Source organism: Antedon bifida, chromosome 4, assembly GCF_963402885.1.
Source record: "Antedon bifida chromosome 4, ecAntBifi1.1, whole genome shotgun sequence".
Classification (NCBI taxonomy): Eukaryota; Metazoa; Echinodermata; class Crinoidea; order Comatulida; family Antedonidae; genus Antedon; species Antedon bifida.
Genome location: NC_136229.1, coordinates 10432909 through 10504997, shown reverse-complemented (window position 1 = coordinate 10504997; position 72089 = coordinate 10432909). Strand labels below are relative to the sequence as shown.

General features: G+C 32.6%; 2 protein-coding genes across 4 annotated transcripts in view; both read right to left on the bottom strand.

Moving 5' to 3' along the window:
• Nucleotides 1-17945: 17945 nt before the first annotated feature.
• Nucleotides 17946-56812, bottom strand: LOC144840060 (integrin alpha-9-like). 2 transcript variants are annotated; one of them, XM_078695720.1, is made up of 27 exons: nucleotides 56501-56812; nucleotides 55405-55490; nucleotides 53650-53929; nucleotides 51582-51709; nucleotides 49544-49650; nucleotides 47420-47543; nucleotides 44885-45019; nucleotides 39225-39326; nucleotides 35563-35705; nucleotides 34103-34240; nucleotides 31381-31489; nucleotides 30153-30247; nucleotides 29467-29603; nucleotides 29028-29185; nucleotides 28650-28807; nucleotides 28290-28430; nucleotides 27592-27671; nucleotides 27003-27147; nucleotides 24244-24342; nucleotides 23802-23971; nucleotides 23254-23431; nucleotides 22745-22852; nucleotides 22484-22636; nucleotides 21303-21416; nucleotides 20855-20959; nucleotides 20361-20486; nucleotides 17946-19808 (listed from the first exon to the last, which is right to left on the bottom strand). In XM_078695720.1, exons 3-27 carry the CDS (start codon nucleotides 53814-53816, stop codon nucleotides 19662-19664), a joined length of 3267 nt encoding a protein of 1088 aa, XP_078551846.1. In that variant the 5' UTR covers nucleotides 53817-53929; nucleotides 55405-55490; nucleotides 56501-56812; the 3' UTR covers nucleotides 17946-19661. The 2 variants fall into 2 exon arrangements, with proteins under 2 accessions (XP_078551846.1, XP_078551845.1); XM_078695719.1 differs by lacking the exon at nucleotides 55405-55490.
• A 741-nt stretch (nucleotides 56813-57553) lies between these two features.
• The window catches only part of LOC144840067 (integrin beta-1-like), a 32514-nt gene continuing 17978 nt past the window's right edge, over nucleotides 57554-72089 (bottom strand). For both annotated transcript variants that reach the window (XM_078695729.1, XM_078695730.1), the window contains exons 15-23: nucleotides 71425-71509; nucleotides 69936-70084; nucleotides 68673-68833; nucleotides 67940-68067; nucleotides 63021-63107; nucleotides 62552-62681; nucleotides 61446-61556; nucleotides 60521-60687; nucleotides 57554-60368 (exon numbers count right to left, since the gene is read on the bottom strand). In XM_078695729.1, the coding sequence (XP_078551855.1) occupies nucleotides 60306-60368; nucleotides 60521-60687; nucleotides 61446-61556; nucleotides 62552-62681; nucleotides 63021-63107; nucleotides 67940-68067; nucleotides 68673-68833; nucleotides 69936-70084; nucleotides 71425-71509 (1081 nt within the window). In that variant the 3' untranslated portion in view covers nucleotides 57554-60305. The remainder of the gene's footprint in view (nucleotides 60369-60520; nucleotides 60688-61445; nucleotides 61557-62551; nucleotides 62682-63020; nucleotides 63108-67939; nucleotides 68068-68672; nucleotides 68834-69935; nucleotides 70085-71424; nucleotides 71510-72089) is intronic.

Genomic DNA, 72089 nt, shown 5'->3' with positions numbered 1-72089 from the left:
ACGAAATTGTATTTTTTGTTAATGTTCAATGACCCTTTGACCTACAATGATGTCAATATGTTACGTTTTATTTTTTCAACATGAATATAACAATTAGCCAACCTACACAGTACATATTAATACAAAAAAAAGCAAATTTGATCACTAAATACAAAGTTATTAGAAAAAATGTTACCCCTTACCCTATAATTGTTAATAACAAAGTATTATTAACGAACAAAATGTCTTCATAAATTCATAGAATATTTGTTTGTTTAATTTTAATTTCTTGTTCATTGTGTCTATATGTTTAGGAAAACATAAAAATAAGATCTCTTATAAGTTTGTGTTTAAAATTGAAATGTATAAGTTATTTTAGAAGAAATTGCATTTTTGATTGAAGGTCATTGACCTTTGACCTCTAAAGATGTCAATAAATGTTGGATTCATTTTTTAAAAGTATATTACAATTAGGCAATCTATACACTACATACTGATAGCAAGAAAATGCAAATCTGTTAACTAAATTGTAAGTTATTCGCAAAAATGTTACCCCCTACCCCATAATTGTAAACGATTACAAATTACTGAAAACGAACAAATTTCTTCATAATACATAGCATATTCATTTTTTGTTAATCTTTAATTTCAATTTTCTTGTTTATTGGGTCTATATGTTCATGAAAACATCTGTTTTTTGTTAAAAACTGAAAGTTATAAGTAAATATTAGAAAAAAATTCATTTTTTATTAATTAAAGTTCAATGACCTTCTGACCTCTAATGTCGTCAATATTTGTTGGATTAACTTAGAAAAATATATTATGCTTAAGCAGTCTATACACTACATACTGATACCAAGAAAATGAAAATATGTTCACTCAATCCCAAGTTATTAGCAAAAATGTTACCCCCTAACCCATTATTGTCAATGATTACTAATGACGAACAAGTTTCTTTATAATGCACAGCATATTCAATTTTGAAAAAATGTTAAATTCAATTTTCTTATTTATTGTGTCTATAGGTTTAAGAAAAAATTAGTTTGCATAAGATTTCTTGTATTTTTGTGTTTAAAATTGAAATTTATAAGCTAATTTAGAAGAAATTGCATTTTTGATTAAAGGTCAGTGACCTTTTGACCTCTAAAGATGTCAATAAATGCGGGATTCATTTTTAAAAAGTATATTACAATTAGGTAATCTATACACTACATACTGATAGCAAGAACATGCAAATCTGTTAACTAAATTGTAAATTATTCGCAAAAATGTTACCCCCTACCCCATAATTGTAAACGATTACAAATTACTAAAAACAACAAATTTCTTCATAATACACAGTATATTCATATTTTGTTAATCTTTAACTTCAATTTTCTTGTTTATTGGGTCTATATGTTCATGAAAACATCAGTTTGCATAACATCTATTTTATTTTTTTTGTTAAAAACTGAAAGTTATAAGTTAATATTAGAAAAAAATTCATTTTTTATTAAAGTTCAATGACCTTCTGACCTCTAATGGCGTCAATAATTGTTGGATTTACTTATAAAAATATATTATGCTTAAGCAGTCTATACACTACATACTGACACAAAGAAAATGCAAATATGTTCACTCAATCCCAAGTTATTAGCAAAAATGTTACCCCCTACCCAAAAATTTTGTGTTGCATATTTTCCGTAGGCGGTGTCATATAATCCTAAAAATTGACTATTAAGCTGTACAATTGACATTGCTATCATAGATTTCTGAAAAGTAGACATATTAAGCTTTCCAAAAATGTATGGTAGCATTTGCCACCAATTTGATACCGAAAAAATGTCTGGCCCATGGACTATAAAGGATCATTATCATATATTTCATTTTAAAATAGTTTTTTTTAGTTTTCATGTTTTTGGGGGTTAATTGTTTGGAATTTCAGAATTATTATTTTACAATTTCGGCATGCGTATATACAAAAACAAATAAAAGTCATAATAAATCTGTACCGGTAAGTCGTATCAGAGTAATTTCTTTTCTGATACCGGTACTATATTATCAGATTAGAATTATCATATTAGCATAATCGCATGTCTTATTGTTACCCATTTTCTATATTTTTTTTGTATTGTTATATGTTGTTTCACATTCGATGTTATAGACCTATAGCATAATCTATCTTCTATAATATAACAGCACTCAGCCTAAATGTGTTCCTCTATCTCCTCTTAAACCACAAGTCCGATCCTAGCGCCGTTCGAGCTAGGGCACCTTTTAATTCCCTTTTATATATTAGTCTATATTAGAACGGCAAATTTGTTTTAGACCAATTTCTTTGCAACTGCCGAACCTTGCGATCGGTAATCCTCGGCCATTTTCTCGACCGTCACAACACGGTGGCGCCAGGATCTTCCAGACGGGGGGGCTACATTCCCCGACGAGGGGGCTATGCGAGCGAAGCGAGCATTAATAGGCTGGGGGCCACCTGGTGGTGGTCCAGGGGGCGAAGCCCCCGGAAGCAACGCGTTCTAGCGTCATTTGAGGCCATTTTAATCAGATTGAGGGTAGCCACTTTTTCCATTTTTTATAATGCATAAATAAAATACTGCGTGCAAAAAAAAAAAATGATAGATTGAAACAATCCATATTTTTCAATTAAAAAAATAAAAGTTCAAAATATTCCTATATTTATCGGGTAAATTGTAGCATAGAAAAATTATTATACGCAAACGTAAAATGTACCGACAGGTAAAGAGGTAGGCCTATATTGTTTATCGCAGAGGCGTAGGCTGGTTGCTGTCTGGAGGTACAAAAATTGTAAATGCGTGCCTTGGGCTGATCTGTAAGATAAAAAAAAAATTGAAAAATAGAGCTGCTAGGTCCCCGGAAGTTGAAATTATACATAATTAATGATACTATGAAACGAAATTACAAGTCTACAGAACCAGACAACCGTGGTTGGGATGGAGCTAAGACAATTAAGAAAAATAGAGTTGGAGCTCCCGGAAATTGGACTTATTGTACTTTGAAATATGACCAGCTTTATGGTTGGGGCAGGTCTTCAAAACATGAAGCAAAATATATAAGTCCCTATCATAGTTGTGACTGAAAAAATAGAGCTGTTAGGTCCCGGAAAATGCACTTATTGTACTTTGAAATATGACCAGCTTTATGGTTGGGGCAGGTCTTCAAAAATTGCATCTTATACTTTGGAAACATCAGGCCTAGAGGCTTTAAAAGGTGGTCCGTTGAGAAGGTGCGTCCGCAGGCGTAGACACTTTTCAGTCGGGGAAATCAGTTTATACCACCCAAGTGTATGCCTGCACTCCGAGTGGTGAGAAGTTCATGACATACAGGACATTAAAAATGTAATAACTTAGCTATAATAAGATGTTGGCTTAGCGAAAATGGCATGTTTTTTTTGTTTAGTAATGGATGAAATATTTATTTTAGATGCCCCACAGTACAGAGGGTTACTTGTAAATTAAAAAATTGGTAAACATACGTACAATGAACATAATTCGTTTTTGCTGTAGTGTAGCGTACGTAGACACACAGTACACGACGTAACCGTTGGTAAACTTCACCTGGAAAGTAACTACAGTACACATTTTGATCTATAGATGGAACATGATATCACGCGTCTGGACCCAACGTTGAACGATTCGTACAAAGGGATACCGCCGGACAAGTGCGTACATAGCTATTGTTTAGTAGTTAGATCGCTGGCAATAATGAATGCATATAAAGTGCAATGGAACGTCGCGGTTTTCTAGGCTCTAAGCTACGAAGTGAACACGAACGATTTTACTATATTCCCCGACAAAAAAGTACCCCACCGGGGGGGACTAGGCTAGAGACAACCGCTCCCCCCCCCCCCCCCCCCCCGTTTCTACCTCATGCACGCCGCTCCTGCTAAACATAAGATTGAGCACCCTTTTACCATTTTTCCAAACACCAAATGCAGTGATAACGCTAGGCTAAGTTATGTTTCTTACTAATTACTATTCCTAAGCTGCTATAATAAGCAATAATTGATAAATGCAGGATGATTCGGCCAAGGAGTGGCGGGACGATTCGGCTCACTTTTAGGCCGATATAAATTCTGAGAAGAAATTAGCTCCCGGTAGGATGTTCAGATATGAAATATTGTGAAGTAGGCCTACATTATATGCTAACATTATGTTTTGTTATTCGTTGGGATGTGTAATTGTTCGTTTTATGTAATTGATTTTCAAGGTGTGTAGGCCTGGCTTTAAACGAGGGAGGTACAAACAAGGAAGATAAAGTTGTAATCATATTTACTAAATTAGGCCTACACCACCAGAAAACATACATTATCGTTCATCTTGACGAACCACCAACAATTAATAAATTCAACTGAACATACAACAGGAGACTGCAAGAATATCAACCAGATTCAACTAAGTCACTGTTCTCCAGTTGGAAATAACATAACATCTACGATTATGAAATCCAGTATTATGTCCTATACCAAACTGAAAATAACTAACATAATAATAATCATCAATAAAACAATAAACGTCAATTAATTCAATGTAGTCACAGAAACAGAACAAGGACAAACATACAGATGTATATTATTAATAAAAATTAATATATTAACGAGATTCTGTTTCTTTTCATGACTGCATGTTTTTCAAACATTCATTTTACAGTGAATACTAATATTTTTTGCGATGACATTGCAAATTTCTATTTTAAATTGTTTGCTTTTAAAATTAAAACAAAATAGACACTGAAATTTAAAGAAGATTACAGTATATCTATTAACTTTATCTTGTATGATGTACATCTGCATTATACATCCGTTTACAGATTTGTGTATTCTGAATTGTCTGTACTATCTTTTTGGTTCCTGAACAAATCAATCAATATAAGATGGTGTCCGTCAATTGGACGGCTAACTTAACTTAAATGATATCCATCAAGATTTACCCACTGGCTTATTTAATGCTGATAATATTTTTATTCTATTAAAAGTGAAGGCTGCAGATGTGCAAATAAGTTTGTTATCCTTTCTGTACATAGATTCCTTTATGGCAATCAAATTATGGAGATTGCGTATGGAACATTTACCTTCAATACATTTACGCTAGAATACATGTAAGTTTATTTAACTCCTTCTCTGTTTAATTTTTTGTAAATTGTATTATACTATTATTTTTAATTTGTTTCTTAATAACTGCTTTCTTTCTTATTGTTCTCCTTAATTAACGTTTTATTCATAATAAATAAAATAATATCTCTCAATAATTATGTTAACTTGCAATTTCATATACTTTTCCGATATTAAAGATTGATTAAAAAAATCATAGCATTTCTTTTTTTTCAGATACCTATTTGACAACGATTTAGAACTGATCGAGAAAAATGCTTTAAAAAATATGGCAACGAACGGAACAATGTGAGTCTTATAATCAGTTTATACTTATTCAGGGGCGGACACAGGGGTGTTGCCCAGTTGCCCGGGCAACACCCTTAATTTCATACTAAATGTTTTTTTCTGCTACTAAATTAAAATTTAGATCCCATTTCATCATATTATATATTATTAACTGTTAACGTTATAGAAGTCCAGGGTTGGAAAAGACTATATTTATCTTCATTTCCCTACGTCCGTAATATTTGGGCGAATTTCCGTAATAACTACGGACGTTCTGAACTTTGAAAAAACAATGTTTTATTGCTTCTTTCTTCAAATTTCGATGGTGGTTGTACAGTTTATAGTGGATAAATAAAAATGAATTTTGGAAATTGTGGTTTTGCTGACTTGTTAAACATTTATTTCAAAATAATACAATCTAACGTTTTGCTCAATATATTTATAGTAGCAGCTTCACATTTTTTTTAAAAATTGTTTTAATTATTAATTGATAATAATTAATTTGTATTAAGGAAGTACCTTCGTCGGGGACCTCCTCTGCCTTAAGTTTTTCGCTTGTGTTTTACCGGCGGAAAAAACAGGCCTGATACGATCTGTTTGCTACTATATAGCCCGATATAGAGTGTCATTTCTATTTATCGTGAATTTTACGCGCGAGAGTACATTTCCGGCCATATAGGGGTGTCATTTAACAAAAATTCCCTCGCCACAGGCCCCACCATGGGGGGGCCTGTGGCGCAAATACTCAGTAGCTACGGCTCTCTGATGAATCTTGGGCAACCCCCTTAAAATCGTCCTGCGACCGCCCCTGTTATTTGTTTAGATACAGCAGACCAAGAATGCCATCAGGCTACAATCAGATATGAACATTACCTGTCTGCAATTGCCACAAAACATCGATGCAAACAAGACCAATTGTTAATAGCATATTATCATTGATTCTAGTCAAACAAGTCGAGCAATGTTTCGTGTCGATACGCTGTATAGCCGCAAATCGTAAATTCAACGAAAAACATTACACCAACAACGCAATTCATAAAACTTTGGGTTAACCAATATGCTTCAAAATCTGTAGAACCGCAAAACACAAAACTGTTTGAACCAGCTATAGGTTAAATGTCAAAATAAGGTGTTTTTTAACATTTTGTGTATTTCTATTGTATTAGAGCAAAGATATACTCTGCGAGTAATTTGGGACTAAAATGAGATATTGATATGGACATTTTCTTGACCAATGGTTATTTTCATTAGAGTGAATAGAAATATGTATCTGAGTATTTTGACACCAACTACTACCATATCCGCCAAACATTTCTGAGATATAAAAAGTGTGCTCTAAGCCAAAAAATATTAGTGCCGGCTATAATGTCAAAGGTCAAAATTAGAGTTTATTGACAGTCTTATGATTTTTATTATATTGTAACAAATATAAACATATACTTTGCGAGTAATTTGAGACCACAATTATCACTTTCTGACCAGTGGTTACTGAAATATTCATATGGCCAATTTCCTGACCAGTGGTCAGAAAAGGGGTGTCCGTTCACTTTTAGCAAAAGTTGCCCATTAGAATGACTAGAAAAAAGGTATTCTGAGTCTTTGTTTATTCTTTATTTATCTTTATTCTGATTTGTGTTGATATAGGCCTAAGGAAGCAAAAAAAACATTGCTAACATAGTTTGCTAGAGAATGTAGGTAAACTCTTTCTGGCTCCTTAACTATTTGGTTCGTTGCGAAGTTAACAAAAATACGAATACAATTGCAAAAATAATAAAATCAATCAAATTAAAGTTAATTATTAAATATAATTAGTCTTAAATTTGAGTATCTTGCGCAAAATTATTAGTGTCAGGTAAATATTACTATTAAATTACTAAAATTTAATGAAAATGACATTAAATCGAGATACTTTGAGATGGTCTGTAACGGCACTATCATTTAGGAGCATTACCTGTTATAATCGGGCGAATAAGCAGAACGTTTTGGCACATATTTATGGGATATTTCTGCCAACTGACTTAATAAGGCACTGTATCTTGCGGGAAGTCGTAAAAGCATTAATATCAGGTAACATAAAACTATAAAATCAGAAAATCGGATAAAAATTACAATAGAAATCGAGAGAACTGGATATTGCTTTTAAATTGGGTTAATTGACAGGTCTGTAACAATGCTATTTAGACATATCGATCCATGCTTTCGGGACGTTTCGGCTAACTCACTTTTATGGCGAAATATTTAGTATTTCCTAAAACTTTAAACCTAATATTTTCTTTAAAATTTTTTTACAGTTAATTATTTTACTATAAACAATATTCTGTAATTTATAGTTAACTGAAAAACAATTTTCAGTAATAACAAACCGTAAATTTTACAGTAAAACTTTGGCAAAACTGCTGCCAGCTTTTTACCGTAAATTTAACAATTTATTTTTCTCCTTGCCGTCAGGAATATCTAAAGTGCATCTGGTACAATAGTCTTTGACCGCAATGTGAACATTTTTTAAATCAGATATCTTGAATTGCTGTAGCAGATTGTATTTTCCCAAAACAATTACTAATGAGAGACTGAAATGAATAGAAAACAATTTGTTGAGGTTAAACAAAGACACTATTACTACAGAGTCCATAAAATATCTCCATCTCTTTTAAATTAGGCCTACATATGTGTATAACTTTTTGCTCATTGTTTTTAGTCGCGTGGACGCGACTCTATAGTTCACTATGTCGGTCGGTCGGTCTGTCTGTCGGTCTGTCTGTCGGTCTGTCTGTCGGTCCGGTATCACTATGCATTGTAGCACGCGACTTAATGGCTGTTAGCCTTGTTTGGTTAGTTCTTTCCTACTGTTTTAGACTCCTTTGTCTGGATTTATCAACAGCATCTGAAAAAAAACAAATTAATTATATAGTTTCTATTAAAAACTGTACATATATAGAAATAACTCGGTCATGTTTCCGCAGCCATTACAACAATTATCGGTTAATTTATAAACTAATCAGATAATTAATTAATAACAAAAATAAAAAAAGTCCACAGGACCTTTATCGATACGTTTATTGTCGGTTAATTTGTATTGGCTAGTTATCGGTTATTATTGGTTATTATTTATTTTTGGAAATACGTCCTTATAAACCAGCTGTAAATGTTTCATATAGTTATCCAGTTTGCAATTAATCAGCAAAATTGTAAAGAAATAAAATTGATCTATACAATCAATATTTTCTTATATTATTCCCCCGTTATGTACTAAACTGTTATAAAGCATGCTTTTTATGGCGAAATGCTTGTTTTAAAGTAAAAAAAAAATCAGTAATATGAGGTAACATTATAACTATAACATCAGCAAAATCGGATAAAAATTACAAAAGAAATCGAGAGAATTGGATATTGCTTTTAAATTGGGTTAATTGACAGGTTTATTTAGTCCGAGACGTTTCGATCCATGCTTTCGGGACGTTTCGGCTAACTCACTTTTAGGCCGAAACAGCCCACTTTTAGTACGACTATTTCCTATGTGTACACTTACCAGAGGGTGAATGACAATTATTTCTTTCGGCAACATTTAATATGCATTTTTATATGCCCAAACTACTGCATCAATTTTCCCCATTTATGGAATGTTCATAAATTGAATTTAAAATTGGGTTCGAGCTTTTGGTACCATTATGATTATTTTAAAAGTTAGTTAGATGTCAGCGTTATTTGTTACAGTGATAGCTGATCATGTCAAACCTACCGTAGAATAATTAAGCATAATAATAATAATGCGGTTTGTCATTATGTTAAATTGTTGACAAACCGAAACTTTGAGTAATTTCCACAATGAAATTATTGCAGTATTGTATATTGTTATAACATTAATTTTATCTTAGCACTTAATGCTTTAACTATTATTTATACCTTGTGTTTTCCTTTGTATTATTTATACTATAATGCCAATGTAAAGCGCCACTACCTTTTTAATGTTAGTTTGGTTTATTTTTCCATGCACAAGTTTTTTTTTTGTTATATTATTTGCGGCTCTCTCGGTATGCCACGGTGAAACAGCTGGGACCACAATGAGCCGATGAGAAAATTCTTGTACCTACGGATTCCGGAAACTTTGTGTGAAATTAGTGTTCTTTAAACTCTACACCGATTTCTCTTACGACTTTTTACCCGCCAGCCGGACAGGAATCTAGAATTAATTCATTTTGTAAAAATGCGAGAAAAAGAAAAAAAGTCTTTACTTTAAACTTAACAATGACAGAGTATAGAATCAGCTTCATTTTGTACTAGCCACGGATTGTGTTGTATTTTTTCTAGGTAAAATCCCAGAACGTATAACATTTATCATTAGTGTTACTAGTGTAGAATATTTCCCAAACATCTAGTTCATTATGGTAAATTAAATCTTGCTTAAGCATATTAGTTGTTCATTTCTTACATATTGAAATGAACAACTACATATACTTAATGAAATGTTTAAATATCAGAGCAAAGGCCGTAGCCACATTTCAGAAAAGTGAAAAGAAGCAATCATGTTCTGGCTGGCTCGAATTTAAATATACTATGCATTCCGAGTTGCTCTCTCACTGTGTATGCGAATGATCAACCTAATTTTCATTTTTTATTTTAGATATCTCAAGTGTGATAACCTTCAATCTTTTCCATCAATCATTGGACCCGATTATATTGAAGTGTAATTTTCTTTTTTTTTTCTTTTTAACTCATCATAAATTACACTTTTCATTCTTATTCTAATTATAAATCTGATAGTAAGACATATTGAAACAGTGTTTTAAAAATTTGTCAATAAGACTACTTCTAATATCTTTACAATCGAATGGCATCTGAGCTTTTTTCGTTTTTACAACTTATTATTTTCCAAACAGAAATAAATAATATATACGTAATTACCTATATTTCGGGTATGAAATGTTTAAATATCAGAGCTAGGCCGTAGCCACATTTCAGAAAGTTAAAAGAAGCAATCAACTTTTGGCTGGCTCAGAGTTAAAATATTAGCTATTACGAATACGTATATTATTGAAATACTTGTTGGAAAATCTCATAAATAATGTGATGAATAATGTGATGAATAAATTGATGTATATATTTTTCCTGTCAAAAACGGAGTCACGTTGAAACTTTACCTGTCGGTGCCTACTTTTTATTTTAGTTTATTTCAATTAAATATGCAAAATAGATATTGAACCATTTTTTTTTATAGTGACTGCGTTACTGGAAGTACAGAAATTGTTATAGATATAGATCCTAGTTTGTTTGAATATATTTATACACGCACTGGGTTGGTATGTGATAAGGAAGAGTCTACGTGTACCCCATCTGAAGAAGGAACATACAATATACTTGGTAACCCTACGAATCTAAAATGTCCTCCAGGTAACTTATACTTTCATTATCAAAATACATTTTTGTTTAACATAAAGCATTACATGAATTGATATAATAAAGAATAGTGCTATTTAGTTTATTTAAAATAGAAATATTATATATATATATATATATAATTTGAAACGATAAAGATGAGGAAATCTGTGAGAATGAGAAAAAGTTGCCCCAACCGAGACTCGAACTCGGACCGTCTGCTTGATATGCAGTTGCCCTAACCATTAGACCACTGGGGCTTTCATGTTCAAACTCGATTGGATAGCGACTCTTTAACATTCTCGGCGTGGTACGGTGGAACAGCACTAGTCTTCGGTTGTACGCACGCGCAACAGAGATCAAATTGATACGCCTTCATCTTTCAGTATTTTTATTTACGAGGCGGGATCTCCGAAGAGATACTTTTATCGTTTCAAATTAATTAAATAAATTTCAGTATATCATCACCGGGCGGTTTAGAATTAATGTGCTTTGCCTAATGTGTTTATATGTATATAAACACAACAGGCATAGAAATAACTTCCAAACCGCCCTGTGATACACTGAAAATTATTTAATTAATTTTTGAAACGATAAAGATGAGGAAATCTGTGAGAATGAGAAAAAGTCGCCCCAACCGAGACTCAAACTCCGACCGTCTGCTTGGTATGCAGTTGCCCTATATATATATATATATATATATATATATATATATAAACACATGAGGCAAAGAACATTAATTCTAAACCGCCCGGTGATATACTGAAATTTAATTAATTAATTTGAAACGATAAAGATGAGGAAATCTGTGAGAATGAGAAAAAGTCGCCCCAACCGAGACTCGAACTCGGACCGCCTGCTTGATATGCAGATGTCCTAACCATTAGACCACTGGGGCTTTCATGGTATTGTTCGAACTCGATTGGATAACGACTCTTTAACATTCTCGGCGTGGTACGGCGGAACAGCACTAGTCCTCAGTTGTACGCACGCGCAACAGAGATCAAATTGATACGCCCTCATCTTTCAGTATTTTTATTCACGAGGCGGGATCTCCGAAGAGATACTTTTATATATATAAACACATGAGGCAAAGAACATTAATTCTAAACCGCCCGGTGATATACTGAAATTTAATTAATTAATTTGAAACGATAAAGATGAGGAAATCTGTGAGAATGAGAAAAAGTCGCCCCAACCGAGACTCGAACTCGGACCGCCTGCTTGATATGCAGATGTCCTAACCATTAGACCACTGGGGCTTTCATGGTATTGTTCGAACTCGATTGGATAACGACTCTTTAACATTCTCGGCGTGGTACGGCGGAACAGCACTAGTCCTCAGTTGTACGCACGCGCAACAGAGATCAAATTGATACGCCCTCATCTTTCAGTATTTTTATTCACGAGGCGGGATCTCCGAAGAGATACTTTTATATATATAAACACATTAGGCAAAGAACATTAATTCTAAACCGCCCGGTGATATACTGAAATGTAATTAATTAATTTGAAACGATAAAGATGAGGAAATCTGTGAGAATGAGAAAAAGTCGCCCCAACCGAGACTCGAACTCGGACCGCCTGCTTGATATGCAGATGTCCTAACCATTAGACCACTGGGGCTTTCATGGTATTGTTCGAACTCGATTGGATAATTAATTTGAAACGATAAAGGCAAATTACTGACAAAAATGACAATGTTGTGGGTATCAGTGGCTGGATCTCAATGGAGATATCAAAAAAGCGAAAAGCTAAATCAAAACGATAAAGTAAAACAGCCAGAAAAGTTTTTGGGCAACACTAGCTCTTCATCAATGCAAATGAAAGTACTTGGAAATGTATGGCTAGAAGAAATAGTATTTCACATACGTATTACTGTTACTATTATTAAATTCAATACTATACACATATTAATTCTGAAATGTTCTAAACAGCTCAAAGAGCAACAGATATTTAACGTGTATCTTTTTTAATGCAAATGTAATTTTTAAATTTTATTTATTTAATCTCTAATCTGTAGCTATACATGTATCTTTATTCTGTTTTATAACATTGAACACATTTGTTAAAGGTGGTTTCTATCAAGATGCACGAGGAATTATTGGAAAGAATGGTTATCAAGAAAGTTGTAAACGATGTCCAAATGGTAGTTACTCGAATATTGCTGGAGCACCGTCTATTTTAACTTGTCAATCATGTCCATCCGGAACACAAACAGATAAACTAGCCAATCTTAATGCATGTTATTGCCTTGACAACTTTTATCGAAATGACCGCTTTGGGCCATGCATGCCCTGCCCGGACGGTGTTAACTGCGAAGGAGGATATCAGAATTTAACAAAGGGTTACTGGTGGTCTTGGGAGTTCACGGATAACTGCACTGTAAACAAAGAAATCGAAAGCTCTTGTTTATCGGCGTACACTAAATTTATATCTAAATTAAAAAACAAACATTTTTCTACAACAAATCCGAACGAACTTAAAGATGCCGTATACAACGGTCCATTGCCACAAGTACATTTGTGCCCACTTGGAACGAGAAGTTGTACCGTTGGATTGAACTTGAATGACACTTGTACCGAAGGATACACTGGTTGGGTTTGTGCAGCATGTTCACAAGGACATTATGAGCTATTTAACGAGTGTCACAAATGTCAAGGGCCTGTTGTTACTGTATTCATATTTGTTGGTGTTATGTTGGCAATAGTTGGAGTTCTTGGCCTTATATGGAGAATGCAGCAAAGAAATATGGACCAGGAACAAACAAAATTAGATTCATTTGTAACATATCTAAAAATTGCTATTAATTTCTATCAGGTTTTAGGTATACTGTCAGAAGTAACAGAAATTCATTGGCCTAAAAGTTTTGAGTATGCAGGTACAATTCTTGAATATTTTGACATCGTAAAGTACATCAGTATGTTAAGTCCAAGATGTTTACTTGACTCTTGGAATGCATATTCGTCGCTACATGTTGCTATGGCTACACCAGTAGCCATAATGATAACCATGGCTGTCATTTACTTTATATTGTATATCTGGAATAAGTATCATGGAATAGTAACTGGGAGCCGCGTACGTGACAAATGTATGGTTGTATCAATGTTGCTTCTTTACCTTACGTATGCAAATACATGTGCTGACGTCATGGCTGTGGGACCGTGGTCAATTCGTTCATTTAACGTAACAGCAGACGGTAGAGTAAAGAAAAGAATACTAACGTCAGACCACTCTATTGATCTGGAGCTAAATGATGGATCTACCTATGCAACTAACAAAACACTTGTTTACGTTGCTTTAATATACATAGTTGGCTTTCCGTTAGCAGTGGTTCTTATGCTATACTATAAACATGTACGTTGCAATCAGCATGAAGAAAACCAGGGGAAAGGATGGATGATTGGTGTGAGGTTCTTTTGTGGACAATACAAACACAAATTTTGGTTTTGGGAATCATTTGAGCTGTACAACAAGGCTCTGTTGGCACTCATTGCCAACTTAAGAGATGACGAATCTTCAAGCATGTCTTACTCGCTGTTTTTTACTGTTATCTTTATTGTATCGCATCTGTATCTTGAACCAATGGAAGAAAAGGGAGAACAGAGATTCCAATTATTGACACTGGTCTTTATTGTTGTCAATGTATCTATTGGGGCGATCGTAAACTTGGATCAGAGTTCTAATGAAGATGACGTCATTGGTTTACTTCACAAGATCACTCCTATCATTCTGATTATTCTGAATGTTTCTATCATGCTTGTTGTAATCGGTAAGATTCAAATTCAATTTAAATAAAATTGTTTTTTCTTTCTTCTTTCTTATAAAATGATAACAATAATGGTGACAATATGATGACAATAATTTATCAATTGAATTAATCAAATTATTATTTTTTTTTTTCAGTTGATTTTTTTAAGAAACTTAAAACGGAATGCTGTAACCACCACGGACGGGTACTGCTCCTTCAACAAGTCGATGATTATGATAACCACGATGATGATCTGGAAGAAAACACAGATTCGTAAAGAAATTATATAGGCCAACAGTATAATAACAATAACTATAATGTAGCAAATAATCATTACGGTAATAGACGGTACTTTTTCAAAGGTTGTTTGTAAGATAATACATTTTTAAATAATGAACTAATAATTGTGTTGGTGAAATAAAAGGATAGTTATAGACTCAATTTATCTCTTTTATATCCCAATAACTTACTTACTGCATGGTGATTGCAGCAATCCACATTAATGCATTGGCGTGTATCTGTAGTAAGTGACAAACGACCATATCACTCCGTTTGTGTCGTCTGTCGCAAGTTGTTCTTCCAAGCCCATACATTTGATTGGCGGAAATATTGAATCCCAATTCTGAACGCTACTGAAGGCTAAAATCAATAATAATAATATTAAATAATAAACATAATTTATGATTTACTAAATTTACTCGGGTTTATTTCATTCATTATTCATTGTTTACCCGTTACTTACATTGTACTTATTTGATACGTAATTTTACTAAAATTAATTTACTTAGTAAAGGAGAATGATTATCAATTTACTGTTTTTTCAGAAAAGAGTACCGCTTTAAATGTATTTTTAAAATGTAATGTTGATTCTGATTTTAGTAGACATTACTAATTTAATTAATCAATTTATTTTTCTCAGTGAATGAACAATAATAATAGATTTTTTTTATTATTAAGATTGTTTTTAAATGTTTATTTACTCAGTGTTTATCCAATTGTACTTGTTCTTTATACACAGTTGTTTTACATAATTTTACCCAATCAGTTTTTACTCAAATTTTATTTAATTTCACTCAGTATGACATTTTTAAAACTTGTTTTTTATCTAATTATAGCGTAATTATTTTCTTTTTGAAGGAAAATGAATAATATATTTGCCAATAATTAAGTAATTATATTAAAGATTACAACACAATTATAGATAACTAATAACAGTTCTAATTACTGTAGTTTTTTAAAAAGTTATTACTAACCGTTAAATTAGGCCTACTCAATTTACTTAATTTTAATAATACATTTTACTCAATTTGTACTTAATTTTACTAAATTTTTACTTGGTTTTACTCAGTATTTACTTAACTTTACTCAGTTTTTACTTGGTTTAACTCAGTATTTACTTAATTTTACACAGTTTGTACTTGATTTCACTCAGTATTTACTTAATTTTACTCAGTTTTTTTTTTGTTTCACTCAGTAATTATTTAATTTTACTCAGTTTTTTACTTGGTTTTACTCAGTATTTATTTAATTTTACTCAGTTTTTACTTGGTTTTACTCAGTATTTACTTAATTTTACTAAGTTTTTACTTGGGTTTACTCAGTATTTACTTAATTTGACTAAGTTTTTACTTAGTTTTACTCAGTATTTACTTACTTTTACTCAGTTTTTACTTAGTTTCACTCAGTATTTACTTAATTTTAATCAGTTTTTACTTGGTTTTACTCAGTATTTACTTAATTTTACTCAGTTTTTACTTAATTTCACTCAGTATTTACTTAATTTTACTCAGTTTTTACTTGGTTTCACTCCGTATATACCTAATTTTACTCAGTTTTTACTTGGTTTCACTCCGTATTTACTTAATTTTACACAGTTTGTACTTGGTTTTACTCAGTATTTACTTAATTTTACTCAGTTTTTCTTAGTTTCATTCTGTATTTACCTAATTTTACTCAGTTTTTACTTGGTTTCAATCAGTATTTACTTACTTTTACTCAGTTTGTACTTAGTTTCACTCAGTATTTACTTACTTTTACTCTGTTCTACTTGGTTTCACTCAGTATTTACTTAATTTTACTCAGTTTTTAATTGGTTTCACTCAGTATTTACTTGATTTTACTCAGTTTGTACTTAATTTTACTCAGTATTTACCTAATTTTACTCAGTTTTTACTTGGTTTTACTCAGTATTTACTTAAGTTTACTCAGTTTTTACTTAATTTTACTCAGTATTTACTTCATTTTACTCAGTTTTTACTTGGTTTCACTCCGTATTTACCTAATTTTACTCAGTTTTTACTTGGTTTCACTCAGTATTTACTTAATTTTACTCAGTTTTTACTTGGTTTCACTCAGTATTTACTTAATTTTACTCAGTTTTTACTTGGTTTTACTCAGTATTTACTTAATTTTACTCAGTTTTTACTTGGTTTCACTCAGTATTTACTTGGTTTCGCTCAATTTCTACTTAGTTTTACTCAGTTTTTACTTAATTTCATTTCACTAAGTTCAATGACTAAAAATAATAATAATTTGATGGTGAAGAAGACAATTATAAAGTGTGTGGTTTTTTTCAATTTATCTTTATTATGCAAGTTTACCGTTCTTAAGTTGGCCATGATCAATATTTATCTTTTATTGGTAGAAATTGACAAAAAGACACACCAATGCATAAAAAATCTTCTGCACACAGAGTTTTGAATGGAATGCTCAATAAATTATAATATATTGTCCTAATATTACTCAAACAGTTTATTTCATTTTACTCAGTTTTAATACATTATTTTATTTGTGAAACAGAAAGAATAAAGTTTAAAATGTAGTATTATTTTATTAGTTTTATTAAAATGTGCATCATCACTCTAAAGCAAGCTTGAAGCAATGTTATCATCTGCATGCAACGTAAAGCAGGCGCAGCCCTAAGAAATCTAATAGGCATTTTGTTTGGTTATTTTGGTTCCCACAAAGACGCAACACAACGACGTAAGCGCAAATCAAGCGAGTTAACCATGACAGTAATTGTAATTGCGCTTACGCACTTGCGTTGGGTCCTAGTCGTATCCAAGCTTATGGAATTATAGTTTCCCACTTGCGGCGCGCTTTGCTGGAAACAAATGTTGCAAGCGACAGGATGATCTATCGTGTTGAGATTGGTTAAATCGTTGCCGCGCTGACGCGTCCTATGTTGCCTCCAAGTGGGAACCAATCTTTACATTGTACAGAGTAGTGAAATGTTTACAGTCGCCACTCAATAAGTACAGTCGTGCGAATAGTGCAGCACCACGATCTGGTACACCACCCGAAATAAAAAGCTCATAAACATCGTGTTGAAGACCGTCTCCGTGACTATGCATATGATAGAAGTGTTCAGCGGTAAAATAGCAATATTAAATGTTATAATGATGAATTCAAGTAAAAGCTGCATCCGGGCATCTAACCAAGAACAAAGCATACATATAAACGTATTTGAATGTACGTAGTTTATTATAACTGAACCGACAATGATAACTTATAACCGACTCTGCCATCATTCGAGTACATTTCCAGTATTTTAGCTAATTAATTACCACCAACCACTGCCGTATTATAGCTTTTCAGACATCAATCCCACTATTCACAAATTAAAGTATTTCACAAAAATATCAGAATTTATTTGTTCATTTTCTGAGAGCAGTGTAGAAGTATAGTTATTCTCATACTGCCTTATATAATATATAATACATATTCATCTTATACTACAGACTACAAATATATAAAACATGAAATATTGTACTTATTTACAAGCTTTAAGAAAATAAATTGTATACATGCCTTATAATCAAAACTTTACATAATACACTATTTACACTGTGGGCCAGCACGTTTTGTTAGATAATTGGAACTTAGTGGAAAGTACTGATAAGCATAAGCCTGCGACTGTTTTTCCATTATTAAATCAAGACATTCTATGAATTTCCAAAAAAAAACAAGGAATTCGCATCGCTATCTTTGTAGCTAGCATTTTGATAAAAAAAATTATAAACTGTTTGATTGTCTAGTGTCAATACAAGCATTATTTCCACCATTTTAGTGATGTTGACACAAAATAATCTGAATTTTACTTTAGAAACTACCCCACATTTATTATATTTATGTCTATAAAAAATCACTTAAAACATTTACAGGTAGGCCTACATCAATATACATTTCATTTCTTTAAATGTTTTATTTATAAGAGTCTATTAAAAGAAATCAAAATAAATGGTGCAATTACAGTATTTAGAATTATGAAAGAAAATGGTTCTTTATACATTTTAAAAAGTAACCAGCAATGAAAGTGAATGTGTTAGAAATATTTTAATATTACAACAGGACAGACATGAAAGACAACTTGTCACTATTATGACAGCAGATCAGATACGAAAGAGATGGCAACATATCAGAAACATGAAAGGGAAATTTTCACTATTCTGACAACATATCAGAAACATGAAAGACAAATTGTCACTATTTTGACAATATATCAGAAACATGAAGACAAATTGTCACTATTCTGACAACATATCAGAAACATGAAAGGAAAATTGTCACTATGTTGACAACATATCAGAAACATGAAAGGAAAATTGTCACTATGTTGACAACATATCAGAAACATGAAAGGAAAATTGTCACTATGTTGACAACATATCAGAAACATGAAAGACAAATTGTCACTATTCTGACAACATATCAGAAACATGAAAGACAAATTGTCACTATTCTGACAACACATCAGAAACATGAAAGACAAATTGTCACTATTCTGACAACACATCAGAAACAGGAAAGGAAAATTGTCACTATGTTGACAACATATCAGAAGACAAATTGTCACTACTTTGACAACAGATCAGAAGACAAATTGTCACTACTTTGACAACAGATCAGAAACATTAAAGGAAAATTGTCACTATACTGACAACAGAATCCAACCCCAACCTATATTTTGATAGCATACTATCAATATCATGAAAGATATTCATTGTTAATATTTATTTCGAAAACACATCAGAATCATGAATTAAAGTTTAATTGTTAATATTTATTTAGAGAAAATATCATAAAATTTAAAATTGTCTCTATTTTAACAATGTAGCAGAACCATTAAAGCTAACTTGTTACAACAAAAGTATGAAATGAAAATTATTTAATCTATTTTGAAAACATATCAGAATCATGAAAACTGTTAGACCAGATTTCTTCAATGGCCTGCCTTGAAGTAAGGCCTTCTCTCTCATATTTGTCATCTTCTATCAACTGATCTAATTCTTCCTTATGTTTCCTGTGAAAGAACCCAACCTGTGAAGAATACAGATTAAATACAATCATACATACAATCTATAAGTTTAAAAAGTACCTAAACTTAGAAAAGTAAATATAAATCATTTCTTTTCATGTACCTTTTTTTTACATTACACTAGTCTACCAATTCTATTATATGTAAACAAGTGTGTTTATATAATAATACAGTAATATTTTGTGTGAGGGAGTATTATCTCTATCGGCTATGTATTCAGGTATTATGATCCCGGTTTTATACTACCTTAAATTTACACTACAATATTTATTTATTATAGAGGGGGAGGGATGTTTGTAGGCTGTGCCTAGTTTGACCAAAAAAGTGCGATGTGCCCAAATTATGGTAGTGATTTGACATCATCATGTCCATATAGAGGCATAAAACATTTTTTTGTCACATAAAGTTTTATAGAGTAGACAGAGCTTTAGATTATTCTCTAATCTTTTATCTGAGTTCATGTGTGCCCAAATAATCATAGTGGTAGAGAACCATAATTATAGTCCATTCCGTATATGTAGAATTTAGGTGTGAGAATTTACTTTAAAACTTACCTTTCTCAGAATAAAAACAATTAAAATAAGACTAATCAAGCCAACTAGAACACTACTGATTATAATCCAGAATGGAAGTTTGGTATCACCAGTCACAGCTTCTTCAGTGTACACAGTAGTGCTAACCTGCAATGAAAAATAATCCATGATCGGTTGGGAATAAGATTTGGGAAGCACAGACCTCAGTCTTCAGATAAATGTTGGAGTTTCCTGTCTCACTCTAAGATTCAATTATTCAATATTGTTTTGGATATACGAAAAACAAAAGCAAAAATTAACTTTTGGTTAAACAAAAAATTAAAAAATACATTGGTGGCACATTTTTCACAATGCACATAGCCATATACGATGCTTGGAAAGGCCTGGCATATTACACGGTTCTCATCTGTGTAAATTGGCCTTTAGGGTACATAAGAATAGTGACTAAGTTAATGAATATGATACAAAACTTAATTAATGATGTCAAATGTCTTCAAGTATAGTTGTAGACTTACTGTTGCTATATTTGGCTTATGGTTCAGTGGTTCAATATGCTGATTGAGGGCATCATCTACAAAGATCTCTGCTGTTGTCAAAATCTCTGCTAAGCCCAGATTCAACTACAATTAAAATGTTTTTATTAGGTTAGTGTAAGTAAAATCAAATTATCTAATCAGATATATAAAATGAAACAGTCAGGTTGTTGTTTGTCTGTTTTTTTTGCTTTCAATATATAGATTTCAAGTCATAAATTTCACAATAAATAAGAAAATGGCAAGGAAGCAAAGGGTATGACACATCAAATAAAAAGTTTGCTACTTGGTTGTATTCTGTCTTTATTCATTTTTAGTTGCCACAAAGTCATGTCACCAGATAAAATTAATTATGTAATTAAAAGAAGCATTACTTAGTTTGTGTCAGCCTGCATAACATAACATTTTTTTATTGAAATAAACATCTTACTGAAATAAAGGAATGTTCCCAAATACGGGCATAAATCCGTACAATGAGGTAGGCATCAATTGGCATAACATCTACATTACATACAAGGGTAACACACTCCGCTGTTTTACAATTCTGAAATTAAAAACATACCAATCATAATAGAACCACTTTTGTAAAAGCGCAGGTATTAATTAAGAAATATGGATAGAACCATTTTTGTTTGTAATAATCATAAATTTTTCTTTTAATTTTAAATGGAACATAAAACTTTACTAAACCAGAGATTGAATAGGCTGGAGGACACCTTCGCATTATAGCAGTTTGGCCAAGTTAGTTAAATCCTCATTTGAATTTGTTGCGTAACCATTAGAGCATGTGTATCATTCTGCAACTCCTCATAAAGACACAATCCTAACTTCTGCAACTCCCCATCCATCATAACTTCCACACCCCTTCAAACACAAATCATCCTAACTTCTGCAACTCCCATACCATCATAACTTCCACACCCCTTCAAACACAAATCATCCTAACTTCTGCAACTCCCCATACCATAACTTCCACACCCCTTCAAACACAAATCATCCTAACTTCTGCAACTCCCATACCATCATAACTTCCACACCCCTTCAAACACAAATCATCCTAACTTCTGCAACTCCCCATACCATCATAACTTCCACACCCCTTCAAACACAAATCATCCGAACTTCTGCAACTCCCCCCCCATAACATCATAACTTCCACACCCCTTCAAACACAAATCATCCTAACTTCTGCAACTCCCCAAACCATCATAACTTCCACACCCCTTCAAACACAAATCATCCTAACTTCTGCAACTCCCCATACCATCATAACTTCCACACCCCTTCAAACATAAATCATCCTAACTTCTGCAACTCCCCATACCATCATAACTTCCACATCCCTTCAAACACAAATTATCCTAACTTCTGCAACTCCCCATACCATCATAATTTCCAAACCTTTTCAAACACAAACAATCCTAACTTCTGCAACTTAACAGACAGAAACCATCTGTTAAAACTCACCATTCTAAAACCATCCTAACACCTCCACAAAACACCATACAACTTTCAGACAGAAACTGTCTTAAAACTTTCCTAACTCCTCACACAGAAACCACCCTTCACCACTTTACGGTTCTGATATAAAAAAAACATTTGAATATTTACAAGTCTCTGTGATTTGATCTTGGTATTGAATGTTACGTCATTGGCACCGCTAACTTGTTGTAAACCTGTTGTAACATTGTTATACTGCTCTCTTATCAACACATGTTGAGCTTTAAAAATAGAATTATAATCGCACTCTCCAAGGCCTTCAACCTGTTGAACAAAAAATATTGTATTTGTATTGCAATATGCACAGTTCTATTTGCAGAGGTTAGAGGTATCATTTGGAGAAAACATAACAATTATTATTATCAAAATTACCTCAACTCGTTTGATGTATATCAACCAATCACCTTCCTTAGTTCGCCATGGTATCGTGATGTTCACTGTAGAAGGATAAGGTATTGTGCTTGGGCCCATGTTTCTAGCCTGAAAAAAAAACAAATGCAAAAAATAGAAATAGGGCACATGTTATACAATAAATGTTCTATTGCACTCCTAATTACATCATAGTACTGGAATTTTTGTTTGCATGTTCCTTTTTGTTACACAGTGAGTGTACAAACGTAGTGTACATTGTTGTACTCTGCATATAGAATTGGAGTGCTGCCTTTTTAATGCTGTAGACTCTAAAAGTAAGTGTGTAAGTAAGTTAAAGAAAATAATTGTTTTATATTCATGGAATGGAACAAATATTTTCATTCGAAATTAAATTATTTTTACCAAATTGCCCTTATAAACATTCATTATTTGAATATTATTAATGTTAAGCCACAACATTAGAAATGAAATAAAAAGTACAATAAAAGGGAAAATAATTTGATACTTACATGATAAACATGTGTAAAGCTAGGACCAATCACTTGTCCTTCATCTGAAAGTTCATTTATATACAGCCGATTAGTTGACCTCTCAGAAACATTTTGAACATGATCTAAGGATTGCTCCAATATGACATTCACATCAGTTTTTTTAAGCCCAAATTCTACCTGTTCAGGATGGGCAACACTAAATAGAAAATGAGAAAAAAAATAAAGCATGTTTTGTAGTATTACAAACACTGCATCAATAATGTGAGGCTGGATTGGACATGATTATCCAACAACCATTGAAGCACGGTTTACATTATATTTTTTAATCTGACAAAAGAGTATACAGTTTGTATAGATTTTTTTAATATGACAATGAACAGTACAGTACAACTAAAGTTGAGGTCAATAGTTACAAAGTCTAGCATCATATTATTATTAGAAGATAATAAACTGACAGGGAGGGAACCAAGTGAAACCAGGTACGCTTGACAGACTTCCGTTGTTGCAAAATACATAAAATTATCTATTTAATTATCTACATTTAATGTTAAAGGCTTTCATCTCACCCTTTAACAGTGACATCAGCTTCAACTCTTACTCGTATGTATTGTGATACAATGTTATTCTTCTTGGTAAAGTTTGTTTCATGACTGGATGAGTTGGCTTCCATAATAACATGGAATCCTTGTTGGTCTCCAGTCACTGCACTAACATCAAGTTTCAATCTAAAGACACTCTGCAATAGTAGTGAAATTATATTATTTCAGATGAACTGAAATCAAAGATCCACTAAAGTTCATCTATATAAGTAAACTACTGTATTTTATTGAATATTATTTTGATAATTTTTTTTTTTTGTTACCCCACTTGGTATAAACTAGGTTTGACAGTATAAATAAATAAATATATAATATAATAAACTACCAAACTAAGAAAACCAAATTAGGTACACTTCATTGGAAGTAACCAAGCCAAATTAATAGTTAATAAATTGTGCAAACAACTTACCTCTACCTTTGCTGGCATAGGGTTACCAATATCACATATTACAGTTGTTAGTGAAGAATTTAATTTAAGATTCGGTTCACACAGGGTTACAACAGATGACTGTAAAGCAAAAAAAATACAATAAGGTTGAGCTACAGTATGGTGTAATACACAAATGTGTTGTTGGTAGTCTATGAGCAAGATACCTACCTGTAGACTCTACTATAATGCCATTATTTCCAATATGGACACCCCTCGAAAGAACAAGGCCATATACATGGCTGCAGTCGCGTGCTCGAATTTGAGTTAGTGTTTACCGACCAGCCAACCAACCAACCAACCAACCGACCGACATAGTGAGCTGTAGAGTCGCGTTTGCACACAACTAAAAATGGAATAGTCCAGGCACCGTAGCGGGTCATACAAACTCATGGATGACATATTCCTTTGTGACCTTGAAAAAAACTAATTACGATAGAACAATAAAAAAGAACACCAACGCAAGCCTTTACTTGGACTTTATTGTGTTTAGCAGCATTCTTGAAGAAATTGCTTCTACCTAGAAAACTACAGTATCCTTATTGTAGCCATGTCTGCTCGTAAAGCCGCAGTCTGTTCCGTGTGTGGCAAGCCCCGTCCGTCCACGAAGCTAGTCCGCCATTTAGATTGCCCGCACTGCCGTAAATGCAGCAAATCTGCGACCAGCGAGGCATGCATACACTGGCATGCTGTGAAGTTCATTCCTGCCGAGGAGTGGGCCCCGGCCGTACAACCTAACCCGCCGCCTGTGTCTCATGTTCTAAGCCCGGATATGCTTAAATTAATATCACAGCAAGTGAGTAAGCCCCTAGAGGAGAGAGAGTGAATTAAAGCTGATCGACCAGGGCTCCTCTTTCCGTCCCCTTGATTAATAATCCAGATATCAAGGTGCGGGTCTGTGGGGATTTCACTGATATTTAGATGGGTCGGAGCCAGAATTTGACGTTGATGATACGCCACTCCCATCGGGGCTTCACCATCTCATCTCTAGGGCTTTACCGGGTATTTTTTCCCACTTGGGTATCCCGTATGAAACACCTCATGCTCTCCCAAACACCTGGTATCTACCCGGACTTGCTGAGACAAATTTATTGTCAGGCCAACAGACAGAAGGTCATAAAACCATCTGCCTGGTGCTTGGCCGAGAACCAATATAAATCCTTGATTCGGGAACCCTAGATACCCCGGACGGCCAAGAATTGGCTCTGGGATGACTAACACATAAATCCATCAGCAAACATCTTCCTATAAGACTCAGGCAATCCTGGAAACTACCCTGCGCACCCATGATAGGGCTGCCCGGGAAGGAATCCGCGCTGCTAATATCTGCGGGATCCTCCTCTCCTTCCTCTAAAGTTGCTATCAATTTATAATCCCTGTAAGGTTAAAAATGGCTGTCATTGGCTACGGTTTCTCCTGGACGGGGAACTATATCAGTTCAGAGCCCTTCCGTTTGGCCTGTCTACCGCCCCACGGGTCTTCACTCGGGTAGTCAAAGCACTAGGGGCAGTATTCCACCCGTAAGGTAAGGATCTTCATGTACTTAGATGATTGGCTAATTCTCGCAAATTCCAAAAAGGTCCCCGTAAACCATGTCGGTCTTGTATTGAAGATCACAGAGGCCGCAGGTTTCATTATTAATTATCAAATATCAGTTCTCACACCGTCTCAGTCCCCACTGTTTCTTAAGGCCCATCTAGATCTGATTTGGCCCCTGGCGTTCCCATCACAAGCTCGCATAGAGACCTGTCGGGCAGCGATAAAACTCATGATGTCCCGATTTGGCTGAAAATTCTGGGGTTGTGGGCGTATGCCTTTCCGCCTCTCTCCCTCATCCCTCTGGTCATATCTCACATTCACCGCCATCAATGCAAAATCTTTCTGGTAGCTACTTGGTGGCCTCGCCAAATTTAGTTTCCCACAATGCTGAGTCTAGTTTATTCTCAGCCCAGGACCATATTCGGTTTGTCTCACTTTCTGAGCAGGGTTCTTAGCAAAGACCCAAACCCTGAACCACTCTCCACCAACCATTTTCTTTTCTAAAATATCCTCGTACTCGTCTGTGCGAGAAGGCAGGCTTTGGTGCCCAGTGTGTGTGTGATACAAATGCATGTTATGATAGCCTATTGGGTCATTTCCGCTATCAAGTCAGCGTATGCATCTTCACACTTGCCACTCCCAGTGCATATGCACGAGGTGCGCGGCTCAGTGGCTTCGTGGGCGTTATTTCAGGGTGTGCCCATTTCGGATATTTTAGCGGCGACATAGTGGAGAGCTCAGACCGCTTTTTTATCGTGCTACCTTCAGGGCGTGTTGGTAGTCTATGAGTGAGATACCTACAGTACTTGTATAGCAATCCTCCCAATTCCCTCGCCATGATCAAGTGGATCTCGGAATATGAGGACGATGTCATGTGTGAGAGATGTTTGTACGGCCCGCATGGTGCTGGACTACTCCATTTTCAGTCCATATTGTGAATAATGGCATATGTAGAGTCTAAAAAGGTAAGGATCTCACAAAATAGACAGCATAATATGCAAACAAATTACTAAATGTGAATAAAACTGAAAAGAAAAAAAATAGGGTGTTTAATCTCACAAAGTTTCGAGTTTGTACAGCAGTGCAAAGTAGAAAAGAATTTGGGACCTTAGAACCCATAAAAATGTTAGGTTTTGCTTTGACCTAAAAATAATTGCTTGAAAAGAAGCCGTATGAACAAAGAACTGACACTGAACACTCACTCTGGCATTTTCTGATTTGATGAATACCACATTTTTAGGAAATGTAATATAGACTTTAGCTTGATGGGCCTCTTCTCCCATATTTTGCACATGTATCATAGCATAGATATGACGTTGAAGTCCTAGTGGCAGGTATCTTGATCCCCTGAAACAGACAATAAGAAACAAATATAAAATATAGAATTAAACTTGTCACGAAAGATAGGTCATTTTTGTAATGTATGTAATATGTATGTAATGTAACAGGAAATAGGCTAACCAAAGACAATGAATGACAATAAAAAAAATAAAACAACAAAGTAAAGTAACTAACCAATTATCTAATAAGTGTAGAAGAATGTTTAAATGTTGTTGGGATCTCAATTATTAGTGATAGTGGTTGAGAGTTAACGAAGGACATGTGACCTCAGTCCACTGGCAGTACTTATTATATAACATAGGACTACAGGGTTCAAATCCTGAGAATTTAAAAAGGTGGTTGTGTGTGCAACATATAACACACTATTAAAGTAAGATTCTTAAATGTTCTTTTTTATTTCTTCTTTTGCAGTTAGTTGGGCCAGGTACTTCGTTGTGTAATAAGCCTTACCCTGGAATTTGTACTTCACCACTCAGTCTCAAATCTGTCATGCACACCTGGTCATTCCCGCAATTATGAGCAAACCGCACCTGTTGATTTTGAGTTGAAAACAAATATCATCACCTAAACGTATGTACTTGTGGTATACAATTATATAGCACAGACTAAACAAATGGGTAAAATAAAACATGGGTAATAATATCTTAAGGAAGATGCGGACGCCTAAGTCTTGCCAATGTTGGACTGTTTTGTTATTATAAATTAATTGCTCAAAATATTGTGGAAAAGACAATTATTATTTTTCATAGAATTTTATTCTATTGTTCCTTAGGTCACCCTCCTTGTGGGTTGTTAGTGATGTTATTAAATGGGTGAGGACAGCAGATTTCTTCACTTTCCATTAAAACAGAGAAATATTAAATCAAATTTTACAGATTTAAGAAAATCATCCTTTATTCATTTTGAGCATAATGTTTTAAAGCTTGGTTCTAGTTGGATACAATGCAAGGACCACTTTCGGTAATTTGACCAATCATGCTGAGATGAGTCATACATCATGTTTCTTGTGATCGGCCAACTTGTGGTGTGCCATTGCATTGCATCGACATGGGAACCAAACTTTAGAATGATTTGCTGAGGATGTCCACAAACATCATAGCCTAGAACATTAATAACTAACAGAAATACTATCAGCAGTGAGTACGTACCTCTTCATAATCTCCTGCTGTACTACTCATGTCTAGCGTAGGACATGGTCCTCCTAAGCAGGTAAGCATCGGTGGCTCAGGAACTATTAGGTCATAGGTGAAATGGAATGGAATAGGACTGAGAAAATCTGTTACCTCCTTCTGAAAAGATAAACAACTTAGACTGCAAACTATCTGTTAAGCGAAAGTATCAAAAGTAAGAATACTTTTGAACTAAATACTTAGATATAGATTCCATGGATACTTGTCTGTATACAGGTACAGAGAAGCTGAAAGAAAGCTATCATGTGTTTTGTGTAAAAAGTGTCTCATAAAATAAAAGAATGTAACAATATTATTCATTGATCCAAGTATACTTACCTTTACTTGAAATTCATATTTATAGCAATGTTGCAGTCCCACCTCCAACCTCTCAATACTTGAGGCAGTTGTCTTCCCTCTCATGTAAAGGAAGACTACACGTGGTGCTCTATTTGTAAGTACTTTGTTCTTTTCTACAGAAAGTGTGTAGTTTATGCCTAAAAGAGAAATGTTATAACAAACCCTGCAGAACATACTGTACAGTACTACAAAGAAAAAGGTGGGTTTTCTAGCTGCCCATTAGCAATTGAAGTTAAAATAAAGACAGAAGCCGAAGAAAAAGAACGATAACCATAATAATGTATTCTTTAAGTAGAGAGACTGAAGATGGAAAGGTATTGCTAACTAAATAGCACATTCTAAAACAGCCATACTTACGGAGTGATTGAGGGACTGCAATGCCTGTGTATCTTATACACATGTTTGATGATAAACATAGAGCTGCTTTACCATCAATTATACAGTTAGTGTGATTTTTGTTGATAGGGTTTGGTGAAATCTTCAATGTGGTCTCCATTTTAACGATAGGCTTAGTTCTATAAAAGAAAAGAAATCATCTAAATATAGTATCATGTTTCAAATGAAATCCAAGCTATATTAAACTTAACTTTTTTATTGCCAAAAAAAGAAAAATATATATATTATATATAAATATATATTTTAAAAAAAAAAGAAACAATGCTCATTTTAAAAAGTGAAATCTGCGCTGTAATAATTGTTTTAATTTTTTGGGAAAGTTAAAGAACAATTATTTCCATACTGGAGATATATTAAGATATTATACACTTATAAACTCATTTCAGTACTGTCATACTACCTCAAAACAAAAACTCTATTTTGTAGGAATGCTCCAACTGCTATATCTGGGTAAATGTTACCATCTATGTCCACTTTCCCAGAAATAGAACTTCCAAATGATCTCACAAAAGGGTCAATATCTTTGCCTGCAATCCTCTGAAATATATAAAGGAAGAAATATGACATATATGCATGACATATGGCATATGAAGAAATTATGACAACAAAAGTGCGATTTGGTATAGAGTGTAATTATTATATGGAAGCCACATCATTGTGTTTGTGTCAAAGATGCTCATTGTCTTGTATTCCTGGTATACATTAGGATGCTCATAAATGCAAATATAAGTGCTATTGAAAAAGATTAAGGCATCATATCACATAGCTATATATATATATTATTTTATGTATTTAAGCACATGTGGCCTATAGTATTACTAATAGTAATTAATTTACATTCCTATCAGATGGCTGTTAATCCCTTGAAGTTGGCCTTGAACTCAATACGCCAATATTCAGATTCAATTTATTTTGCCAATTAAAATGGAAATAATATGAGTACATATACAAATATATATATTGTCTTAGGTAAAGTAAACAGTGCCCTGCCTTAACATCCCAGCCATTTGACTTGCTCAGTATATATATACAGTATATATATTTTTCATTTCAGAAATGTTATGTTAGTATATACAAAGTGTGTACCTGTGTATATCGAAGCCTAATACCAGAATATGACGTTGAGTAAATGTAAACTGCACCTGAGTTATCATCCTCATATGGTGCACCTATTGCAACATCTGAATAAAAAAAATGCAATTGAAATATATCAAAATATGTTTGAAGGAACAGGATGCACAGGACAGGAAGAACTGGGGAAATGATGCAGAAGCATGGAAAAAGTGACAGTTGGTAAACCATTGGATGGGGAGAAATGAGCATGAACAATCAGTTTGAAGGAACAGGATGCACAGGTCAAGTGGCAGTTGGTAAACCATTTGGATGGGGAGAAATGAACATGAACAATCAGTTTGAAAGAAACAGGATGCACAGGTCAAGTGGCAGTTGGTAAACCATTTGGATGGGGAGAAATGAACATAAACAATCAGTTTGAAAGAAACAGGATGCACAGGACAAGTGGCAGTTGGAAAACCTCTTGGAAATGATGATGATGATGAAATACATATTGTATTTTGTGCAGATGTTCATTTTGACAGCACATTTCTAACCTTTTAATGTGTTCAATTTAAAGTGAAAGTGAAAGTTTAACTAAAAAATTATCTTAAATTTTGATAACAAGTTATAATTATAAGGAAGACTCTCTCTCTCTCTAACCATCCCATATGTTGTTACCACCTTCCTATCTAATGTCCTTATAACATTATGACATCTTATTCATGAAATTCTGCAATAAGCCTATCATTAAAATTATAAACAACCATAATAATATTAAAATGAATGTATCCTTTTCTGCAGTTATAAATAGATTATCATAGGATATATTGATCAACTAAGGAAATACAAAATTAACAGTCAAATTTATAAGGAGTTTATGATAGATATTACAGATAATTTCAGTCAGATAATCTTATTACACTAAATTAAGGATATTGTATGTTCCTCAGTTAGATTATTCATTTCTTATTTAAATGTTATGGTTCATTCAGATTAAATAGGTTGTGGCACCATCTGCATAACTCATGATTCCCACATTGTCCCGCATTCATTGCAGGGCAGTGTGCAGGACTTATGTTATGAAACTCTTTAGGCCCACTAGGTCAGAATGAAACTCGGACCTTGGGGTGGGATTTTTTTCATCTTCAAAATTAAAAATTTTTTCATTTTTTCTTCATTCACTTTCATAGATTTAATTAATTTTAAAGTTCAATGAACTGTTGGCAATGTAAAGTTTCAACTGCACTTTTAAACATACCATCATATCTATCTTGATTGATATCACCAATATTTTCAATAACTGTACCAAATCGTGCATTCATAGCATTTGAACCACTCAGTTTTTCTTTCAATGGCCGCAAAATTCCCTGAAAAAGCAACAAAGAAAATGTGTATAAAAGAGTGACTATAACATTAGCAATGTACCTGTACACACTAAAGCCTGTTTTCATGATTCGATGTTGAGTTGTACATACATTATGTCTGAAGCAGAAAATGTGTGAGAATGTGTGATTGCGAGTTCGTCCATTTTTGTCATCTTGATTCTGTATTTCCCAACCCGGCGCCAAAAGAGCATGAATATAAACAACAGAAAGCTAAACTGTAGCTGAAACGTCATTCATTTTTAGTTAGATGTTCTTTAGCCCAACATGCATACATTTTTTTTTTCTCAAAAAATTCTATATTGCAAATTTCAAAATCAAAAATATTCAAATTAAAAAGAAATGATAAAAGCTGCATAGTATCCTAAAAAGTTGCTTTAATTAAGTTTGAAATTAGTTTTTTAATTTATTCTAATGAATCGAAAGTGGGTGAAAGTTTGACAAAAGGTGAAAGTTTGTTACAAAGAAAGATTCAACAGGGAACAGATAGCAATGAGGAGTGAAGGCGACAAGATAGAACATATCAAGAAAGTTGGTTACTTTTAAATAAGATTTTAAAATGTTAAAAGAAGGATCTTGAAGATAGTACATTGTTTAATGGGAAGCGAATGAAGGTCTATGATAACCACAGTGATATGATGATCACAAGTAGCTGAATTATGTATTTTTTGGAACCGGAGAAGAGATGAAGAGGGAAACCTAAAAAGAAGAGAATTACCGTAATCTGTGTAAGCAACAAATTCATTACACATGCTGAAGTTATTTAGCCAAACAACTTGGCTTGCATACAACAGATACATAACCTTGATTCATGTATATTATGTTTTCAGGATTCATAATATTCAAAATTTGCTACCTAAAATGGGGTTCCCTCCATTAGATTTTTAGAGAAAGTCTTTGGGGAAAAAATTGCGGCTATGACTTCAAAAAGTCTGAAAGATATCCTTGAGGCCAATAATTCCATCTATGTACTGTATGCCATTGATTGACTCAAACTAAAAGGTGTAAAATGCTTTCCAGACTTGTAATACTGTTTTATGGTAATCCCTTAATAGACAACCTGTCTACTAGTACTAATCTTATATAAAATGTAATCATCACCTATATTTAGTGTTAATAATTCCAGACTACAGGAAATATGTTATAAACTATAAAGAACATCCTATATTGTTTTTATTCCCATTGTTCTAAGGTGGTTTACTCATTGAGGTACTTTACCTTGATGTGTCAAAGATATTCTTAAATTGCATTTATACAGGATATTTTGATGTCTCAATTGTACCATGCTGGATGATGTCACTATTTGAATGAGATACCTTGCATTGTCTAGGAATTAAGGTTCATGTCTGTACTACTAGATACAGGAGTGTTATCTTAGAATGTTTATGGTAATTTTTACAATAATATGTTTCCTTGTTTGTACATGCACCAGCCAGATATTCAATCTGTAGTCATCCATACACAAGTAGCTGATTCACTCTCCTCCAGACAACAAGTGTAAACAACACAACAATGACTACCACAGATTAAAACAACAACATTAAAAAAAACAGAAATAATAAAAGGAAAACCTATAGACAACATCTACTTGATTTGGTCAATGTAGGATTGTCTCAAATTTTGATTTAAAGATTTTCTAATGTCTAGTACTATTTCCTTTTAGTATGTATCTAGAAAAAATATCTTTGTCGAATCCTCAATTTCTATCTATATCTATGATTTTATGTGAGAGATCACATGAGTATTGATGCCATCAAATTTGAATTTACCCAAGTGACTTAATAAACATTTGCATAAAAAGGCATAGCCTAAAAACCACTCTTTAAACCGTAAGTTTAAGTACATAGAAACCTTGATGTAGAATATGTACCTGGTTCCATTAATGAACATTTATACTCAATTACATAATATTTTAATAACATTCTGTTCCTGGCACTGGCAGTAAATCTACCCAATTGATGCTGTACATTAATTGATTTGTATACATTTTGCCTTGCCTTGGTAATCCCACACTTTTCAATCCCCATACAATAGTTTTCCATGTGGAAAAGTGCCAAATTACAGGTATTGTATGCTCAACTGTAAATCGTTAACATTTCAATGTTTACGTAGAAGATTGCCGATTATTGATGATTATTTAACGATAGCGTCGAATAACTTCGACGGGAAAACAGGCTTTGCAGCACATACATATTACAGTCATTTCCTTTTAAAAAGTCAATACACATTTTATGTTAGTGTAATAGCTTTCCAATACTTCCAATTGGCGACAGCACAATGTGGGCTGAGGTGCCAATTCTTTTTTTTATTTTGAAATTTTACTCTAATAGATTATCATTGTTCTGTATCTTACTGTAGTTTCCTCGCAAATATTAAAATGAATTATATGACAATTTTTTATTTAATGAACATATTAACAAGTCACATAGATTGTGTTTTCTGCCCTTGTCCTTAAACATGTTTTGAAATTTATGAATTTTCACAATTCAATGTCACCATAGATATATAATATCTCTAAATGCTGAACTTCTCATTCTTCTATTAAAAATTAAGGTTTATCAACCTCTATTAATCTAGGGTGAGTGAGTATCAACTTACCCTTCCTTGGTTCATGTATATGTACACTCTTCCTTCATCTACGATGTTTGAGTAGAGTGGAGCTCCTACCAACAGGTCTGTCAGACCATCTTTGTTCAGGTCAATTCCTTTCACTGCTGCTCCAAAATAGGTGTTCATCTGTACAAAACATAGCAAAAGAAACTATTTTTTCAAACAAGAGGTTATTACTTCTTTCACATAAGGCATATTGTGGTTTATCCAGGTATGTAGGCATGAAATAGACTATATTCCTTTAACAATCTAGAAATCTGTAAACACAAAGTAGTATTCAACATGAAAGGAAACTCGAACTGAATTATACTGATATTCGTATTAAAGAAATATATAATGAATGTTGTTTGAGTTTGAATTACTATAATATTGATATTAAATAGATCCACAATAAATGAAATCATATATGACACTACCACTCTCAGGCAAAAAGTAAATTTTAAAAATCGCAAAACTAAAAAGAAAACATTGGTGAGCCCTCTGAAACTTAACTCAAATACTATGACTAATTCACAATGTAAAAAATTGGTGTAATGCTATGTGTTTCATAACATAAACAACTTGAGACAATACTAATCTATCGCTTATGAGTCCACTAATCCTTTATGACGCAAACAGATATGATTCAAATGTGCATTCAAAATAGTTTACACAGTACTTTTTTGGTCCGAGATGTACACTAACAATACAACAGCTCTCACAGTATTTGTCTATTTTAAATGTGTGGGGGAATAATCTGTGTCTTGCAGTCATTTGGGCTTAATTGAACACAGGTGTGGATGACATACAATAACTTTCATTTCCTCAGGGGTCTCTTCGTGTCAAGCAGCAAACAAACAAAAGGGGCTGACATGGACCAGTACACCTCGATAACCCCCTACTCTTCTGAAAGATGCAATAGGTTGTTTAAGTTTAGGTCACAAAATGACCTTTGAGCTGAAATTTGAGAGCGGCATTCACCCCTATCTTTTTTGTCATGATATTTTACATGGTTGCCTACTATTAACAGAAAATTCCTCCCATGATGGAAAACATCACGTTGGCCTCCCTACTATCACAAAAGCCAGATGTGTATATACAGGCCCCCTTATTCAAAAACAATTTTTATACCACAAAATCTGTTGCAGAGGAGAGCCTTTAACCTATGCCAATTCTATGGATATCTATGACCATCATTAGACCACTCAAATCAAGGTGTGTTGACTCTTTGTTTGACTGTAATCATTTTAAAATGTAATCCCCACCATAGACTTGGTTCCTACTAGGACATAGTTAGGTAATTTGACCAATCATAAGCAATGGATTATCGAAACTGTTGCGTTGTCATTTCAACTCACTTGCGTTCAACTTTTTATTCACACTTTCTCACATAAATGCAATACTACAGAACATTAAATGACAATAATATAGGAAATATGTTTTTATAAACATGTATATTTGATACTAACCTTTTCTCCAAAAAATTCAGTATGTACACTAAATGTAGCCAAATCATAGATAAACACTTTCCCCTTCTGATATGCCCTGGGGGCACCGGTCACTCCATGAACAAGATCTGACCTTACAAAATATCCAGAGCTTACAGAATAACCTACATGAAAAAGTCAAACAAATTATCTGCAAACAATCAATGTAAATTAATTTCAGATTTTAGATAATGATCTGAAATTTGCCATATTACATTAACAATGATTTACAATGACATAGAAATGCCCTGCCCTTCTATATCCGAGTATTTAGCCATACATTTATGATTTATCAATTCATGAGAACTGATACACCCTAACACCTCAACATACATTTATTGCATAATGATCAAATTGTGTGTCAAATCAAAACTGGAAACAGTTTTGTCTATTTTCAACATGAAAATATATGTTGCAGTAAGACTTTAAAACCTGAATACTGTATTTATTTTTCAATATGAATATTTTTTTCTGAAATACAAGAGTTATTTTACTAAAAACTTTTTTTTTCAGAATTATAACAAACTTTAATCAATATGTTATATCATCATCCTTAATTCGAAGATAATTTAATCAGAGAATTTCTACAAAATGTTGAATCCTGATATCCAATGAAAAATAATTTATTAACCATTATTGTAAATGATTTATATTGATTTGTTTCAAGGTAATAGTTAGCATATAGGAAATGTAATTATTATTAACTTAATATCCTCCTGATATTCTTGCCAAATTACATAATATTTGGCAACATGCTATTTTTTAGGATTTAAAGAACAATATCCTTATATCCTTGCCAAATAAACTTTGTTTGTATAATTAATGCAAGGTTCATACAAATACAAATCATTATTAAGAATAGCATATTAAATATAACCTCAACTTCACAAATACCTCAAATTGACAATCTCTACACATTGTATATAAGCTATTGATACATCAATTCATCAAGAAGATCATTATTATGATGAGCACTGTGCCACAAGATACAACAACATCATAAGAAAAGTTGATCATGTTTATAGTAGTTCGATCATAAACAACTAAATCACATTTTTTTAATTTTATGATTTGTTAATTTTTAAATTGTAATTTTATACTTTCATCTTACTTATTTCAACATTTCTGTTAAGCCTAAAGGAATTTTATATTTATTTATGGATAGGTCAACATTTCACAGTCTACAGAATTATATATTATTTAAAATGTTCGGGTGGTTTGCGGCGGCTTTTGGCCTTAATGGAAGTCTCCCTGGTCCTTTTGTATATTTTTTGCTTTGTATTTTTTTTCTTTATGGGTCAAATAAACTGATTTGTGACTTGTGTGTGACTTGTGACTTGATTGAGTATTATTTTTTTTGAGTATTAATGGTTGATCATGATCAAATTAATCATAATGTGGTATCAGACGTTGATCATAATCAACTTTCACAGTTCATATTGATTTATAGTTTATCATGATCTATGCAATTCTGATTTGTATACTATAAGTATATTGTCATAATATACTGGTACTGGTACTGGTTCAAATAACCGTCTGATAGAGACATCTGGTAGCCATTGACTTAAAGTTGGCATTTGGATGTGTTACTTTTAAATGTACAGTACGAGAGTGACTACTACCAAATTGCACAGTCACAAAACAACTTATAAAATAGTTCATATATACAGTTAAAACATTGCTGGGAATTATAAATTTCTGTTGAAGCAGGCTCCAATGAAGTTGCATCTAGTAAGTTGACTTTGTTGTACAACTCTATCAAGTACTGATGGTATCTTCCGACCTCTTCGTTTATTTTGTGTTGTGTAAAAAGTAAGAATTTTTGTAGGATCTACATTTTCTTTTCTAATTACATGTCCAGTTGAATTGTTGCTTGTAGACATATTCTTCTAGCGGTTGACAGCCAGTAATTTTGTAGAGATCGTCATTATCAATTACGTAACGCCAGTCTATATAGTTTTCATCTGTTTCTTCATCTGAGGATATGTCTACATGGTTTGGTGGGCAGACTCTTTCACTAGCATTCTTCTAAAGCTTGGTTCCCACTAGAACGTAACGTAAGGACGTAAACGCAACGTAAGCGTTTTAGCCAATGACAAGCGAAGTTATAGACAGTTAGCAATCACAAGCGAATAAGCCATCGCTTGTGATTGGTCAATTCACTTGCGTTGCGTTACGTCCTTGCATTGCGTCGCTAGTGGGAACCACGCTTTAGGAAGGTTTTGTATGTTGTGCTAAGTTTGGACATTTCACTTCCTGTTGCCCTCCAAGCATGGCAACCATACTGTAGGTGAGTCTACTCCTAACTAGACCATTAAGAAACATCATTCTTGTTTGTAGGTGGATCGTTCTGTTGGTAAGCAATGCCCTATTCTCTGCAAATGCTCCTTTGGCTGAATTGATTCTGTATTTTACTTCTTGATCTCCAATATGAACATCATAATATATAATATAATGTTTTATGAATAAGTTGAATGGATCATCATGATCATGACCAACTTAATCACACTGATTTATGAGTATACAGTAGATGATCATGACCAACTTAATTACACTGATTATCATGATCAATTTAATCACAATGCTTTATGAGAAAGTTGATCATGATTTGAATAGTTTTTATATAAATATATCTAAACATCAACTTTAAATATTAACCTGATTTACTGTACACACACAAATCATACAAGATTTAAAGACAATTCTACTGAAAATAGGACAAATCTATGACGAAAGCAAATAAAGATAAGAATTAAGATCCAAAATCAAGGTGACAAGACACAGGAACATGGAATATCATGTCTTACTTTCAGATTCAGAGATCTGCTTTCTTTAATCTGTTTATAAAAAATTGAAGTTGAGGATTCCAATACAAATGAAATAAACTTTCACTTTAAAAAGCTAAACCTAGGCTAATTCGTAAATTGAGATAACTTTGACAAGACACTGTCACAAAATAAAAAGTGCAAAAATGTTTTAAGCCATAAACAACCTGTTTTGTATTTCATTCATTAATACTGTGTGTTAACATCATCTGGGGTTGTGAACTAATTATTAAATGATACTATCATTTATTAATTTAATTAATAATATTAGTCAACATAAGTGTCAAAGAAAACATTATCATTTGATAGGAACATTTCTAGGGCTTTAACTAAGTGTCAGCAAAACAGTATTAATATTGAAATGGAATTGTGACCTAATTTTCAGTAATAATTTAATTAACGATTAGTAGGTTCCTAAGTGTCAAAAACAGCATTATCACAGTGACATTATTTTCTCTTATACTGACATTGTTTATCTTAATACTGACATCATTAACTACAAAATTAATGAATCATTTTAATAATCTGTAGTATTTCACTTGTGTCTTAAACATTATGCGAAGCCACCGACCTAATATGTAATAACCTGTACATGACTGGACTTGCCTTGTCAACTATTACGCATTTGCTGTAAGTCTAACACATTTAGAATTATATTAGAATAAAACACTGTCACCATAAAATTCAAAAATAGTAGAAAGTCATAATATCACTCATGACATTTTCTCAGGCAAACCTCTAAACAAAACAACATATTTGAAATAGTTCAATAGATCAATTAAAAAAACAAATGGTCGATTATTTTAATTTGATACCTACCAATATAACTTTCATCTTCTTCCCTAGAGGGGTACCATGATGATACATCTGCAACATTGATTTCTGGTCCCATGCCAGTCTCAGTCACAGAAACAACACTTCCTGAAAAAAAAAACATTTTTTTTTTTAAGGTTTGGAATCTATGGTACATATACAAGTAATCTTTGGTATACAAACAAATTTATACCAATTACAAACATATAAAAAGGTTTTAGGTGTATAAAACAATTTATTATTTAAAAAAAAAAACAAACGACATAGAGAAAATGGAAACTATAAAATATCAAGAAAAAAACCTTCAGATTGTATAAAAAAAAAATATAAAAAGGTATAATATAAAAACCGTTTTAGCATAAAAATCTGAGAAAGTACTCTATTTAAATATAAATTTGTTTAAATTTCATTTTGAATTCAGCATTGTACATATGTATTGTGTTATGAATATTAAAAGAATATCTAGTCTAGCTTTTAATTTCTCTTCTGTCCACTTCTATTTACAGTTATATTAAAATTAAGGGAATGTGTAATATCTTTTTAATATATCAATATGATTGTAGACAGCTTCCTTTAAACTAACTTTTTATGGAACTCCAGGTTATAGTTAACTCAATGTTCCTCGTGTTCACCGATCATCTGGTGAACATTCATTTTCAAAGCTAGGCCCAGACCTCTGGAATAACCTTTCACGCACAATTCGTGACTCATCTTCAATTATAATTTTCAAAAAACTATTGAAAACCAATATTTTCCCGAAATAATTATGTTCACCAGATGATCGGTCATTGTAAAGCGCTTTGATCATTGTAAAGGCGCTATATAAATTGAAATGTAATGTAATATAGACAATGGTTTTGTCCAGCGATTTTCATAATGCAAACTATTTTCGTTTTGTTATACATTGTAAGGTCGGTTCATAAATCAAACTATAAAATTACTTGTAAATAGACTTAAAATGACTGAATTAAAAAACAGTAGAAATACTTGGGTATTAACTTTAAATGTATAGTTTACAGAGAAAAAATAGCCGTTGCTTTTTTGCAAAGTGAATCAGTGTTTAACGTCCATGTATTAGCTTACAGTCAAGTGGTTTGAGTCTTTCAAGTTAGTAAAAGTACTGAAGAACACACAGAGAGGCATGAGATGCAATTAGAATGCCTTCACATAACCATACAAAGATCACAAATAACTAACTCATTTCAAACAATGAAAAAAAGAAAGATTGCTCAGAATCCAAAGGAAATTTCACCTCCAAGGTGAAGAGATAAATCAATAGTTGTACTGGTAGTATAGTGCGGCAGAATAATTACAAAGCTATTGCCTACCTTTAATAAAATCGGTATAATAAAAATATAAAAAAACTATGTAAAATAAACGTAATAGCATGTTGGCATTAAACAAAAATGATCATCTGCATAACAATTTAAAATTGGTAATTTTTCAAATAATAGCATAAATTATTGTAACAGTCCAACTAACCAAATAATATTGAATAATAATAAATACATCCTTGGAAAAGCTTTATTTAGGCTCTGACTGTTTAATTCTATTTTTAAATGCAGTTTAACTTTTTATTTGTCATGTTTTAGATTTTTTGTGATCTGTCAATTAAATTATGTTGTATACAACTATATTGTAAGCTACAGTAAGCCACTATGATGATTGAAGAAGTCCTCCAGTAAATGTGTTTTTCAAACTAGTAACCAGCAGCAGAAGTGATGGTATATAGGTGTAAAAACTAGCTATGTTAATTAAACTTTTTGCCATTCTTATAAAAAAATGAACCCATGAGTAACAATCCTGGCTAAAGCTACTTTCACCTCGCACCAAGATGCGATCAGGCGCCCAGAGAAAAATATCGTGAGCGTTGAATTTGGTTATCAGTTGTCACTGCTGGCTGCAAAAAACATTGTTCCGAAATTCGGAGTCCGAATCAGGTGCGGATTTGAAGACCCCTTCCCTACGTTTTTTAGATCTAATTTAAGATCACAAACTATATTTAATGTAAAAATAATACTATATGGTCCTATTGCGATAACTTTTTTCGTCTTAAAACAGTTAAAAATGTGAAAAATAAGTCGATTCTAATAATTATAGCGACCCAAAATGCATTGCGCGCGGATTGATATTTTTGTTTTTCTTCTGTAATTCACCCACTTTTCGAATTTGATGTGAATGATATTTTCATCAGGGAACCGTACCAAATTCAGATGCGATGTGAAAGCAGCGTAACGGTTTGTATGTGACTATTTTGATTGATAAAACTCCAGGCAATCAGTCCTTTTCACTGATTAATAGTCTTAAACAGTTTAAATCTCTACAACATTGGTCATTTATCACAATCACTAATGTGTAATTAATATTATTTTTCAATTTAATATGCACTTCCTATGTAAACAGTTTTCATTTTAAAGATTTTAATGAATTACTTACTGAGCATAGGTCAAACCAAAGGTTGTCCATATGGAATCATTAGGAAACCAATCATTTCCCATGATTGTCAGTATAGGAAAAATTAAATTCTCATTCAATTGGGTTTATAACAAGGTCAAAAAAGAAAGTTGACAGAATCAGTTGACACTGGTGGTATTGTTCATTTCACAAATGTACTATATACAGTAGGCTTACACCGACACACAATACGCACTTTCTGACTCGCAACTCGCACTTTTACGACTCGCAACTCGCACTTTCCGACCCGCAACTCGCACTTTCCGACTCGCAACTCGCACTTTCCAACACGAAACTCGCACTTTCTGACTCGCAACTTGCATTTTCCGACTCGCAACTCGCAGGAAAGAAACCCTAAAAAATATTAATATTAAAACAAAGATTGTTTCCAGTTATTTTTTTCCATTTTTTTTTTTTTTTGCATTACTTCCATAACATAATAGAGGCTTGATCCAAATTGCCATGTTTTAAGTTCCTACCTATCTTGTATTTTCCTTTATTTTACTTGCTGAAACTGTTAAATAGGGACCATGTCAAAATCAGTAACTATTTTTCACTGCAATAACAGTATGATTTTAGTTCTTTTAATGTTTTATAGTAAGTGGTATGTTCCCTTAGTACAGTAGTGTTTTATTCAATCAAGTATCCTTAATCTATCAATTTATATCAGCATCAGAATCTTATCGTTCTTTCCTAATAGTAACAGTAAATGGATGTATCAATCATGTTAATAAACTTTATAAATCACTGGGTAAACATTATATACTTCACTTTCAATCGGAGATCAAATATCTGTACAACTATGATATTCATAAACAAAATATTGCCTACAGCAATAAAGGAGGGAAGAGAAGCAGGGGAGAGAAGGGGAGTGTTTCCTTTTCATCTTTTAAGTTTAAATTTCCTTTTTCTTATTTTGTTTGTATTTGTATTTTGTTTAAAGAGGAGGGGGGAAGAGGAGAAGGAGGGATAGGAGGGATAGAGAGGAGTAGGGAAGAAGAGGATGGTAAAGCAGGATGGAGGGGAAGATGGAAAGAAGAAGCAGATGAAAGAAGGCAAGATAGTGGAAAGGAGGATGAGAGGGAAGAATAAGACTACTGTATGAGGGGAAAGAAGGAGAGAACAGCCTTGCATTCGTTGTTAAACTGCTGGACCTCAACTGAAACATTCAAGATACAGTGACTGCAATTGATTTTTTTTTATTTGACCTGGATCATTTAGCATGAGAAATCTTTTGATTCAAAACAAACATGACACATCAGATGATTTTGTGTCAAATACATAAATAGATCAAAGACAATTGAGATTAAAGGTACAGGAAACAAAGAGGCTTAATGCATTTCCCACTACTCTGTATAGCAAAGTGCCTTTGGTGACAGATATGTGACATTGGTACCTTGTAGTACACTCTTAAACATCTTATTTGGTCATAGTTGCATTTACATGCCAAAATTATTTTAACAAACTATTATCTAAATAATTGGAATTGAATGTGCAATCGAAAATGTCTAAAAGTTTAACACAACCTTTTTAAATTTTTGATTAATAATACAGTAGCACCAAGAGAATGTCTAACTACTTTTTAAATCAACAGCATCTCATTTCAACTAAAGCATCACTAAATAGTAAAAGAATATCAGAATGTTGCTAGAGCAAGTGGTATTTCAACAGTCTTTCTACAGTATGATAACTAGCTCTAATTATTACGTAATTTATTCATACTAAAACAAGTAATGTGTTTTACTGTAGAAAACGCACACACAAACAGTGCATTCTAACAATTTAATGATCAATGGTTTAGCAATTTCCATTGTATGCTAATAATATTAACACTAACATTTTGTCAGATGGCAAACAGAGAACAGGTACATAAGTCTCAAGAGAATGTCTATTAAAGTCTATTAAATACCAATGAATATTAAATGCCCAGGGCATCAATAGGCAAAATTACGGTGGCCTATAAGTGTCACGGCAACTTTCAAAAAATATCACGGCAATTTTTTCAAAAAAAGCCACGGCAATTTGAAAAAAGCCACGGCAATTTGAAAAAAGCCACGGCAATTTGAAAAAAGCCACGGCAATTTGAAAAAAGCCACGGCAAATTAAAAATAAAACATCACGGCAAATTAAAAATAAAACATCGCGGCAATTTAACAAAAATACCAGGACAACTTAAAAATGAAACACTACGGCAAATTAGTATTGAAACACCACGGCAAATTAATAATGAAACACCACGGCAAATTACAGAATGCCACGGCGGAAGTGAGTTACCACGGCGGAAGTGAAACCTTTGGAATCTTCGATTTTTTCTGAGGTAAGTAATTATTTGTGCATTGATGTAAATATTATATTAATTTATTTAACTGCAGCAGTTTACGTGTTTATTGTACTCTTCTTGAACTTTCTAGGCCGGGCTAGACCATAGGCCTAATTATTACAAGGTAGGCCTAGGCCCTATAACATTCTACAATGTTTTAATATATTTACAGTAATCTGTTTTTTATATAACAAGTTTTTTTTACAGTAGACCTAGCTACTACTGTAGGCCTAAGGCCTAGGGCTAGTAGTTGGCATAGCTAGGCCTAGTGCAATAAACACGTAAATGCTGCAGTTAAATATAATAAATTAATATAATAATATTTACTTCAATGCACAAATAATTACTTACCTCAGAAAAAATCGAAGATTCCAAAGGTTTCACTTCCGCCGTGGTAACTCACTTCCGCCGTGGCATTCTGTAATTTGCCGTGGTGTTTCATTACTAATTTGCCGTGGTGTTTCAATACTAATTTGCCGTGGTGTTTCATTTTTAAATTGCCGTGGTATTTTTGTTAAATTGCCGCGATGTTTTATTTTTAATTTGCCGTGATGTTTTATTTTTAATTTGCCGTGGCTTTTTTCAAATTGCCGTGGCTTTTTTCAAATTGCCGTGGCTTTTTTTGAAAGTTGCCGTGATATTTTTTGAAAGTTGCCGTGACACTTATAGGCCACCGTACAAAATGTTTAGATTTAACCAAAGTTTGACAAAATGTCAAAAATGTTTTTTACTTATACAAGAGAAGAAAAAAGGTTATTAAAAAGTACTAGTTAATAAATGTTAGAATGAAACAGTAAAAGTACTGCAAGTCCAGATTTCAAAAAACAAAAATAATTTATTGTTTTTATAATACAATTATTCTAGGTTTGTTATAAAACTAGGTAATGCATACCTCTCCAAGCAAGTGATCCAACTGCTCCAAGGATGAGAGTGTTGCCATCAATTGAATACTCAGCACTGAATCCAGCCTGACACCAACCATGCCATGGAATGCCTCTTCCATTTATATCAGCTTTGATTTGTGTTTCTGTACGATCAAAGAAAACAAAGAAAATTAAGGTAAAACTACCCACTAGAGTACATAATTATCATGAGACAAGTTTCTAAATACAAAATCACATGTGATACTGGTTTACCCTAATCTTAACCAACAATACAAATTCCTATGATACAGTTATAACATGTGAAAAACATGATACTGTACTATGGAACTTTCCTAATACAACACAACATATAGAACATAGAATCTGATGAGGACCATTGCAATACAGATCAATTATTAATTAACATGTTCCCTTTTGAATGTACTGTAAAGTACTTTCAATCGACTTTCATCTTATAATGTTACTTTCTATTTTATTCAAGTGAACTGTGTTACATTTGTGTCAGTATTTATTAAATGTATAGTACTAGTTGGTATGGCAACTGTTACCATATGTGCCCTCTAAATATCAAATTAAATACAAGATTAAGAGTTTTCCTATATCTTACTTAGCATCTTACTTCCAACATGGATATCATTAGCATTAAATGATACGAGAAATACAATTAGAAGGGAATACTTGAACAAAAATCTGTGCTTTATTCTGTCTAGTAGTACTGCTCTAATGTACAGTACTATAAGCACTGCTTTTTGAATGACCTAAATTCATTTCATGATATTTTTCAGTTTGGATCATCACCACATTCCATACTTGAATTGGATTAAAGGCTTCAGTAGGCTACTCAAAAAAGCTGGTGCTTCAATTGGCGCAGATCAGAAGAACTATAGAAAATGCACAATACATGTTGGTTTACAATGTAATTGTTACATACAGAACATTAATTATTAACCTGTTTTGTGTGACAGAAATGTTTCTACAAGTTTGCCATTTGAATGACTTAATCTGTTGAATGGAACAAAATTACTAATGTCACATGAGTATGTTTGAGTTCATTCAATGGAAGGAATACATTTCAATAACAGAAAGGATTTCTACCATTGAACTACAATATCAGTATTAACACTTATTTGTTTGTTTAAGGTTTAATTTGTGAGCCTAATATTATCTCCTTGGTCTAATTATTCAAGTGACTATGTAGTAGACAATGGGATGCTAAAACCTAACAACTATGCTGTTTCTTTTCAACTTTACTACTGTGAGAACAGGTCACAAGAACCATGTTTTGACAAAAATGTGATAATGACATGAAATTTACTGAGCCCTAACAATGAAAACCCACAATTATACTGTCTGTCTCTGATATCTATGATACTTAATTAAACAATTATTGTGAATTCTAATAGTTGGCAGATTGCCGAATATTGCTAATTAAATTATTTAAAGAGAAAAAATACATTTGTACAACATTTTGTGTAGACCTACTAGAATTTGTGGATTAAATGAAAGAAATATTATTCAATTAAACTATTTTTTAATATGGACTATTTTACACTAATATTTAAGCAGTTTTAATACTAAATGTTGAAAATGTTGTTCAGGACAGCCTGGCATTGTGTGGGTGGTGAGAGATATAAGCAGGCAGAACTAGAACTACAGTACATTATGCTTGAGATTATAATTACAAATTGAGTGTAAATCCATAAGACTTTCTATTTAAATGCAGTAATTTACTATGACTGTACAAGACAGAGTAAATCAATTGGTTATCTTTTGACTATGAGCTTTTTACGACAATCTATCCCACACTGTGTACTGCATTACATTTTTTACACCCAGACTCAGTGTACAGTACTTTCAGTACTGTTGGGGGCTAGACTCTGGAACAATCTGCCTTTACAAGAAACTCGACATCTTTAGGACAATTTCACTTCTAAATACTTTTTGACAGCGCTATGAGCAATGATCAGTGGAATGGCGCTTAAAAACTGGAAAGATTTATTGATAATACTAATAGATGAACTTGATCTAGGATTAGTAATAAATAGTGTGATTGACTATAAGGACTTTGTATTTCTTCAAACACCAATTTTAGTGGGTGAAATAAACGTCATTTTCTTCAGAGACAGGTCTAATGATAGTGTTGCAGTTTGCAACACAAAGAACGATTATTTAGGGCTTTTTCAACTTTACCGCTAATGACGTATATCAACGAGGTCAATGTTTTGAAAAGCAGTTTCCCTTGAGAACAAAAGTTTAAAAGAAACGCAATTGAAGGGCACTAGATTAACAGATACTAGTTCAGGTAATTAGTATTTATCGTTCCTAATATACACTGCACACACCAAACTAACATACATTTTTAGTGTACTACTCACGTGTAGGTTAGGGTTAGGGCGCTTCAGATATTTAGGTTGATTATTTAAGGGTTAGGAATACTAAAGTGTATTCATGCCTAGGGTTAGTCATTATAGTGTTGTGTTTTTGGTTTTTTTTTTTTTTTGCTTTTTTCATCAGAAACACATTCTTAGACATGCTGTAGTTACCTGTGAGACATGGCCTTATCTTTTCTACTGTCATATAGTTTAATGCTGAATCTAACTTGTAGCAGACACCATTTGGTAGAATGGCATCTGCATAAAACGTGTTTGCCCATCGATGACCACATACCTGTTGAGAAAGAAATACATGAATCAATATCAAATTATGATTATTTGGAAGCGCTAATTTTTTTTATTTTATTCGGATCGGATTAATTGAATATAAATAATGAATAACATTCATTAACTTTTGAATTAAAAGTTTTTCAATGCAGGCAGTAGATAGGTTTGGGGGAGATTGACTTTCTGTGTGTGGTCGGGTGGTACTGTTTTATCTTGTATGCATTGCATGTCTGTAATGTTTTGCAAGTTACATAGGCAATTTGTGAAAAGAAGAAATTATATAATTTCATTTCAGAAAGCATACTAGTTATGATGAATATTCACATTATGTTTTTGTCTATATAGTATAGTGACATAAGGAAAAACAAGTGCACATACATGCGAATGACACAAGAGGAAATACAAGTCCACGTACAGTTACAGTATAGCTGTATAATAGAGGAACACTCTAATTTCCTTAGTCTAGCTATTCTTAAAATAGAGTATCCATGCAAAGGCCAACGTGATGCTATTTAAACTAGATATACAATAGTCTGCTCTTTATTACAAAAATTTGATAATAATGAATATTTTAGCATTGTGTTATTATGAATTACATTGTATTTGTATTATCATATCATGTTCTAATAAGAAAATTAATAATTTTCTTTTCAAAAAATCACAAGCCTTGTTATTTTGTATGTACATTAAAGTTAATTTTAGTTTGAATATTATTTGCTGTTTTTTCACAAATTCACAAAATTTTGCATAATAGGGGTGAAATTTATATTCAAGCGTTGGATTAAAATTGGTCATATATGGTAGTATTATGGTACTTTACTATTTTGTAATTAAATTTCTTTGTCAACTACCCAAAAAAACAATGTAATATTCTATAATCTCACAGTGATTGCTGTCTCAGGATACATGTACTGAGAGCTGACCATGGTCATTGAACCAATGGGACATGGGAATGTCCTTTTAATTCATCTGTCTTCACCATGGCCTTCTTCTATCACCATGATTTCAAATACATGTCATTTTTACTGGGCTATGAAGTTTGCTCACCATTTTCACAATGACTAATACAAACAATTAGATACTCCTTCATTTTGTATAGCATGGAAACAGTTAGAATTATTTGGTTACTGTAGGTACTTGGCCATTTCTCTCGACAGAGATAGGTACCTCTATCTAATTGTTTAATTTCATATGGGTGTAGGTTGTGCTAAAACAATATTAAAAATCAGGATAAATTTGTTCATACTGTAGAAGAAAAATACTGTAAAACTTTGAAAAGAAGACCATGTGCTTCTTTTTTTTCAGTACTCTTATATGGGTTTCTTTTCGAGATGGGTTGACCCTATCTGCATTTAACTAATTACATAGGTGGATCCAGGTGGTTTTGGCAGCCGACAAATTAAATGCAAAACTTAGGACATTAGCATTCATTTTATAATTTCTACTGTACCATCACCCCAAGTATGTATGAAGTTTGACATTAAACTATACTACTTTAATAGTGTCAGTCTCATAAAATAAAACATAGGAAAATCTTATTATTGTTGAATGTCAATAGTGATTGTCAAATGTCTACAATTCCATGCTTTCCATAATGATCATAATTGGTTGTAAGGTCAACAATTTCCTGTAGGCTATTCTGCTGCAGCTTATTAGCTGAATAGAAAACATAAGTGAAAATGTTTTAAATTAAAATCTCACCAAATTGGTGATTATGTTTATAATACTGTTAATTGCTATGTGTATGTTTTGTATATGCTGCTTTTAAGGTTTGTGCATTTACTAGACATAGGTGAAACAGTAGTACTGTAATTAAGAAATCATTGGTACAAAAGTGTTCTTTATGGCACAAGTATGTGATCTTCAATATAATATAGGAAGGAATGTTACAAACGTTATCTTTTTGAAGGCATGGGTCCATCAGACTTTAGGAAAATATGGATACCATCACCATCTACCACACACATTACGATACATTTTTGTTTCTCAATAAATGAAAAGACTTACTGCAACTCTTCCAGTAAATGGTTCTCTTGTTAAGGATGACCCCAACCATTGGTTGTCTTTCTGATCCTGAACCAATGGCCTCACATCATATGTAGTTCTTTCATTGCCTTGAAAACAATAAGTTTGTTAATGTTAGCGATTGTCAGTCAGATGTTATGATAATGACGTAATTGTCTACTTTAGACTGCTGTTATTTTCTTTTTTAGTTCACCAGTCGGTGTTTCGATTTTTGTGTTTCAAGCTCATGTATTTTAAGTATGAAACACCATGTGTGCCAAAATGTTAATCTTTTCACAAATATTAAGCAGTACATTAATGCAGAGGCCGGAAACCCTTGGTTTTGGCAATCTAGGGCCTTCCAACACTGGGGAGAGGGTTAGAGCAAAGGTAATACATTAAACTTGTTTAAAAAGGACCACGTCTGTACTAGGCCTATTGTTATATTTGTTTTTCCTTACTGTATTCGGAATTGTATTTTTTTTATGCACTTCACTTGTCAATTGTATCCCACATACGACCCCCGGGAGAGGTGCATCATGTGGTGCGTCATACCTTATGAATACCATGACGCTTGACGCACCCCTCTGCGCCAAAAAAGTGACTTACCTTTAGGTGAACATGGTGCACCCTGGCCCATTTTGAAGAACAATGAATGACGCATTGTGTCTTGTGACCATGTTGTTCATTAATATGGTGGATTGTAAAGTGACGGACATTTGACAGTTACACACTCAATCATTGTTTTGATGTGACATAGCTATGTCACATCAAAACAACCAAAAACAAAAAACAACAACAAAAGCCTAGGCCTACCAACATTTAGATTTTTTGACTCGTGCATCAATAATTATTTGTAAATGACGCATCTATTATGACGCACCTCTCCCAAGGAGGGTCGTATAGTGGGTCATACAATTGACAAGTGCATTAATTAAATCTGGCTTGTATAGGAAAAGTACGCCTAGGCCTAGATAACTAATATTTAGCGGGGTAGCTACCGTACTGTAGCATAAAAATAGGCCTAACCCGCTATTACTAAACGGGGAACAGACGATCGGGACCACGGACGATCGGGCCCAACGATCGGGCCCAGAAAACGTGGTCCCGATCGTCTTCAGCGTTGGGCCCGATCGTCATACCGGTTGGGCCTGATCGTCCAGTGTTTTCAGAACCATGTTGGGCCCGATCGTCTTACCAGTTGGTCCCGATCGTCTTAGCGTTGGGCCCGATAGTCTTTTGTGTTATATAAAATAATGTGCCACATTTCATAATTTTTTATTCCTAGTGCTAGTGTCAACGTGCTAGTGTCAACGTGCTTTTCTTGCGTAATTAAGATTTTTATTAAAAAGGTTAATTAGTTTTTTTCTGATTTTATCATAATTTTCCCCTACAATAACACAACTGGTTTTAAGAATTTCTTATACCAATACTCTCGATTTATGAATAAATGTGATTGATTTTGATTGTTATTATTTTTATTGTGTTGTTTGTAATCGCGTATTATCTTTTTAAATTTTCCAAGGATATTTTGGGCCCGATCGTCTTGTTTGTTGGGCCCGATCGTCTCTGGGCCCGATCGTCTTTCACCCTTGATGGGCCCAATCGTCTCACGATTTCGGCCCGATCGTCTTGAAGTGGGCCCGATCGTCCGTGGTCCCGATCGTCTGATAACCTTACTAAACTAGCCTAGCTAGGCCTAGGCATAGTATACTTTAGTTAGGGCTAGCCTAGGCTAGCTATAGGCCTAGGTAGACAGTAGTAGGGCGGCTATTTGCTGTATGTGGCACCATGAACTTATATTACTACAAAGGAAATACCGACGGCAAAATAAGTAATGTCTTTTTGTGCATAAACAAAATGCACCGCCGCCGTTTGTTTTCACGAGAGAGAGAGGGAGGGAGAAAGAATAAAGAAGAGAAGAAGAGAAACAACAAAAACAAAGTTGACGTGTTTGTTTGTTGTTATATTGTTCACTCACCTATTTTCAAATAGGTGAGTCTGGTTAAGTTTACAAAGTAGAATCGTTTTCAAAACTCACCAACTAAGTCAATTTGAACTTGTCTGCAATACTGTCTCCCTGATGACACATAGCATTTATATAAAGCTCCTGGTTTTTGTAAAGATGGTTGATAAATAGATTGATCTTTTGGTGATCCTACCAATAACCTATAAAAGTATCAAAAACACTATATTATCATTACACACTTATTAATATTAAAGCACAACTCATAGTCTTTGATAGAAACTGCAGGTCGCCATAATTAATATTAATTTTCTCAAAAGTCAGTTCAAACAGTCATCACAATTATTTTTTTTACTTTGCTTTATAAGTAACAGGTGCAATCTATCATGTAAATCAAATCCATTGTCGGCAAATTTTTTAATGAATTATGCCGTCGTGCAGTCAAAAATAGGTCTTGAAGACCAGTATTTGAGCACAGCCTAGTAAGACAAATTAATAAAATAATACCCGATAAAAATGTGCATTTTGCAATTAAGAAAAGATCATAACAAATTATTAAGTAGGCCTACACTTTTTTTTTCTGATGACTGAAGTGCGCATGGACTTTCACTTTCACTACTCATTATTTGTAACCTTGGGATTACAGAGACGCTAGTGGGTCAATAATCCTATCTACCCCTGGCGCCTATTCAGAGATCAATATAAAAAAAGTGGTCATTCCGGTGGTCATTTCTTTCTGTTTTATTTGAGACTAGTTCGATTTTGTGGAAACAGATAATAATATAAAAACGAATTTAAGTTAGGGAATCAGGGAAATATTTTTATGTTCCAGGCCAGTATAATATTATTATAATCTATTATTGAAAAACGAAATATTTACTGGGGTATGTGAAAGGCAATGAGCAAAGAAGACCAATCAATACCTAAACGTATAGTCTATAGTGATTAAAATTAGAGAGCGTCTTATTTAATGAAATTATATTTTAACGAAAAGTGTTCCCAATAGACTTAAATATTTTCCGATACTATATCATTTTGAGTCTGACTAACATTATTGACCTTGTTTCTTAATCCTATAAAATTGCTTTGACGATCCCGATAATGTGTATTCGAAAGAACATCATGCAGTTTATACAAATATTAAATCCCAATGTTCTTATCTCATGATAAACTATTTCCTACACCAATACTAGTTATAGTAATTATTTTATGCAAACGTTTTCGGACGTGTCAAAACGTTAACAGTCCTACGTCGTATAGTCACGAGCTGACTTGTCTAACCTTTATAAAACTAAGTAGTATCACCAAGTCAACATTTTCTTACTTCTGCTGCTCGATTCATCATATTTTCTTCAAGAGTAAGCCTATTCTCTATATCGAAGAAAAAACAGGGGGTCGAGCACCTACTCTAAAGTCTAGTCAATCGTATGGGGTATTAACATTTTAAATGGTTATACATCTGAAAAATAAATAAACCACATTAATGTTTACCTGAGTAGGTCTACAATGAAAACGATGTATCCATGGCTACTACCCCACCCCACCCGACCCCCCCCCCCCCCCTCCTCCTCAAATAGAGTGAGGAAATTCTTATATACTAAACTCTATAATAAAAGTGTAAAGCAAAGAGGACATGATCCTACGAGTTATGAACTTTCGATTCAAGTCAAAAACAAGCCTTGGAAGGTATTTGTTTTAGGTATAAAACCTATGTTTAATTGTTTAGAACTTCTACATCATAAAGCCTCTGTTTCGTCAAAAAAAGATAAACCTTTCGAAAATCCTAAGAAATGTCACAGTTATTCCGAAAGTGTTTACAACTTAGTCATCATAAAAATAACAAACGATAAAACTAACTCTTTACCCACGCTAGTATCTATAAATCATTGTTTATGCCAATTTAACTTTATTTTGCAAGAGTGATAAAATAAGATAAAATAACTGTTTAAATTGGCGAAGCTTCAAATGGTTTCGGTTGTTTAATAGTAAACCTATTATTGGTACAAACGTTTATAACGATCAGTATACGATTCACTCGTTCTTTTTCTTCCCTATTCTGTAGTATTCGTCCGTTTAATTACTGCAGTCGTCGATTTAAGAATACACATATTTTGTTAGATTTATATCTATAGCCTAACATTACCATTTTTCTCTGGAATTCTCATGAAGCATAACTGTGTAACCAAAATGGCTATTAGCTGGTCCATAATATATCCATGGGTTTCGTACATCAATGTTAAATCCAATGGCATATGTTAACAAATATAAAAGTATCGATAACGAAAATAGACGCATAGTTAGCCCTTTCATTATGATGTAATGAATGTTGTTGTTGTCCAATTACAGCAAAAATGAACGAAAATAATACAGTTGTCAAACTTGCAGTTGTTGATGGAATGTTTTATGATGCGGATTCTTCAATTCTGAAATAAAAAGACAAGGATATAAGGACATTCAATTTGGTGTCAAGCATGTGTGACGTAACAGTAATAATGTGTATCTTAAAGATATATTGTCCCTCAAAAACATGAAAAATGAAGATTAATTAAATCAGACTTTGAATAGGTTATTTTGTAGTTTTAATAAAAAACCGAAAAAAATTCACTTATAAAATAACATAATAAATGGTTAAATTCAACCAAAAATCCATTGGCTGGCAACCAATTTTGCCATTTTTTGCTTTAAATTACAGTTTTTTCAGGTAAATACATTTTGTTTAGATCCAATTTTTGGTCAAAGTGGATAACCATTATGTGACATTACAATGGCATACGCAACAAACAAAATGTTTAAAATTATTTTTCAGGGGGACAATACATCTTTAAACGATATATAACTATAATGCAGTGAGAAGGGGCTAACAAAGATTAGTTGGTTTCTAAACAGATTATAATGTTGAACAGACATCAAAATAAAGAAAAACCGTTATTGAAAAAATAATAAATGTTCAGTCTAGACAGAAAAGTTTGGTATATTAAAAAATGGCAATAAAAATAATGAATGTAGACCTAAACTTGAGGAAGTTCATCTTGCATCTTTTTCCAAATTTCCACCTTTTGACAGTACCATGCAATTACATTTAATTTGTCAAAGAAAAAAAAACAATTAGTCATTAAGTTCATCCATACAAGAAGTCAATTTAAAAAAGAAAAGTAGCTAACACTTAGATGTAAAGATTTTATTCCAATATAAATGATCAGAAGAAAATGTCGGGGTAAAAGAGATGTTAATGTTCCATGTTTTAAATTGGAATGTAGGCCTATTGTAATTTCTTTTTTCATTGATTCATAGATGTGTTAGACCTTTCGGTTTTAGAAGAAAGGTGTCTCTATCTTCTTTTGATGCTTTATGGATTGGATAATAACCGAAGACCCCTAAGCAGTTTGAAATTAGTTCAAATTTGAAAGCATGTAAATACCTCATTCGTGTTAAGATTCGAATTGAATGCTTTATTAGGTCAAGTGCTTAATTCGATTTAATTTCAATGCAAGATTTTGAGCAGTCTCCTATAATTATTTGACGTCGACGTGAGTATCATTCAATAGTAGGAAACACATTGGCCCATGCCAGTTAAATGATTAGCCTAGCTAATGTATGTGTAGACCTACTACAAGGTACAAGCGGAATATCTCTACAAAGATAATGATATAACAGTATACACAATATTAAATTCACGCAAAATAGATTTTCTTAAAAGGGCTTAATTTACACAAAAAGAGGTGTGTATCACCATGGTGGTACGTATTTTAACGCAAGCAATAATTAGACCAATCACAAACGATGGATCGATTATTATTGAGAAATAATATGTCCTAATGGAAAACAAGTGGTTAATGTTACATAGTGGTTATTTGGTATTGCCATGGACAAAATAAGTAAATGTACAACATGATATTACGTTAGTGGTTATGTTACGTTCGTAGAAGAAGTATCATTACCTAATACGTCTACGGTGATAACTTTCTTTGGATTTTTTTAGTTTTTCTAGACGAATTAGAATTTTATGACGGTATCATGTTGCAAATGGAAAAAACATAATTTACACCTTTTTCGTTAAAGTATGCAAAATGAAAATTAAAGTGTTAATAAGTACCGTAAACAATAAGGAAAGAAAACTTAAACCACATTCACATTATTAGAGTTAAGTAAGCCTTATAGTACAACATAGATTAGTTACATTTAGAAAAGATATACTACAACCACTCTGGTTATCTGTACTGTTTATTAGACCTATTTTAAACAAGTCTGGCATGTAGCCTATAACTAATACGTGCCGTACCTCTCTCCCCTAATAAACAATAACAGTGTTTTATTTATGATTATTTCAAACAGTATATGTATGCCTCTTTGCCTCCTATAGCGCAACGCAAGGACGTAAAAACTGCAACGCAAACGAGTTGACCAATAATAAGTAAATAGTTCGATATTTCATTGCTTGTGATTGGTCAAATTATACTTGTCCTACTGGACAGAACCAAGCTTTAAGGTACTATGAATTAAACTAGACGTGATGATCTATCAATTGTTGGAATATAGGTTTATGAAAACTAGACCCATACTAATAGAATGAACTAAACATATCGTCAATATGCCTGCTGCATTGACCCCGAAAAAATGTAAATGATTCAAATGTTTCTTATGATTCACTAAATTATACTCTATTGTGTTTGCCGACCTCTCTTTATTCTTGATTCTCCAGTTCTTACTAATACAACCATGGTTCAAAGGTAAGGTTAACACAGAAAAACCAAACTCCTCTTCCCCCAAACCCCCCACCCCCTCAACACAACCCCCTATTCCCTCACCACAACCCCTGTTCTGGTGCTTATTGTATCTTTTGAACAATGATTCAGTCGTACTGTACTCACATATGATTACTGGTCGACGATGTTATAATAAGATTGTATATAAAGCATAATACCAGTCAATTAAGGTTAACTTACAACGGGAACATCTAGAATATAACCTATTGTTAGTTGAATATCTGTACATACCTTTCATTACGAATACCGTGGTGCAGATTCTAGGCTAGTAAACATTGTAGAAACACTTCGTCATACTCCGTAACACTCTGTAGGTCAGTGAATCTGAATCACTATATAATCCCTTATAAATCAATTTCCCTGGTCAAGCAACCACACACAACTAAAACATTAACTAGTATGCTAGGCTTGTACTCGTTAATAAAACACAATGGTCGCATTACTCTCAAACTACTATCACAATTCCATGTAGGCTACAAATAATATCAAACAAATTGTTTTTACAGAAGTAGTGAGCCGTGATAGGAAAAGACTTTTTGAATGATGTCAAAGTTTGCCGGATGTGTCACTTTGTGTTCACAACGTAGTTGTGCAGAACGCTGTGCAGATATACTTATTTCATGAGAAATATTTTATTTGTACGCATCATACACATCTATATCCTGATATTCCTATTGTTCAATCAAAACACACGTGATGAAGGCATAAAGTAAATACTGATTATTATTAACGCGGCGGTTAACATTTAATTATAGGTATGTAAAATATATTATCTTACCTAGCCTAAAATGTAAATAAGAAACTCCTGAAATCTGATGTGCAGTTAAAAACTTCTTTGATTGTCACATTGTCGCCATATAAACACAAGCAAGCATTTGTATTAGTTAATCTCACAGATACTTCAATAGAACATTTTATTCGGTAATAAATAGGTTTTGGGTAAACTCATATCAAACACTTTATCTTTCCCATTTTTACATAGGATCTCTCCGATTTCACGTTTCACCCCCAAATAGTGGTTATACCTTACTTTTAAAAGATCTAGCATCCGACTTAAAGTGCTCCTGTGATGAAGAACGTTACATACCACTTTTGAACACAGAAAAGGCTAAGCCAATTAAAACTGTATTTTGTCGATAATGCGTCAGTCGCGTTATGAACCAGAGCAAAGACAGCGAATAATATTTATTTTCGCCATATATAAAGGTCTCCCACACTTTAAATCATATAACATGGTCGCAATAATTAAGTAAAGCTCAACGAAAGAAACTCAAACGACATTAATAATTATTAGCAAAGCATCATGATGTATTTAATCCGTCCTCAGTATCAATAAGTGTCATTTACAAAATCAATCTTTTTACAAATATACCATGATACAATCAATGTTGTTTATCTTCGATAATACTAATTTCTATACAAAACCTTTCTGCATGATTCATTATTATACTTTAAAAAACAATTAATATCCAATTCAATCCATGCTTTTTTTGTAATGAAAGCAAAATGAGGCGTAACATGTCCAGCACTTAAAAAAACATCGGATATAAACAAAAATACTAACTAATGCTAAACATAATATTTTGATATTGATAAAAAAACACATTGCCATTGGCTAGAGATATGTTACTCATAAACTATTTATTTACATTTTTTTCTGCTTGAAAATTTTAGTTCTTTCATATGCTATCATAGCGTGCACGCGTGGCTACAACATAGAGAAGCCAAAAATATCACACAACGTAAAAACTTAAACATTCACTGAATAATTTCAGATAAAATAATTCGAATGGAACTAATTTTGATAATTCTCAAAATGTTTCCTTACATCCATTCACACGGCGTCGTATTGGTAGATAATGGAATATATCATAATACAGAATTGAACGGCGCCGTCTTCCGTTCCGTGAAACAAGTGTGACTGCAGCTTTATTTTGAATTACACCCGTATTATTTCACAATGGGTTAAACACGTGACATATTTTAATCGAACAAAAATATCATAATTGTATACAATTTGGCCCTCTGTTTAAAACTCATTCACTAGTATTTTTAAACCCTATTTATCACCACTGTTTTCTGGATCTCAGTCTGTGATTGTAACCTGTATACTAAATATCAAATTTGTAACAACAAAAATAAAAAATGTTTATTTACAATTATAGAACCATACAACCTGATGATTTGAAAGCATAACTAGTTTTAAAAAGGACAGAGTAATTTGAGACATTTATAATCTACCAAATAGATGGTATTTAAAAAACTAAAAGCCTTACATAAAGAGCATCACACTTTAAAGTAAAGTACAGTATTTAAAACATAGAAACACTGATTACGTATTAATAATTGATATGATACAAAAGATGAATATATTGATAAATTAATTATTATTATTTAAAACTGTCTAATATACAATGTTAGGCTAAGCAAGCAAGGCTATGGGTAATAACGTTGATAATCAACTGACTATAATTGTCAAATCTAAACCAACCAATCAGCTGACTGATCAACCAAAACTCAGCTCAACCAACCAATCAGCTAACTGGTTAACCAACATTCATCTAAACCAACCAATCAGTTGACTGATCAACCAAAAATCATCTCAACCAACCAATCAGCTAACTGATTAACCAACATTCGTCTAAACCAACCAATCAGTTGACTGATCAACCAAAACTCATCTCAACCAACCCATCAGCTAACTGATTAACCAACACTCATCTAAACCAACCAATCAGCTGACTGATCAACCAACACTCATTAAACAACACTCTTCAGTTTACATTTCAGGAACCATTAAGGTCCAGTCCAACTCACCAATAAAAATCTATCAAATTAATAATGAATTAATATAATTAAAATAATTTGAAGATTAATTCAAATTTATTTAATAGTAAGAAAGTTCTCTATATATCTAATTTTAAGTCTTTGTTTTTATAATATTGCTTTTATAACATTAATGGAATTAAAATTGAATGAAACATAAAAGATATGATTAATTAAAATAATATGATTCTCCACCTGAAGGGTTTTAAACATGATAAATAAGTAGGAACACCGACTCCACAAGTTATAATGAAAACAGAAGAAAAGGTCATGTATGCAGTCTTATTACAAACCATGGTAGTGGCTTGACTGCTCAGTCTTAGGCTGTGTTTACACCATAATTTCAAAAATGTTTGGCTTGTTGTAACTGGCCAATGAAACTGTGTTAGACTGTAAGTTCTTAATTCCCAGTTGCGTTTGTCTCATGTCTGCACATATCCATTCTAAATTTGTTTGAATCTGAGATCATGATAGAATTATGCACATAAATGAACATTGCTCTATCTGAATTCCAGAAATGCAACAAGGACACAACATGACGCAGTGTGAAAGGTACTCTAACCACCAGTGTTGCTTAGGGTCAGAGGGTCACCGTCGGTCAAATATTCATTTATTCAATTGCTTTTCTCATCCATAGCCTAGCCACATAGGGAAGTATTCTTCTTATGAATTTGTGTTTATTGTTTCTGGTATTGCAGTATTGATGTGAATGATTTATAGTCGTGAATGGTACAAGTAGTCGGGAGAAACTTAAGCACTTGGATCTTTATAATGAATAAATAATTATAAATAAAATAAAGTCAGTAAACAATCTCAGTCTTTCCTGCAGTGGTTTAACAAGAAGTCAAAAAATACCCTGTGTACAACAGCAACCAGGAATTCACAAAATATTAGCATTTACTCAAGTACCATTTCTTGCAATTAAATTCTCATTAATGATGTTATACAATACGTTGCTTGATATGAAATTTCAAATTAAGTTGAAATCTAACACAGTTCCGTATTGTAAACTGTTACTAATTTAAGGAATGTTTTACATTAAGAAAGTATACAGATTGTCAATAGTTAACCATTAACATGATATTAATGGAAAAAAAATCAAAGAAGAATTTTATTAAATAGAGTTTCCACTTAAAAACGCTACTTCTATTTTTTTGTTTTTTTTGTATCTTTATAGACAGGCACATGTGGAGGACTCTATTAGGACTCTCTATTTTCTGTACATTGGATTCTTGTAGGTTGAAGTTGACGGTTTGTATATTGGATTTTGACTCTGAAAATAAAAAAGATAACTTTGTCAGGGAAGTCATTTTTTACATGTTTATGGAAATGAAATAATAATAAATATAAACTGATTATAAAGAGATAAATACAATCTTTAAATATTTTTAGTTGTAAGGAAAATCTTTAAAATGTTAAACTTACAGCACCCCATTTAGCATTCTTCCTTTCTTGTTCATGACGTGCAAATTCCCTTTTGTCATGAAGATAAGTAAGCAGACGCCAAATTAGAAGAAGTATTAAACCAACGATGATGATTCCAATCACAATACCAAGAATAATGAACAGTGGATCAACAGGCTCACTGCATACTAGTTAAACAAATAATTTTACAAAAACATTTATTTGATTGATTTGTAATGTTCTACTTTACTTCATACTTTTAAAACTTAAAACTTCAAGTCGAGAGAGTGCAACAGAAAAAAATAGAAATCTTACTGGAAAGTAGGTCAAACGATTTCATGTTTCTATAGTGTAGAATGACCTATAGTGTACTCTCCAAAGGGAAGTTAATGTTTCTTATTGAGTCCATTATACCCATGTTTCCCATGGTATAAAACAATGGAAAATACTCTTGAAGACTTACAGGCTTCAATAAACCACTCTTTACACTCATTAGTAATATTGTATAACAGTTTTGTTTATTTGCCATTATATATTAGTCTTGTAATGTAGTTTCACCAACAAGAAAAAAAAATGTTAGGATACCAATAATTCATTTAATTAGTATTGCTTAATTCTTAAAATTAAAAATCTTATAATGATTTTATACTTGTATGTAATGCATACTGTACTACTTTACATTGATTGGATATATGGCGCATTATATATGCTTTTATTGTTATTTTCTCTATCTCTATCTAAGAACTCTTATTTGCACTGATGAAGGGCTAGTGTTGCCTGAAAGCTCTGCAAAATTTTTCTGGCTGTTTTACTTTATTTAAGAATTAATCATGTATTATAGTATGATTAGGTTAATTAATTAATTTTTAAACAACCATTTGTGAAAAAATGGGGTTTGGTTTCTTTACAATAAATTGAATCTTTACATTAAATTCAAGTGCCTTACTTTTATCCTCCTGTACTTTGAGTTTGTAGTTACCATCTGCATTCTTCTGATAAGTAAAGACAAACGAGCAATCTGATTGGTCTTTGAAAACACACCGTTCTGCCTTGTTCTCTGCAAAACAATGTTTGTCATGTTTTTTTAAGATGTGTGAAATAAAGTTGGAATAGGAAAATTCCTTAGTGTAAAATGATGGTTCAAACCTTTCTCAGACTAGGCCTATATCTAGCGTACGATGTTTGTACGTTACTGTTGTTCACCAGCTAGGCCTACAAAACTAAGCCTAGCTAGGCTAAGCTTATAAAGACCATCCATGAGAGGACATTCGACACAAGGTACTTAGGTAGTGCATTGTTGCTCTCTTTTTATCATAATTTACCATAAAACTTACATTTAAGACAAGAAATTTTTACAAAACGTCAAAAATTGTAGGAAATGGGGCTTTAAATTCATTCAAATATTTATGATAATGGAAGGGCTGGAAGGAATGAAACTCCCCGTAATTTTGCATATATAATAATTAATTATTATACTATAATAAAATGTTTGATAAATCAGAAGAGTTTGTGAAAGATAAGAATGAAAGGAAACAGAGTAAATGAATCATTTATTAAAGAGAAAGTACAGTAGATGCAGATAAGATATCAAATACTGTATGAAATTCTTTATTTCATTTTAATCATCAATGATGAAAATAATATTTTTCATTCCTGAATGTTGATATAATAATTTTGAGAATAATATTGAGATTTTTTAAAAAAATGCGGTAAAGGTAGCATAAAATGCATCAGATATACAAAATGTTCTTTTCAAAAGGTCTGTCTACATTATCAAACTAGTTCGATTAAAAAAAAGTGTGATATGCCCAAATATGGTAGTGATTGATGTCATAATATTCATATGAGCACAACATATTGTTTTATCACATGAAGTTTGACAGTTATAGACAGAGCTTTAAACAGTTAATATTATAGAAAATTGTAAAGGTTAAACTTATGTTAACATTAAACACATTTTCCTATGCTGGAATCAACCTGGAAATGGTTAAAAAACACATGAAATTGAAAACAACAAATTATGATCAAAAGAATGCCCATTTAAAATCATACCGATTGTCAGGTTAGAAAGTATTTCAACTTCATATGGACACAGCTCACATTCTTCAGGGCTCTTTGTGCCCTCATTAAATGCTTTGCACTGGACACAGTCCTTATTGGTAATACAAGGGCCTGGACATGTCTGTTAAAAAATCATATTCATAACAACATGTTATAACACATTCAGTAGATCAATTGTACACTTTTGGGACAATGCAACTATTCAAACGGATGTCAGCATTTGCAGCGATGCCAAATTTACAAATCAACATACATGATATCCCATAAAGGGGAAGAATACTGTAATTGGTGGGAGGATTCATGCCAGAGAGAGAATTGGGGAGGGGAAGGAGGAATTGTGAAAATTGGTGAAACAAAAACAATTTGTAAAAAAAAATAAATAAAAACAATTAAACTTTCTTTAAATTATCTCACTAAAGAGGAAAAAATGCACACACTATTTGTGGACTACTTTACTTACTGGGCAGTTTTCACAAGTATTGCCAGTGTAAGATGCATTACACTTGCAGACGCCACAGTCACAAGTTCCAGCACCATTGCAAATCAACTGTGTACAAATAATGACAACAGATTTAGATTATAACAATATATTGTTATTAAATTGGTATATATGTATTTATTCAAATTCAACATAATCATTAAAACATAGCAGCAAAAATGTTAAATTGAATTATAATTTTATGAGGTAAAAACATCAAAAGATAAAATGTACAACAAATATCAAAATACAAATTCATTCATAACAATATAGATATACAAAAAGACAACCATTCATTCATACACAAAATACATTAATTTTACAAAAAACATTGTGGAGATTTGAAGAGTCTTCACAAAGGCTTGTGGAAAATGAAAAAACAAAGAATACATCGATCACTAAGAGTACCCAAGCGCAGATCGACCAAAGCACCATCATAAGTGGAGTAACCACGGCCCAGAATGTTACGGCAAGCACATTTTTGGACACGCTCAATGGCGTAATCCTGATGCTTAGTTAAACCACTGTTCCAAACTGGAACAGCGTACTTAAGAACTGCTGGTGAAATAATCATAACTGAAATAGTCTACTTCTCAGACAATGGGTTTGTAGCAATTTGTACCAATACCCTTTTCCTCATTTCTTATTTGATATCAAATTTGTTTCTTCTACTAGAGTGATACCAGTCGCATCTGAGACACAAACTTTGTTAATATTCAAAAATATGCTGAATTCGACTGTCTAGGAAATCTTTTGACTGGGTTGATTCTTGACATTACGAGGCATATGCCCAATGTTCAGGTATAATCCCACTCTTAATTTAGACTTTAAATTCCAATGGTTAACGCAATCTGAGTATAATTCCATTTCCTACTTTGAAAAAAAAAAAAATGTCAGGATTTTTTTTTGTCTCTGTTTCATAGTTTTGTTTCCATTCACGGTGATGATTATTAATTAAAGCATGACAAAAAATAGCTTATGAAGATAATTACGAGAAGGTAAAAATTGTCAGTAGTGATCAGGTGTTTATTATCATGGTATGATAGAAAACAAAACTTGTGGGTGTGTTACATTGACTAAGTTAAAAAAAAAATTACAATCTGGAATGAAAATGATTGGAAAGGAAATGAATCAATACAATGTTATGGTTATTGAGCACTTAAGTGTCTGATGATTGAGTTGTTTTGATACAATGAGGGATAAAATGAAGAATAATGAAAATATATCTGATCACAGGCTCATACAGTTTAAAATATCTAATATCCACTTCTAATATTTTAAAGTTTAAAATAAAACAAGGAAGATCGAAAGACGTTCTACAAATGTACAGTGACCAGTGGCATAACGGCTATGAGCGATTATTGGCTAAACCAATGGGCCCCAGAGCTTAAGCAACAATGCAACTACTTAGACTAGTGTTTGACCCTTAAGAGTGCTAACCCGCCACTGACACTTTCCATTTTGCAATGGTGTAGTTTACCTAAAACTAGATTCATATACTGTATGTTAAGTTTGTTTTGGACATTTATGTAGAGAAAATTCTAGGTCCAGGTTACAACCTTGAATTCACATATATGCCTATTTGAATCTTTTTTGGGGTACTAATGCAGTAGAAAAAACATTTTACATAGCTCAATGTTGAATTGGACAGATGATGTAATATACAATTGTACAGTTCTACTGTAAGTCATCGAAAAATGAAAGCTTCATTTTAATAGTTTTATCATGCAGCTCAAAATCATAATGAACATTAATGAACATTTATCTCACAAGGAAGAAGGAACTATCACAGAGTCAACTTTGAAGTACACTATAAGCAGTATTTTTTAATATTATGTATCATACTTTAAACCACTTTACAGTTCATGAGTGGTATGAGAAGATAACTAAGGATTGTCAGTCTCAATAATTATATAATAATAATACATATACAGTAATATAATATACATTACTACCAATTAAGCAAAGATTCAGCATAACTGTTCAGGAATCAAAAGATGTTATTGAACTATAAAACCAAAGTTCAAAATGCTCCACCCTATGAAACATTCTTATATTAAAACATAATGAGTGTATTTACAGATACAGGTAACTTTTATTGTCCAAATAAACTGGAAATTGCATAGAGATAGATAAATATCTCTTAGGAAATAATATCTCTATAAGTTCTAATATATCTTTACATACACATTGCATGGAGAATAAGAAATACTGTAAAGTTAGGTTTTGGGTACATCATTTGTTTCTAAAAGGAAATAAAGTAAAGGTTGAGAGTATTTCGATGGTTCGGTTGTTATACTGGAGAATCTTCTTTTTAAAATACACAGTGTACTGCAACCCTCAACTTTATAATATTTAAAACCATTGTTAGAACAGAAGAATACAATTAGCCCAAGTTGAAACGTGGCCAAAATTATAAGGAAGCTGTATTTTTGTAAATTGAGTTTTTTAACATAAAAATGAAAGATGTCATACAAGGTAATTGGTGTATAGGTAGTAAGGATAGGCCAAAACTTCCTCTATTGTTAAGTGTTTTTATTGTTTTAAAAAAGGTCTTTGAACTTTAATATACTGATACAAAGACCATAAAACAAATGGGTGCAGAACCGAAGCAAAACAACAGAAAATTAAAATAGTTAAATTCAGGAAATGGACATGGGCAACAAGATCATATTTGTCATAAACTGGACAATCATATTGACACAAGTAAAAGAAGAAAGGAAACAGAGCATCTGACAGACAAATTGATGAAGATGAAATCCAACAATGCTGTCGATTTTCAACTGGTATCAGATAGACCTCTGGAAATGACATGCTGTTGCTTTCTTCTAGCAGTGGACCTGTAGCAACTGACTTATGATGATGATGATGATATTGATGATGAGTGAATGGAGGATTTGAGATTGCTATAATGAAATAAAATACTAATGATTTGTAATGCTACTTTTGCTAATGCTAATTCAGATACTGTAGTTCCTTTGTTTTATTATCTTCACTTAAACAATAAAACGTGTATTAGAGCTTAAAGTAGTTTTAAATCAATTGCTGAATTATACAGAACATAATTGTACTAAATACTCAGTACATTTATTCCACTTTGCAAGCAATTCTCTGGTACAGCAAACAATCTTAATACTTACTGTAGCTCCCTAATGCAAAGTTACTTCTTAAAAAATATTATATTAATTAGGTGAGAAAATGCTAAAAAAAGTAGGAATAACAAGGCCATATAGATGGCTGCAGTCGCGTGCTCAAGTTAGTGTTTACAGACTGCCCGACATAGTAAGCTGTAGAGTCACGTTGCATGCGACTAAAAATAAATGGACATGATTACTAGGCAATATACTGATGACTTATAAGCCATGTTAATACTTCAGAATGTTCAATACTTCAGTCAATGCACTTGTCTTCAGGATTTAATAACTAATAATATGAAAGAACTGAAAGAAAGGTAGAACCATTCAAAGAGAAAGTGAAAGTTTACTTAATTTAATAATAATAGAAGAATATCTAGTTAGATGTTTAAGTTGTAAACAGTCATCATCAGTTATCCCTCTCATCTTGTGACAATAAAGAGGCTTTCTACTATTTTATTCCATTTTACTCTTTTATGAAAAGGATGGCTTTGTGTTGTGTCTATATAATTTTTAATTTCCTTTTTAACATTCATTTTGTTGATTTTGGTCTTTCTATTGGTCTTCTTAGTTTTCTGTTAAATTCGTTTAGTGAAATTTTTTACAAAATACTTCGAGAACTTTTTGCAATACTTTACTGTAACTCTGATCAAATACACAGTAAGCCATTTCTGATATTGATAAAAAAGGGAACTGTCTGTCAATACTATATCTCAAATTAAATACCACCTGGAGAATACTTTCAATTATAAAAAATAATACAATTTGAAGTTAAATCCCCTGCAGGAATATGTGTAAGAGGTAATTGCCAGGTCATCTCAGATTACACAGTTCCAACCACCTATGGCAAAATTAAAGAAATCAAATGAATAAAAGATAAACAGTGTACTCAATACCCATAACAAGTGACTGGTAAACAATTATTCACAAGTGGAAAGAAAAACATTGTGATAAATGCATCTTTGTCTGGAGGTGTAAGTAATGACGAATTGCTTGATGTTTGTTGTAGGTCTTGTAATAACATAGCCGTGAACACAATTTTGTCTGTTTTACAAAACCGCTCAATTTGTCACGGGAATGGCCTTGTGGGTAATCCAGCGTAGTTAATATCCTTCAACTTTCAGATACAACTTGGTTTTTATTTTACCTTGGGAGGAAGTAATAAGCTATATAGCAAACGATATGAAACTATTGACTAATAATAAAATTTGAATAAGCATCATACAGTATTGTATGATTTTATTTTTTTTTTAAATGCACACAATTTTGTATAACATCTGATCTAATTTGTGTGTGATGATTTAAACCTATTAACAAGAGGGGTTAAGTTTGAAGGGAGGAATTCACTACTGCATTACATAACTTACTAAAAACTATATCCACATGTTTAATAAAACAATTTAAACATACATTGACTTGTTTTTCTAAATTTGATTTTGATTTGATTTTTGATCTGACCATCCTGATTTTATCCTGAATTCATTTTGAATCATCGTTTAAAGGCTAGGCCTGATAGCTCTCCAATACTGGATGCAGAGTAGAATAAATCAGTAAAAATTTCACGTGGTAACAATTTACAAAAAGCTGCTTAACGTTCATTAGTGTCGCTCATTAGTGCATAAATGAACAGCATGTAATGTGTAATTAACTATATATAATATAATCAGGTGTGTTATAATAAGAAATAACCATGTTACCATGGAAGGTTGTATTAAACAATTTGCAGTGGCAAATAAACTAGCACCAATAACATTAATATTAACTTACACCGTTAGCTGATATACACCCTGTTGTGCTGGAAACACAGTTGCAGGCATCTCCCTCATACCCAGGCATACACTTACAACGACTTCTCTTCAATTGCTCATCGCAGATACACTCTCCTCTCTCAGGTCCTGATATAAAGTAAAATCGTTAATTAATTAGTTTTACAAACTAATATGAAATGAGGCAACATATTTCAGTGGGAAAAAAAATAGAAGCAAATAGCAACAATATTCGACAATGATTAATTAATCTGGTTTTGGATATTCATGAATTTGTTTACTTTTCGAAAAATGAAAAATTTGTGAAACTGCAAGACAGTTAGTTTTGCTAATTTTTGTTTTTTTCGAAAAGAATTATAAATTCATGAATATTCGACAATACTGATATTATACTGTATTATTTCTTTGTCAATTTAATTGAAGACAGTTTACACAAGTAGATAACTTGGTTCTGGATGTAACCATATGCAAGCAATTTGACATATCACGATGCAAATGATTTGTGTTGCATTCTATAGAGTGGAAAACAAACTTAAATGGGAATAAATTGTTACATCTACAGGATCAACACATTCAATATTTTTTTTATTTTTTTTTATTTATTTTTTTTTTTTAAATACAAACATAATCAGGACTGATACTTAATTTGTAAAACTAAAGTATCAAATATAAATACTAATTGATACAATAACTAATAATACAATTGAGAATTATAAATACTGACAAACACTTACCTCCACAAGGCAGGTTGTTAAAACGATCACAGGAGAAGTTATCACATTCACAATATTTTCCTGAAACCACCTCTCCACTCTTGGCACGAGGGAAGCAGGAACACTCGCCACAAACACATGAACCCCGACCTGAGCAAATGGTGGCTGTAGTTGAATTGTCACTATCAGAAAGAGAATAAAATGATAATGCAGTCATTTTAATGCAGTATATATTAATATTTCTACTGGAGGTTAACAACTACACCGCAGGTACTGCAATAGGCTACATACTAACTATTGTTTAATACAAAAAAAAGATTGTTTTTTGGTCAGGATGTAAACCGTTTGCTTCATAGTACATTAAGTAAGTATATACAGTTACTGCAATACTTAGTACAGTCAATTTTTGAAAGAATAATTATATAAAAAAAAAAAGATTTATTTTAATAAAACTTGAACCTTTCGGGTAATAGTTTAGAGAAATTTAAATAAAAATTAATATATTTCAGTGAATTAAATCAGCATATCAGTAAGAATTTAACAAAATAATATATGAAGCATTTAAAACCGAAAGACATTATCATTCAATATCTTAACAGGAAAAACGTGCATCACTGTGAAAAACGCTTTCAAAATATAAGCGGCCATCCATATACTTTCAGTTTTGTAGCAATGATTATAAAGGAAAAGGCTACAAATCTGGTTGAACGTTATTTCCTATCCATGACTACATTAAATCAATGTTAATTCTTGTAGCTATGCCCTTACACAGCAATTAATTGTTACTTAATAATTGTAAACCGTGGATTTGTTAAAAGCAGATTTGTTCTTTCAGTAAATAATAATGCAAGGGCAAACTTCTAGAATCTTTTAAGGTAAAAATACTCGATGGTATAGAAAGTTGGTACATATACCTTCAGTACTGATATAGTTTACTAATTAAGTTAAATAATTATTTATTGACAATAACCAAAATAAACATATTTCTACTGAGCAAGATTTATTTAAATACCACTAGTTATTTTGTTAAGTATGACCTGTGACTTTGGTTCCAGTAATTTGGCATTATATTTACTTTGGAAGTTTGTTCTTTACGTTCAATTAAAGCTAGATAGTGATGCAAAGTTTTTGGCATTTTTCCAAAGTTAATTACATAATAATTATTACAACCAAAATAGGTGTTTTTCACATCTGCAAGTGCCATATACGAATAGGCACAGAGCCAAACATTATTAATTTCTCACAGATGTGATCTTTAAAACAGTGTACAATTGTTATACTTACACAGAGCATGCTCTATCATTATCCTCAAGTCTACTTGTAGCGTCATTGCTGCTACATTCACATAGACGTCCATAACGTCCTATATTGCACTGGCAACCACCACACACTAGAGTACCGTTACCATGACTGCATACTTCACTGTAATGCTCCTATAAAGTGTTATTATTAAATATAGTAAATCAACAACATTTAGAAAAGAACTACAGTAGAGAATCTCGTCTGGGACATCACCTTTTAGGGGACATCCCTATTCAGGGGACACCTCTATTAAAGGCAAACATTCCTATGATAGGAAAGGGAAATGACGTTTAAAACTACACGTTATATTGAGGGGACTCCCCAATAAGGGGGAACTTTGTTGGCTTCCGAAAATGTTTATGGATTTTATTATCTTCAATATGGTATCTGTATTTTTGCCAATTATTTCGCTCATTCTGAGTGCTTAAGTTTGTCATGATAATAATTATGCTTTATTGACATGGATAAATTTATTCGTAAACATAATGTCAAAATAAGAAGCTGGGAGGCTCTTTAATTGAAACTTTATAAGAATGAAAGTTATTTAATACAAGCATACACAATTATCTCCTTCCCTGAAACTATAAATATATACCTGGTAGGAAAAACTGGATTTAGAAATTAGGATATGGGTACTTCCAAGGGAATTCACATGTGTTTCATAGCTTCACAACAATGACTGAGTGGGAAAATAGGAATACATTTCATTATCTAGGGCTGTATTAATTTTTTTAGTATTTAAATAGATCATGATGTTTCCTAAAAGCTACTTTAAAAATTAAAATCATATAGAAAATTGCATTTAAAATTTCCTTATAATAATTATGTGTTTATTGCATAGAAGATTATATAAATATAATAAAAAAACTTTGAAGAAATAAATACTGCATAGCATAAATAAAACATTTCGTCTATGGCTCTTGATAATTTGTTCTTATTTCCTACTTTTTAGTTGTGACCCTCTTTTTCATTTCATGTTTATTTAATATGCTTAAGGATTACCAATGGTGAATGTATACACTGGTCTGCTCATGCGAAATTTGTAACTTTATTTGAAATAAACACCTCAAATTATTTCTCCTTGAATATTGCCCCGCCACATGCATAATATAGACAATATTGTATTGCAACACATTTCTATTAGTAGTAGAATTCATCAACTGACATGATCTACAATTTACCAAGCACTTTGAGTTTTACAATATTTTATCACTTCTTGATATTAATTGTGTTGTATATTTTCATATCAGTATGAGTATTTATTCGATCATACATGTTACCATATTACACCCAAAAATATAAACGCCTCCCTCAAATAAACCCTCCAAAAACAATAAATATTCCAGGGTATTCGTTTAAATACAGTATTTGAAAGAAAGGATGATATTGGACAAGATTTTAACCCAGGACCAACCAAGTTCCACTCTACTACTATAAATATTTAAGTTCTTGTTTATATTTCATTGATTACCTGTGACGCTTCACAATCACAATTACATACAGGTTGAATGCGTACAGTAAGTTCCTCACTGAATCCAACTGGTTTGATAACAACCCTGCAACACAAACATACATCGTATTATAATTATTAATTTGAAACACATTGTGATTAAATTTATGATAGTAAAACATTAATATTCAATTAATTTTACTCCTAATTTAACAAAAGTAAAAACCTCTACTGAATGTTTTTAGACATTAACAGTTCAAATTTTTCAACTGAAAAAAATTATTCAATCCAATTTTATTATTCCCCTTAAAATGCTTAAGTTAAAAAAAAATGTTGAATATTCCTTGTATTACATAGCATGTAAATACAATAACATAATTGGTTGAAATTACCTCAGAAAACTAGTTTGTCAAGAAGGGGCATGGCCTAACTTTTGCAAAATAGGTTTCAGGGCTGTATTCAGCAGGAGGCAGACAAGGTGCTCATTTCGTCTCAAATTTTCAATTTTCACCACCCAGATCGTCATATTTTATATTAATAATTACGTTTAAAGCATCTTTGCCTCATCTGTTTTTATGTGAAACAGGCCTAGATCCTGAAACATTGACGAAAAGATCATTTTTTGTGGCAAAACAATTGACGCCCTCTGTTGGCAAATTATTTTTTTTAGTATATTTCATATCAAC

Coding starts and splice junctions, on each gene's coding strand:
- LOC144840060 (XM_078695720.1), bottom strand. CDS start 53,816: ATGAAAGGGCTAACTATGCGTCTATTTTCGTTATCGATACTTTTATAT. Junction 34,241..35,562: donor CTGAATTTTTTGGAGAAAAG/GTTAGTATCAAA, acceptor TGTTTTGTACAG/ATGAACACCTATTTTGGAGC. Junction 23,432..23,801: donor GCTGATGTCACTGTTAAAGG/GTGAGATGAAAG, acceptor TTTTCTATTTAG/TGTTGCCCATCCTGAACAGG.